Raw genomic sequence first — 72,089 nt, forward strand, 5'->3', positions numbered from 1 at the left:
CAGTAATCTTCTTCTGTTATGTAAAAAAAATTCATGTTCTTTCGACAATATTTCAAAACCTTTTCCGTAATATCCAACATAAAATTATGTACGTCACAAATTCTATTGCAAATAAAATAAAAAAATCATTTTTGGAATTACATAAATTCCACAAGTGGTCTGATTCTTTGCTAAGGCCTAGGTTGGTCACTTATATCCCAGCAACTACAGGGGGTAAGTTGTCCGTGCAGCACGTGAGTTGTCCGTGCGGATCCAGATATTATACTATAGCACGTGAGTTGTCTGTGTGGATTATAGCGCTTGGGCTGAAGGAGCCCATCCGGAGTCTGTACATACCCCTAGTGAACGTATGTACCTACTGAGTGCGAGTGCTAAGTGCTGAGCGAGTGGGAGGACTGAGTGACTGTTGCTCTAAGATGATGCATTGATTTCATTATTGTTGTACTACATTTGTCATATATCATTGTTTTGGAAATTTCTGAGAGATATTATCTTCTGTTTCAGTCGAACTTGATATGAAATTACTGTTTGGGCCTTAATTGTTGAACTTGCAAGCATGACTACTTTCTTATATTGGAAATTACTGTAATTGGACTTAGTTGTGAAACTCGTCACTACTTTCAATTCTTTATTTAGTATTGTTACTTGTTAAGTTAGTTGTACTCATACTACACCATGCACCTCGTGTGCAGATCCAGGTACTTCCGGATACGACAAGTGATAGATCTCAGAGTGTTATCAGTTGGAGACTATCAAGGTAGCTGCTTGGCGTCCGCTGACCTTGACTCACTTCCTTTCAGTTATTGTAATGTTCTATATTTTCAGACAATATTTTTATTAGTCAGACTTTGTTATCATTTAGATGCTCATGTACCCAGTAACACCGGATTTTGGGAATGTATCTTATGTCAATAATTTGTGATATTTTCTATAGAAATTCAAATATTATGTTTTCAAACTTAAAAGAAATTGTGGCTTATTAAGGTTGTCGGCTTGCTTAGTATTGAGATAGGCGCCATCACGACAGGTTAGAATTTTTGGATCGTGACAATAGTAGACGTCATTATACTCTCATCGGCACAAACGCCTCCTCTAACTTGTTGCAATACCAATGATTGTCCAAAGGCACCACCATATACAAGAACTTATTAGATATGTCATCCAAATCAGCAAGTGATTTGTTAGGCTCGTAAGGTAATCCAAAATTGTAAAGTTAGTTTGCTATATTACCACTGACAAAACTAATGGTAGGCTTTGTCTTTCTTATAATACAAGGAGCGCTAGCCAATAAATACTACTACTAAAATTTAGTTTGTTTATAGAATAATATGTCTATCAAATATCATTAATAATATTTTTATCTGGAATGTTCTTAAAGCAAAGATTCTAGAATTTAATTGAGAATACAAAAAAGTACCGGATATTTTTAATAGACTAGATACATTAAGTAGTTATCCAATTAAGACTAACGGGCAAGACTATGAAAATGAAAAGGGAAAAAGGACAAATATACCCCTCTACTTTAAGATATTTTTTATATTTAACCTCCGGTATACTATCGGGCCAAATTTACCCCTACCGTTATACTATCGGGTTAAATTTACCTCTACAATCAGTAAACTTTTAAAAATTATCCCTCAGTCCATCAAGTGACCCAGAATCTCCCAAATTATTTTAATTAAGTTACTTATTCTACTTCTTGGTCCAAAATAATCGGAATTTACTTGCAATCTGCAGTGGAGAAAAAATAAGAGAAAAAAATATTAAATAATAAAACCCTTAATAAACAAAGTAGAGTAATTTGAAAAATCAAAATTAGGTATGTTGTCTAAATTCTAAAAGTATTTACAACATCCCAATTTTAATGAATTCCTCGGAGACTTTACATTGTCGAATTCAACTTTACTTTAATCAAATGCCTACACATTGTGCACTCTTAAGTTAGTCGATCGAACTCTATACTAACCAAATAATGACAAAATATATTTGAATATAATACATGTACATACATGATGTTCAGCCGCATATAATTCACAATAAACAGACCCACTGAATTCTACGGTGTGTATATGGTTGAAAAATAAAAAAAAAATTAAGCCAATTCCAAACCCATTATTACAAGAAGAAAAGTGGGTGCATTGGTAATTAAAAATATTCATGAATAATTTGTATAGTTTAGTGGCATTCACATCAATAGTAATTTCTGAAAATAGTGGAGCAAGAAGAACAACAAGTGATTTAAATAAAAGGAATTTGGGAGATTTTGGATTACTTAACACATCAAAGAGTATTTTTTAAATGTTTGTTGATGATAGGGATAAATTTGGCCAGATAGTATAACGATAGGGGTAAATTTGGTCGGATAATATAACGAAAGTTAAATGTAGACAATATTCGATACTAGAGGGGTATATTTGGCCCTTTTCCCAAATGAAAATGACTAAAAAAGTTTCAATTGGATATTAGATGAATTTATTTGGGACTACAAAAATATTTTGCAAGTTTCAAAAAAAAATTTATCCGCTACATTGTATTTTATGTTTTCACTTAAAGTGTAGTAGAGAATTAAATGCTCAATTTAGTATGAGATGTTTTTACTTTTTGGTACAAAAATGACATAAGAGTAGTATTTAAATAAAGGACAAAAATATCACTTAGCTTTTAATGGATATTTTGGTCTTTTAACTTTGCACTTTGGCCTTCACACTTATAATATAATATGATGATATGATGATATATATGTTTAAAGTTGTGCAGGGTGGAGCGGGTTTAAAGTTTTGCAGGGCGATACGGGTGCGGGGCGGTTAAAATATTTTTGAGAAAAACTAATGAAGGGCAGGGCGGGTTGCATGTCTATGCGGGTTTCTCCCAATATGGTGTGTTGTTTGCTCTCTGTATTCTTCTTCTGTTATGTAAAAAAAATTCATGTTCTTTCGACAATATTTCAAAACATTTTCCGTAATATCCAACAAGAAATTATGTACTTCACAAATTGTATTGCAAATAAAATTTAAAAAATCATTTTTGGAATTACATAAATTCCACAAGTGACCTGATTCTTTGCTAGGGCCTAGGTTGGTCACTGATATCCCAGCAACTACAGGGGGTAAGTTTTAGTAAGTTTCTAACGTCCTTCGTACTAATCACGACTTTTATTACATTTCATCTTGAAGAAGACTAGAATTAACAATGCACGTTCTAATTTTTGTATTTGAGAACCTTACATTTCATCTTGAAGATAGTAGACTTTAATCAATAATGCACGTTCCCATTTTTGTATTTGAGAACTTTCGTACCTGAACCTCGTCAATTAAATTAATACTAATTAGCAAGAATTTTTTGATCTATAAATTTCATAATTTATTATCATATATTCAAAAAAGAAAATAATTTTTAAAAAGATAGTTAAGCGGTGCGGGTTTGTGAGGGGCGGGACGGAGCAGATTGAAACAAAAAATTATATATTATGCGAGGCGGGGCGGGTTGAAACCTCTGTGAATTGAGATTGAACCCGCCCCGCCCCATTGCCATCTCTATACAACTAGTATAATTTTGTTATTACAAGCGTCAATAGTTTTGCGGGCTTTTACAAACTTATTTTTAGTGTTGTGGCCCTATTTCATTTTTTGCACATGGGAGATTTAGCTAGCGTTTGGACATATGTTTGATTGAAATTTGAAAAAAGAATTTTAAAAATTGTGTCAAAAAATAATTTTTGAAAGTTGAAGTTATGTTTGGACATGCAATTTATTTGAAGAAAAGTTGAAGTTTTATGAGTGGAAGAAACAATTTTGTCCAAAAACTGCTCTAAACCAGTTTTTGGGAATTTGAAAATTTTTGAATTTTTTTTTCTCAAAACATGATCACATTTCATAAACAAACAATGTTTTCAATTTTTTTAGGAGAAAATGAAGCCAAAATCTATGGCCAAACGGGAGCTTAGTTTTAAACATAAGATATCTATCATTTACACACAAGGGATTTAAAAAGGCCACTTATGTCCCATTTCCTCCATTATATAGGGGCAAAGTGTAGCAATAATCACTTTAAGCCCGCTATTTAAAATATATTCACAATTTATAATGTATTTAAAGATTAGTCAATTCACCTAAATTTTATGACTAAGTATCCTGAATTTCCAAATTCAAGACTTAGTGTCCTAAATTTTTGAGCTGCTAATTTGAAATTCAGGACTAATAGCCTGTTTGGCCAAGCTTCTCAAGAAGCCAAAATTGTTTTTTTTTTTCTCAAAAATACTTTTTTCCCTAACTTGAGGTGTTTGACCAAGCTTTTTTTGGGGGGAAAAGTGCTTTTGGGAAGAAGCAGAAGCAGTTTCTGAGAAACAGAAAAAAGTAGTTTTTTTCCAAAAGCAGAAAGCAGAAGCAGTTTTGACTTTTCTTCTTACCAAAAATATCCTTAACAAAATATAGTATATACCAAAATAGCCGTTAAACCTAGTACTTAGGATATTAATGTATAAATATTTCTTATTATTTTTAGGATAGCTTTTTAATATATAATGACTTTAGGGGTGAATGCTTTTATATTTGTTGAATGATTTTTAATATATTTAACTTATATAAAATAATTAAGTACTTTTAAATTTTATTTTCATATTTTACTTAAATAAAATGAAAAGATTTAATTATTTCTAGTAATAATAAATTTTTAAGATTATTTATTTACTTATAATATTAACTATTAAGTAAATCTATTCATGTCCTTATTCGTAATTTGATACTTAAAAGCACTTTCTGAAAAGCTTGGCCAAATACAAATTATTATTCAAAAGTGCTTTTCAGAGTGATTAGCCAAACACAAATTGCTTCTCTCCAAAAGTATTTTTTTTAAAAGTACTTTTGAAAATAAATACTTTTCAAAATAAGCTGGAGAAATCAGCTTGGCTAAACAGGCTATAAGTGTCTTGAACTTCTAAACTACTGGATATATATACGGCAAATGGCCAAATATATCCCTGTACTTTCGAAAATGATCTAAGAATACCTCTCGTTATACTATTGGGCTATATATACCCTTCCCATCATACTTTGGAACAAATATACCCTTATTTTGGATGGAGTGCCACGTGTCAGCACCAGATGAAAACGACCCATTTTATTTTTTAACCCGATCCGTTTTAAAAAACACACCAACCGACCCGTTTTAAAATTCAGTTTTTTTAAAACATATATTTTGTAAAAACTGGAATTTATTTTTGTAAAAACTGAAAAAAAAAAGAAAGGAATTTACAAAATATATATTTTAAGTCTTTTCAGTTTTTTTAAAGTATTTTTTTTGTAAAAACTCAAAAAAAAATATTTTTTAAAAAAATGCTTTAAAAACTAAAAAATATATATTCTGTAAAAATTGAAAAAAAAAGAATTTACAAAATATATATTTTTAAGTCTTTTCAGTTTTTTAAAGTATTTTTTTGTAAAAACTGATTTGTTTTTAAAAAAAAAAACTGAAAAAAAAATTCTCCTAAAGCAGTGGACTACATATGCATTAGTTTTAAAAAAATAAAAATAATTTACAAAATCTTTTTTTTCAATTTTTACAAAAAAAATACTTTAAAAAACTGGAAAATATATATTTTGCAATTTTTTTCCCAGTTTTTATAGAATATATATTTTTTAGTTTTTAAAGCATTTTTAAAAAAAATATTTTTTTTTGAGTTTTTACAAAAAAAGAATACTTTAAAAAAACTAAAAAGACTTAAAAATATATATTTTGCAAATTCTTTTTTTTTTTCTTCAGTTTTTACAAAAACAAATTCCAGTTTTTACAAAATATATGTTTTAAAAAAACTGATTTTTAAAACGGGTCGGGTGGTAGGTTTTTTAAAACGGATCGGGTAAAGAAAATGAAATGGGTCGTTTTCATCTAGTACTGACACGTGGCACTCCATCCAAAATAAGGGTATATTTGTTCCAAAGTATGACGGGAAGGGTATATATAGCCCAATAGAATAACGAGATGTATTCTTAGACCATTTTCGAAAGTATAGGGGTATATTTGGCCCTCTGCCGTTTAAAATTTAGGACATAAGATTCGAACTTCTGGATATAATTTTCAAACTTTAGGACACGATGTCCTGGAGTTTGAATTTTGAGGTTTAAATTCTAGGACGCCACGTCTTGAAATTTACGAAATTGGCTAATCTTTAAATACATTATAAACTGTGAATATATTTTAAACAATATACTTAAAAGTGAATACCGGATGTCAATTCTAGTTACATAGCTACTTATTATACGACATTAGGAGTGCTTGCCAATTCGTATTCACACCATCACTTATTAAACTTTTTTTAACTTCAAAATTTGATAAAAATAATTGATTGTATTAGGAACTATTTTTGTTAAAAAGATTTCATTTATGTATTGACGATGCTACTAGTACGAGGAAAAGCCCAAAATCATACATTATCTTTGGCTTTATATTCAAAGTCAAACATATTCTTTCACATGGAGCACTAATAGTCCATTTACTTAAATAAAGTGGTGCACTTTTAGTCATAACACTGAGAAAAAGCCCCAAAACATATATTATCTTTGGCTTTATACTCAAAGTCATATATATTCTTCCACACGGAACACTAATAGTCCATTTACTTTAATAAAGTAATAAAGTGGTGCACTTTTAGTCATAATACTAAACACATTTTAATTTTTAACATAAATCTAAGATCTGACAAAATATCTGTTCCATTTATTTTCTTGTTTACCGAAAGAAATAAAGGTGACAGATTTATCTAGATAACAAATAGCAAATATACATAGAATTTATTTACTATTTATTTACTATACGTGAAATATATATTTATTAAGAAATGTTAAACACCTTTAATTTTTATTTGCAATGATTATTATCTAGATAACCTCAAATGTTATTTGGATTTTTTTATTATATACATAATTTTTATTTTATTTTATGTATATTTACTATACGTTGACTCCCTTAAAAGTGCATTATTTTGTTAAAGTAAATGAACTATTAGTGTTATACGTGAAAGAATATTTATTACTTTAAATCTAAAACTAAAGATAATGTATGATTTTGGGTTATCATTTAAGTTAGGTGCCCGATTGAGATATAACAATATGGTCAGAAGATTAGTTTTTTTCTAAAGCTTATTCGAACTGAGTGACAGAAAAAACGTTCGGCGTTTCGCAGCGTTTCCGGTGCGCAAAATGGCTTCCAAAGCAACAAACCTGTAGCGAAGCATGATCGATCCATCCTCTCAGTAAGTTTCAGAATCGGTTTTTCTAAATCTCTCTTTACTCAGTTCTGCTTCATGACTATCACTACCTCCATTTGCTCAAACCTCATAACTTGCTTAATGTGAAACAATTAGTGGTGTTGAGAGAAAAGATTGCAAACCAAAACCTGGTCTAGTGGTAGATTTAAAGTTAAAATCTTGTTGAGGCCGAGATTTGGCGCAACAGTAGAGTTATTTATTTTAATGATCTGTGGATAATGGGTTCCAAGTTTAGAAATAGTTTAATACAAGGGGAAAATTGTGTACAATATACGACCACTCTTCTTTGCCTTGCACTAGCCGAGAGGCAGTTCTTACGCGGAAAAGCTCTTCGAAATTGCTTCATTGTGGTTTACCAACGTGTAGTTCAGAGTGCTTAGCTCTGATTTGGGTCCCGGGGGAGGGGGTTAGGTGGGTGGTGGGCTGTCATTATGTCTGGAAAACTACTACCAGTAATTCTTAGCTGGATGTTTATGAGTCTTATGGTAAACATATTAGCGTTTCAAGTTTCAACTAATTAATTGTTTTTGCTTCAAAAGAAGAATTTGGAGCATTTTGCTTCAAACACAGCTACTTCAGAAGCTATTCAAAATATGCTAAAACTTTAAATAACTCTTTATTGTCTTTCTCTCAAATTGGTTGTACTATCATCTTTTTCTGTTTGGATGGATTTTATGGCTAGATGGTTGGGGGAATTTTAGGGGAATTAGCACACACTATAGTCTCATATTCCTAATTTTGGTCACAGTTCCTGAAGCTGATATGATCAATTGTATTCCTACTATTTAAAACAATCTCTTGAAGTTCAGGAAGTAGAAAATAAAGGAAAAAAAATAAAAGTTTCATTAGGATCGTCTCATCAATGTTGTAGTAGTCAGTGGTTTGAATCTTCCTCGTAAGTTTTTGGCATGTAATTGAGTGACCAATTCTGCTTGGATCTCGATGATGCGAACAGAAAGTTTAGTGATATATGCAAAACATGTGTTTCCTGGATTAATGGATTGCTTTTAAAGAGTTTCTAGAGAAGTAGTAATCTGCCCCATCCTGCTTTGGTGATGTGTTATTCTTTTTCTTTTAGCTGGAGGCCTTACATAGAGAGTTTAAACTTATTTTTTTCTTCTACCGTTTGCATTACGTTGAAAAAGAAAATCATAGAAACCGGAAAGTTAATCTTTCTTCAATAAGGTGTGTGAGATCAAGAGAGGAAACACGCCTTGGTGGGAGGAAAGCAAAGTCTTCTTCTTCACCTACAAGCGTCTTTTCACAATAGACTTCCTAGCCCATAATTCTTTGTGCTATTATTGGAAAGCCATGCAAAGGAAAGTTATCTTCTTTATTAAAACTCAATCTTCTCTAATCTAGGTAAGAATGTGAATTTTAACCCTTCCATGCGTCTCTTCCCTTTTTTGGTTTTGCCTTGCCTAAGTAATTTACTTGTCAAAAAGATTGGAAGTAACTTATAAAGGAAGTACTGGAACTAGAAGAAGTTAGACTATGGAACAATAAGCAAATACTACTAATCAGTTCTTAATAAGTTTCGTATATCATGTTTGTCCAGCCATTCTCAAAAAAATATATCATGTTTGTCCAATCTTTTTGTGCTTATAATGTTAATAAGATATAGCGAAGAAGGCTTATTTTTGTTTTTGTTTTTAGCCATTGTGCTAGTTTTGACCTGTATACCTTTCTAATTGCGCTTAAACTTCGCTGTTCTGAAATAAGTGAATGTAATAGTTGTGTCAATGGAGCTAACAAAATTAATCTTTAGAGACCTATTGCCTTTAAGTTTTCAATCAAGTTATATTGAAACTCTGCCACAATTTGTTACCTTGACCCCTGTCACACCCTCATCCACAGCGCTGTTCTGTTAATCAATGTCACATTGTGAGTGCTGAATGGTTGAGGAAGGTGCTTTACAAGGATTTTGCTGTATATCGCAAAAGTTTGGGCTGAGTCTTGTGAGTTCATTTAGAAGTGGACTTGGAATTGCTGGACGTCACTTGTTGTTGACAGGGTTATTAAAACACAGGACAGAAGCTGTTAGAAATGCTTTAGTATTTGTCCAAGCAGGTCAATGTTGTTACTTAATGGACTTATTTTCTCACTGACCTATAAGTTGAAGGTTATTTGTTAGTTAATACGGAAATTCAAAGGCTTTAATATAATTCAGGGACCAGCTTCAAGTATTCCAAAGAGGGAGGCCCTCATAAGATACAAGCATTTGCACAAGCTTGAACAGATTTATTTTGGATCATTCATTTACAAACACTTATGAATTCCTGGTCCTTAAAATTAGTAAATTATGGATTATATTACCTGATTCAGGAAATAAACAACTAGCTAATGAATTTTCGGTTGCCTCACCATTCAATTTCTTTGAGATATGATGCTAACTTTTCTTTTGGATAGGTTATAGTATTAAGCTTTTCTTTTTTTTTTCTTCTTCTTTTGGGCAAGTCCTTTTTTATTGTTAATTTGCTCCTGGTTTTTACACTCTCAGGCTTCAGTTCTGTGCTACATCTCAGACTGAATCTAATCTCTGTTGTGACAACCTTAGAGACTGCTGTATGTGAACTAGTTAAATCGCACATTTAATTCGAATCAAGGAACGGAATGCATTGAACATAGAAGAAAGGACATGAAAGCAAAATAATTTCTTTTTCCCAAAGGTAAGAAGCATAAATTATTGCAGAATCTATATGTGCTTTTAATATACTTATTGATGTCTGACTTTTGTTCATTTTTATAATCGTCATGACTAACTGAAAAAAATTCATCTTATGTTTCATGTCAGACGCCACATGTGGCAAGTGGGCCGGTCCCGGGCTTAAACGGGCCAAGTGGGCTGGTCCAAACGGAACGGTCCCGGGCCGGTCCCAAATTAAATGGGCCAAACGGTCCCGGGCCAAATGGTCTTTTTGTAGGGACTGGCCCGGGCTAAACGGTCCCGGCCCGCGGGCTAAGTGGGCCCAACGGATTTAAAAAAAAAAATTAAATAGAAATTAGAGACAAAAGGATGTTAAAAAAAATATCTAAGGCAATGCCTTGTAAATTTTATTATAGAATTGTGACCTAAATTTTTTAATTCAAATTTAAAGTCTAAAGACAAAAATATTGTAAAGAGATATTCAAAGCAATGCCTTGTAATTTTATTATAGCATTAAAAAAAATATGAAAATATCTTTCTTAGTCTTCCTTCCCCCTATGGAATGAGCACAACAAGGTGCTAATACCGCCATTGAGAAGAAAAAGAAACTAATCAAGATGTACCAAAATACAAGTTACATAATACATACTAATTTTTGTTCATACAAGTTACATGGTATCTCTTACAAACTTCATAAATCCATCAAGATCCAGAGGAATTTCCGTTGGTGGTGGCGGAAAAGTAGCTTGGTCATCGCCACTTCCGGGCGAAGCAACATCCCCCGCAAGTTCAGCTAGCATTTCTTCGTAAGCTTCGTCTTCATCTGGTTGTGATTCAGGTGTAGGACGGGTATGGGGTTTGGTTCGGGGCAGTGGAGGAGGAACAAATTGAGCACTAGATTCGCCACTCTTGGATTTTACCTTATTTTTACCAAAAGGTTTTTTTAAGGAAGCCATCTTAATTAATAAAGTAATAGAAAACAAATAAAACAAACAAAATTATAATATTAAAACTTAAGAGTTGGAACAAGTTTACCGAATTGACGAACAACTTGTTGAAAATTGATTATCGTTGAAGACTTGAAGACTTCAATTCACCAACTTTACAATTTTTTCACAAATTGTAACAATAAAGTAAGTAATAGTAGCAATTATAGAAGCAATTATAGAAAAAAATTAGAGAGAGATTGATGATTTGGTGAGAAAAATGAAAGAATGAGGGGTATTTATAGTTGAAAATAGGGAAAAAGTGTAATTATAAAAACTTTGGGGTTAGAACAAAGTTGGGGGGTTAAATGGCTATTTGGCAGAGGAAACGACTAGATTTTAAATGCCCAAACGGACAATTTTTTTAATTTTGTTTTTTTAAAGTTGATCGTTGGGACCGTTTGGCCCGCGAGGGTCCCGGTCCTGGCGGTCCCAAAGCATAGGACCGACCCACGAGACCGGCCCAGGCCCACTAAAATCGGTCCTGGCCCGCGGTCCCGGTCCTAGACCGGCCCACTTGTCAGCCTTAGGTTAAGATTATTCTTCTCAAATTGTATCTTTCAGTCTTCAGCAATGTTGCTGAATGCGTAAGTTAGTGTTGCATATCTATGTTTTGTTGTTCTCTTAGTGTGGCAGGTCTCTATTTGTTGTTCTCATCTTCATTTTGTTTTTTTCTGGCTGATCCACATGTATGAATAGTAGTTTGACAATTATTGACTTTTTGAAAAGTTGGATATTTTGTTCCTTAGATTGGGGAATCGCTATGGATGATAATGATCCAACATAAAAGAGCTGCACAACCCAATATTATCATACTTGCGTGCATCATTAAGTACTCTAATAGAAGAGCACTAACTTAAAACCTGAATTAGCAAAGCCTTATTGTTCTTATCGGCGTTGACTTATTCATCTTGGTTGATAAAAGCCAATTTCAGCACTTCAATATTAGCTATACCCTCCAGTAAATTGAACCAACCACTGATAGGCTTGCAATTACTTGAACTTGTTTTCATCATTTTGTTTTGAAAATGTTGATATCGTTTCTTTTATGGGACAAAATCTGCTTTGAGTTTTCTTCAGAAGTAATAAATTTTTGATAATTGAAGCACAGAATTGTTATTTTTATTAAAAATTATAACTGAAATACAAAATATAATAAGCTGGCTTGATTAAGCTACTAACCCCAATACTTGTTACTCGGTCCCCCGATATATTTCCTCATAAATAAACGAAAACCCTTGGCAGAATTTGAGAAATACTAGTTTTAATTTCCCACAATTTCCTGGTCTCAGGTGCAATATATATTTTCCGCACCAGTGCAGTATGAACTGAATATGTCAAGCTCCTCTAAGAAAATGTATCCTTTTTTTCATAAAGTAACAATTATATCAATGAGATGAAAAATCTCTCGGTATACACGCGGTATGCAGAAGTGGAGAATTTACACAAAAATCTGGTTATCTACAAATAACACCTAGTCATTGGTATTAATAGGGACCTCATGGATGTATAAAAATTAACTAGGAACAAAATCAGACCCTTATCTAGACATTCTTTTTCCACGCCTTCACAAGATTTCATGTTCTTTTCTCCAAGTATCCATGTAATAGGCAAAGGTACTACATGTCATGTTCTGCATCTTCTTTTCCAAAACATCGCATCCTTGATTGTATCCGGCATTGATTACTGTATTCCGAACAGATTTTGTCCACCGGAACTGAATAGCAAAACTGAAGATTGTCATCTTTACCCAATCGCTTCACAGCCAAAACTAACTGAAATATTTTAACTTTCCTTTCCTCAAATTTTTGCTTCCTTGCTGCCCATGGCAAAGAAAAACCTTCCTTGTCTCTAAGGGGTCGTTTGACTGATTGTATTGGCATAATCAATCTCAACATAAAATCCCAAATAAAATAATACAGTGTTTGGTTAGCCACATAACAAAACTCCGCATCACTAATGCAGCATTTGGTTGCCGTATAAGAAAAAAAATCGTTGCATTACTTAATGCAGCATTTGGTTGATGGGATTAATAATATATCCACATTAAGTTATGTGGGAATATATGGATTATTTTATGCGAGATAGAATGTGGAATAAGAATATGTGTATTAGCAATATCGGGATTAAACTTTTACAAGACAAATGCTTTTAAAGTATGTAATTCTTGTATAACAATCCATTCCTTATTAATCACCGTACTATAATCCCTTTCACTATTAATCGCCGCATAGCGATCCCTTCATTATTAATCACCACATAAACAATCCTTACATTTTAATTCACGCATAACTAATATGTGAAGCAAACGACCCCTAAGAGTCCATACTGATAGGTAATGGAACAATATATCCTCTCTCCTCAGTAGCATGTGGTAGAAGGACTTAACCAAAAATTCCATTCTCCTCCCATTCCATTTCCAAGCAGCCTGGTCTGACATTGCTGTTACATTATGATGTTCCTTTCATGTATTTTGGAACTCCCTCAATCTTCCAATCTTATAGGTCTCTTCTGAATCTCAAAGTCCAAAGAGTTCCTCCGTTTTGTACCTATATACTTGAGTAATTGTCGTATCTTTATAGCTAGATATGTAAAGATAGAGGGATCATTAAGGGCATAGTCGCCATGTCACCCATACTTCCAAAAAGCTGATCTTAAGGGTGTTGTCACCATATCACCCATATTCCCAAAAAGCTGATCTTATTTTCATTCCCACTTTAAACATGATGTTGCTATTGTACTCTTCTGTCACTTTCATAATATTCCTCCATAATCAGCATTCTGAGGCTATGTGATAATTCATTCCTGCACTACTTTCTTGTATCCTATATGTAGCTGCAATTGATGTTCTCCGAAGAGCCTGCACCAGTCACTTATTTCCACAGTCACTTTTCTTAGAACGTTTTGTTGAAAACTTTCAAATTTCACACTGTGGCCTCAAAGAAAGTGTATCCTATGTTGTCAATTACATTAAATGGAAAGGTTTGGCCTAGTTTCTGCTGCTTTCCTCAGTCTCAATATGGTTTTCCCGATTAGTATTTTGAGAGGGAGTTTTTTGGGCTTGTCTTGAGAAGAAAATATCAAGCAGAAGTGTCCTTGGGCTTTCAAGGAAGGTTACATATCAGAACGTAATGCCACACCTGGACCTCTTGTGTGCTTCAGTTATATCAAAGAGATATGGAAAAGGAAAATGAGATTTGACCAGATCTTATTCTTAAGTACGAAGCTTACTCGGATAGAAAGTGGACAAAGTATGCAACTTGGGTATATCACTTTTTTTGATGTACTTGGTCAACAATTAGATTTGCAAGCCCTGTTTTTTAACTAAAACTTTGTTTTCTTATTGGATGCCTTGGCTTTATGATTCGTAGACACTATTTTGCTATTGGAACTATCTGAAATACGAACATTGTAAATACGAGCCTATGTTTTAACCCATCAAAGTTAAAATACAGTGGCTAAGGCCTTCACCTTTGATAACATCATTCTATGTTTAAAAATCACATGGAATGTCATAGAGATTGATGAAAGTAGAAATATTGAACATAGAATTGTGTTGGACCAACACAATAAACATACCAATGATGAATGAGAACTGGAATGGATCAACATGTCGGACATAGCTTTGATAAACAAAAAACAGAATGCGACAGCACAATGAATACAGATGGTAAACTAAACAAAAACTAAATCCAATTTATTTGGTGTGATTCTAACAAATGCTTAAATATGTCTGGTTTCCAAAACAGTAGTGAGATACTGGTGCATAACAAGTTGGTACCATAACTCACTCATTTGAGCATTCCTGTTCTCAATGTCATAGTCCTTGCATTCATCTCGGTCGGTCTCAGATGAAAAATCATTTGGCAACAGTAGCTGTCCTTCATTGAGCAAAATAAGGCTTTCCTTGTAAGTTCCCATAAAAAATGAGTTTTTAGTGCCAATTATATCAAAATTCATCTTTTCATGTGTCTCGAGATTATAAGACACAAGCTGTCCTGTTCTTCTTGTCAAAAGTATTTCACTGTTGTTCCTAAAGCCCAGAATCATTCCAGGTTCCCAGTCAAGAACGATATTGAATTCCTTGCTCCATGACTCGACAACACCATACTCTTTCATTACCCAAATTGAACAAATCCGGGTCCAAGTACACTTGTCGTAGTGATATATAGCAAGTGATTCCCCAAACTCTGCTGTATTCAGATTCATAGGTGCTCCAATAACCAAGCATTCTGGTAATTGTAATTCCACAAAAATCTCATCACTTAAATCAAATGCCAGAATCAAATTCTTCATCCTTTTTCTTTCAACATCGATTTTGTAACCAGTCCAATGGATTTTCCCATGAACAACAGCTTGTTTATAAAAGTACTCCACAATGTAGCTCTCTGGAATAAAACCATCAAGTTGCTTCCAAATTCCCAGACTAAGTGAAAAAATTTCAACTTTAGGTGGCAGCAAAAATGCTCCTCGACTTTGAGAATAGGTCATCTTAACAACCTTGTAATCTTTGCTTTTTATATCAAAGCCAAAGCCAAACACAAACATATATCTCCCTTTCTGACTACAATCAAGAGGAGGCATTGGGAGACGGAGGCATCTGTTTATTGCAGGGTTCCATAGTACTAAAACATGTGAATATCCAAATAAATCATCAGACAAACAAAGTATGCCGTGGCAAGAGCCCACGATCCTAAAATAATGCCTCGTTGTGTCATTGAAAGGGGATCGTATGTTTATGTTGGTGTCAATACTGAATATTGCATTATTGACTCGAATGGAATAAAGTTCCTTCTTTTGAGGAATTGAGAAGTATCTAAGAATTTTATGTGTAGGGTTTTTTGAAAGAATCGCTTGTTGGGTGTGTTGCCGAATGAATTCAGGGCTTGAGATTAAAGAGTTCCATGATTTTGATACACACCTGAACCTGAGAAGAGATTTTGGTGGGAGCCTTGAGAGGATTTGGATCATCAGTTCTTCTGGGATATGATCTGACATTTTCCTCGGTGGCTGAAACTTGGGATCTTTGGCTGATTTCCTTTTCTCTTCCTCACTTTTCTGTTTTTAGAAAAGAAGAGGTTGGGGAGGAGTTAAAATGATGGAGCAGTCACTGGTGCTGCTGGCTTTTGAAGTTTTATTCCTGGTGAAGAGAGCTTCAAAAGTAAGTTGATGCCTGTAAAAGTAAGAGAAGCATGGCTTTATACAGGGTAAATAGAGCAAAGACAAAATTTTGTACCAAAAATAAATAAATGCATTCTAATCTGTAAGGGGATATGTTAATCCCTGTCCAGATTTCCCACCGAATTATGAAGGGAAGAAAATGAGAAGGTGGCAGTGTTATCAAAGGCGCGCTTAAAGTGCGCTTAAGCCCTGAAGTGAGGCTCAAAACATGTTGAGCACTTTGCCTCTCTTAGCAGGCGCTTCAGTGTTGTCATCAAGGCTCTAAGGCATATATTTCCTTGCAAATGAGCGTAATCGTGTAGAGTCGACAATAAACAATTGATATTTTACTTTATCGTAAATTTTCTTTTAATTTTTTTGTCCATATATTTGGTATTCATGGTTATAGATATTAGTCTTGGACTACACATACATATCTGTAGTTTTTCTCCGTTTGCGCCTTTTTTAAAAATTAAAACCCATGCTTTATTTGCGCTTAAAGCCCCACCAGACCTTAGAGTTTTTTTGCGCTTTACGCCTTTGATAATATTGGAAGGTGGTCTAATATTTAGAGCTCGGCATGGTGAATTGAGGGGTGGGAATTGCTTTTCTTTGTACTTTACCAACCAATAGCAAAATGGAGAAATAGAAAAAAGACTAGTTCATTTGACTATAAATTTCATTTGTTATTAGTTGGCAAACTACGATTATATAAATCTGAACCCTGATTGACAAAACTGATATGTTGACACTTGTTACATCGATAAGGTATTACATGCCAAAATTGGACTTCCAGAGATGAAATAAATTGATTTTATTCAGGTTTATAGGATTTCCTAGATTTTAAAAGAGGAAAGAAATTGAATTTGAACCGATTATAAACAAAATTCCTACTTACCTTGTGATTAAGAACTAAGCAATTTGAAATATTGGTTCTCATGCTTTTCTCTGGTAGAGTTGTTAGGCCCAGAAGGTGTTGTCAAAGGCGAAAAGGGTTAAAAAGCACTCCGGGTCTATCAGGGCTGTAAGCGCAAAACAGAATTAAAGTGTTGGCATTAGCTAAAAAAGGCGCAATTAAAAAATAAATAAAAATATAGGTAATGCCAGAAAAATATTACAACTTCATTCATAATTATTTTCCTTAACAAATAATGTCTATTTGCCAATCTTATTTATTGTTTTGTACCACTCTATTCAAGATAGAACTTATGGGCAATGAGGCGCACAACTTAGTGCTTCGAATAAGTATCTAATTTAGGGCTTCTTTGATCTTTAGGGCTTAAGCGTGCTTCAACTAAGCCTTTGACAATATAGGGCCCAGAGAGTGCAGAATTAATATACAATGTGCAGTTGTGCACATAAGCCGATCCATCTGATTTGGGACAGAGGCATAGTTGGATTGAGTTATTGAGAGTTGCTGAGCCAATCGTTCCAGCTAAAACATTGAAATGAAATAATAAAATTATTTAAGCAATTATCCACGCTTAATCGAAAAGTCTCGAATGAATTAGTGTTTCCAGTAAGATTTCAATTCAACTGACATTTAGATCTACATGTGCAGGAACTCTTTGAAACCAAAATGCACTTTGGCTTGCCTGAATTCACTCGTAGATTTTCCCGCTAAGGAAAGTTTCAGATGGTGTGATCTCGATCTTATCAAAGGTGATACTTTCTGTTGATCTTTTTTTCCTTCATCCAGAATTAGGTAAGACTCTTAGATCTGGTGAATACCAAGGCAGCAAGGCAACATGAGTGAAATGATTCAAAATAAAAACTATGCGAAGGAGTTCATCCAGATGACAAAATTGTTGAATATGCTCTAAATTGAGAGGGTAGTTTCCATTATGTTTATGAATATTTAGAAATAAGTTCTCTTTTTGTCTTAACTAGTTATTTCATTTGGTTCCTTATTACATTGTCTATATGAAATACGAACACCCTTTCATGCTGAAGCCTAAAAGTTTCCAGCGTAAGTCCCTTTATTCTTTTCTTCTCTTTCTTTTCCCTATTTTCTAGAAATAAATATGTCAACAGTTTAAACAGTGTAGTGACGAGGAATCTTGCTAGTTACTATTTGCTTGTTTGGAATCAGAGTCTCGTTTGTGAATTTTGAAGTTCTTTTCAATTTAGGAACTCGAATTGTTAGTTTGGTTATTGATAATTAAAGATTGCTGATATTCTCTAAGTTGAAATTGTAATCTGTGATTTTACAGCTCTAACATGTAAACACTTATCATGTAATAAAAATTCTTCAGAAAATAATTCGTCGGCCAAGAGAGGTTTAGATAAAGCAATTTTGAAACTTACTGAGACCAAATTAGTTGAAAAAACCTTAATGAAAACTTAGAAATATTCTATTTCTGTGTATGTTTATATCGTGGCAGTAATGTATATGCAACCTTGTCTTATCTTTACGATAAAATTCACTGTATCTTTGTCAAATATGTTTTATGTTGAAAGTCAGTCTTAGCTAGAGATAGTTGCTCATCATTGTCAATTTGTCATTCTGGCACTAGTTACACTGGCATTTCCCTATATCCATATTTAGACATTTGATGTCAAAGGCAAATCCTAGTTTAGCAACATCTGCACCTCTTAACTCCTGCTGTTTCCGTTCACGGTATTTGTATTCTGTTCCAGAAATTCTTCAGATAAGCCTGAAATGGAAAACGAAAAGCAATTGGATTGTGAGGTTGAAACTTGAAAGGGATGCTCCCTGTACACGTCGCTAGTTCCCTTCTTTGGTTGAAGCATTTAATGAGCAGTTTATGGCTTTGTCTGAAAACTCAAGCTATTGTCAAGTTGATATGAAGCTTCAAGGTTGATTGACCATCTCTCTGCACCACTGGAAGCATGTCCTCATTTTGGTGGTTTATGTCAAGGCCGTGTGGAATTGCCCTGAGCACAGGGCAAACGCTAGCAATTTAGAGGCCTTTTACTTGCCTTTATAAACAATTTATGAACTTTTGACGTATTGTTTTCTAGTTGTTAGGACTGAGTTATGTTTCCTCTTAGGATTGATGGTTGTTATTTTCTTTTTACTTCTATCTGAATAATTTACTGTTTCTAAATGCTTTTGTCAATTTTAGATATACTATTGTTTCCAATAACCCAGCTCAACTTTTTGCTACTTGTCAAAAAATATCATGCTCAGACGTCGACAGGTTCAGTTGCCAAAAGAGTAATTGAGACCATATTTTGTATTGTTGGAAAGTAGGATAAAGGAATAGTTGTACTATAGATGTAAAATTAATTTCGTGAAAATTATTTGTTTGAAGTTCGAATGACATAACACCATTTTGAGACTGAGTATGAAGAAGGGATAAGTTCTTAGCGTAGACTTTTTACCTTGACGAGTGTGGCTCTAGAGATCGGATTTGTCATCACCTAAACCTTAGGATTTGTAAATATGAATAAGAGAATGGATACACGTATTTACATACAACCAATAAATGTACATTGGTAAGGATTTGGAAGAGTTTGAGCAACAAACCTTTTCCTAATATTTTGGTGGTTATAATCAAGGCCATGTGGAATTGCCCTGAGCATGAGGCGAACGCTGAGCAACATACCTTTTCTTAATAGTTTAACAAGTTGGGAAGTTTGACATTGTTTCCTAGTTAGAGGTATTTTTACCCTAAAATTCGAGTAACAATTAAACTTATTTAGTGATTTTAAGGATACGTGATTTTATCCAATACCAATTGACAAACAAGGAATTGAATAAATAGTCTGAATAGTAAAATAAATCAAACCAGTGTTCTAGCATACTTTCGACCTCGATTCGAGATGGTCTCGAGGTTGGGTAAGAAGAATAGTAAAGAGCGGAAGATAAACAATGATGAACATAAATGGATAGTAAGTAAAATAGAGAGCAGCATTTTTGCATATCTTTTTCAGTGAATCCCCATACAAATGAACGGGGTACCTCTTTATATAGTAGAGGAATCCTAAATAAGGTACAATTCTTATAACGGAAACAAATCCCATGATTGGCGTCAATAACCGCTTGATTCGATATGTTCCGGGATTTCCGCCGAGATCTTCGGTCGGTTGCTAATATTTCGTCATTCCGTTATTATGCCTTACTCGAAGTCGGTCATGCTCGGTCTCGATCTTCAGCGAGCATTTCGATATTCATGCTCCATACTCTGCCATTCAGGGGCGGCCCAAGGGTCAAGCCACTAAAGCAAAGGCTTTAGGCCCCCAAATTTTGAGGGCCCCAAAATTTTCTTTTGTTTTTCTACTTGTATTTGTATTGAGACCCCGACTAATCTAGATTCGTACCGCGTAAGACCTAGTAAAAGAGAAAACACGTTTTAACAGGATTTGTTTTAACCACAGGACTCGAACCCAATATATTTAATTAAGGTAAGTTGGATCAAATACATCTCACAACAATCTTTAGAGGCAGGGTCTAAATATATTGGGTATGTTAAAATAAAAAATAAAATATTTTATAAAAATTCAAGATAACTTTTAATTTAGTAGTGATGTAACCGTTTGAGCAAAAAATGCAGAAAGAGAATCACTCCCCCTAAACCCTTGTCGCGAATATAAAACTTTTCATTATTTAAATTTTACGAGTGACATCATTAGTGAGATATCTATATGAATTTGGTTCTATTATCTAAGATCAACAATATCTTAGGAGAGACTAAATTATTTATATAAAAAACTATTAACAACTAATGTTAGGCCAAAATTCTATACTTTTAGCACATTACTCGCCCTATATTTTGTTGGTTTAAGTGAGTTATTATGCAACAATTGTGCTAAATTGTGTTGTTCTATGTGCAGGAACATCGGAATGAATCATCGATGTTATGATAATTTTTTTTCCTTCTGAAAGGCCCCAAATTAAAAATTGGCTTTAGGCCACCAATCTTCTTGGGCCGCCCCTGCTTCCATTGAGCTCGAACCTGGTCTATCATGAGCTTACTCTCGAGGCAGCTCCTCGTGCCTATGAAATCTGACATTTTCGATTTCGACCGTATACAGATAGTTCCCGCGTTTCTTGAAATAAAATGATAAGAAATGGTTTGAGCCTTGATTTACCGAAACCTAGATCATGATGTCGTCCTTATGACGTAAGTGACAGATGTGATCGAAATGTCCCGTCAATTCAGTTTCCCAAATTATTAATGCTTGTCAGTTAGTGGTCGGCCACTAACGCCACCGAACCGTCGCCGTGAACCTATAAATACCCGCTCCTTCATTGAATCAAACTTTACTTTGCTCTAATCAATTCTCTAACTATTCTCACTCTTTTCGTCTCCTCCCTTTCGCCATCTGTAGAGCCACCGTTAGCACCGAAACCACTAGCTTTTCATCTTTCTTCGCTCTTCTTTATTTATACAAATGGCGAAAACCTCAAAGATTGTACCGCATAAGGAGAAAGTTTCTTGCTTCTCTTCCCGTTCGTTCGGCGGCAAGGCACCGGCAGAGCCGCTTCCCCATGAATATGTTCCTGGCCCGTGTACTCTAAAATCCGACTTCAAAGTCGAAAACCCTTCATCGATCCCGAGCCGATGTGAGCATGTGTCGATGTACATGTGCTCAATATCGAAGAGCCACCTCGAGGCCGTGAAAAGGGACTGCAACTGGGTTCCCGAGGTCGTGGTGCAAATTCCTGCTCTCGAAGAGAGCATCACCGCTTATGTGGAGGGGTTCTTAAGTGTTTACACTTACCCCTTCACATTGTGTCCCCTCGACCCAGTGATTATTGATCTCTGTAAAAGATATCAGGTTACCCTCGGCCAAATCCACCCCTCTCTATGGCGCATAGTAATCATGATGCGCTTCTTCTCTAGCAAGACCGAGGGGCTAGAGTTCACTCTTAATCACCTCATTCGGTTGTACCGGCCTCAAATCTACCGAGGACTAATCAGGCTCCAATGCCGGGAAATAAAGACCTTGATCTCGAGCATCGACGAGGACACGGATCGGGGTTGGATGAGCCGTTTTATACGGGTGAGGACCTGTGACATTATCCCGGAAGAGAAGATGTCGTTCCTCAAGGAGTGGAACTTCAACCGTTAGTGATCTTTTAAACTTTGTCCTTTGTACCTTCTTCGACTTCGCCTGACATCCCCTTTCGACATGCAACTGTTCCTTTGATGCCTCAAGCGGTACCTGACCTCGAAGATTGGGTTCGGAAGTTAGCCTTAACTTCCACATATGCCGAACGCGCATGGCATGATTTGGAAAAGGGCTGATAGGAGGCCAAGAACCATGGTAATGATCACCCTTTTCATGTTCTGAAACACATTTTATACTCCATTTATCACTAATTTTCTTTCATGCAGGCCTGACTAAGGATGCCATTTTGAGGCCTTCAAGTGGCAAGGAAGAAACCAAGTCCCCGGTTCCGAAGCCGAGGGAAGACAAGAAGAGGAAATATGCCTCGCAGTTTGAGGACCCCAAGCCCAAACCTCGAAGGGTGAGGAGGAAAGTAATTGCTCTCACGATGGACTCGGTCCAAAAACTCAGAGACGAAGAAGAAGAAGAAGAAGAAGAGGAAAATACCTCGGCACTGACGGTCCAACCTAGGAAAGCTGTCGTGGAGGCTTCCAAAAAGAAATCGGGTGAGGATACCGAATTAGCAGAGGTCGAGACCGTTTCTCGACTGTAATGACCCAATCGATTATTTTAACTTTTAGAAACCCGTTTCCTAAAATAAGACTTCCCGAACATGCTTTTATTAATTTATGACTCGCGGGGATGGTTGGTTCGGGATTTAGAAGTGTGAGGGTTGAAATCGGAACACTTGGTTCCTTAAGTTAGCTTCAAATAGACAAGTTTGACTTCGGTCAACATTTTGAGAAAACGACCCCGGAATCGGGATTTAACGGTTCCAATAGGTACGTATGATGATTTTGGACTTGGGCGTATGTCCGAATCGGGTTTTGGATAACCCGGGAGCGTTTTGACGCTTAATAGTAAAAATCAACTATATGAAGGTTTAAAATTCTTTAAATTTGATTTGGAGTAGGATTTTGAGTATTTGAAGTCCGTTTGGAATTCCGAGTTTGGGAATAATTCCGTATAGTGATTTAAGACTTGCACGCAAATTTTCGTGTCATTCCGAGTAGTTTAAGTATATTTCGGCGCATTGGAAGTAATTTGAAGAACTTGAAATTCTTAAGTTTAACTCAATTTGGTTTAGGGTATGATTCTTAAATTTGATATTGTTTTACATGTTCCGAGAGTTTGAGCGAGTCCATTTTATGATTTTAAACCTGTTGGTATGTTCGGACGGGGCCCCGGGGGTCCCGAGTGTTAACCGAACGAGGCTCAGACCAATTTTGGAAAATTGAGCAAGGACTGAAGCTCCCAGCTACTGTCATAATCGCACCTGCGCTTGGACAACCGCAGATGCGAGCTCGCAGGTGCGAGCCACCAATCACAGGTGCGAAGGAGAGGAGCCTGCCTAGCCATCGCAGGTGCGAGGTATTTTGGCGCACCTGCGAACGTGCAGGTGCGAAGGCCTAATGTGCAGGTGCGAAGGAATGGGCGCACTTGCGCTTGCGCAGAAGCGAGCACTTCTTCTGCAGGTGCGAAACCAGGAAAAGAGGAAAAATGCACACCTGCGAGGAATTTCCGCAGGTGCGAAAGCCGCATGTGCGGTACCTCTTCCGCAGGTGCGAAAATCATTGTTGGGCAGAAAGGTTAAAAGTCGGGGCTCAAACATTTTGAGCCCATTTTCCCTCCATTTTCGGGCGATTTCAGAGCTTTTTAGAAGGGGGTTTCAACTAGCAATTGAAAGGTAAGTTAATTCCACACCCCTTGAGTTAAATACATAGATTATAAGTAGATTATAACTAGTAAATCTTAGAAATCAAAGATTTAGATGAAAAACCTAGATTTTTATAAAAGTGAGATTTTAACCACAAAAATAGTTATGGAATTGGATAAAAATTATATATTTAAGTTCTTGAGATTATGGGTAACGTTTTCATCCAAAAATTTTTAGAATCCGAGCACGTGGACCCGGGGTAAATTATAGGAATTTTATCATTTTGGATAAGGTAATTTATTTAATAGATAAATTTTGAATCATTTAGCATATATTAATTATTGTGTATAATATTTGGATAGTTTCGGATCTTTCAACGTCGAATTAATAATTCAACGTGACGTAGTAATCGGAAAGTGGACTTTGAGATGAGGTAAGTCTCTTGTCTAATCTTGTGAGGGGGAAATTACCCCATAGGGATTAAATTGAATAATTGTTGCTAATTGCGGGGGCTACATACGCACGAGGTGATGAGAGTCCGTGCGTAACTATTATAAATGCTAAATTTCGGGTAGTTTAGGACTCAAAGTATGAATTACTTGTGTAAATTGTATTCCTTGTTTAATTAATATTAATTGATATATATATGAATATATTGTGAATTATTTGATAAAGATATTAAAGGATGGAAATCTCATATGCTTGATTTTCTGTTTAAATTAATTAATTGTTAAAAGAAATGGTTCTTCCTCCCGAATTTATTTTATAATAAATATACTCTCCTTCCGGAGGTACATAAGAAAATGTTCTCATTTCTTGTGGAGTGGGCCGAACGCCTTGGCAGGATAAATGCATCTATGGATCACGCCGCACGTCCATCGGCAGTGTACACGACACTCTAGATTGGGCCGTATGTCCTCGGTAGAAATCGTGCTTAATAATAATAATTACACGATAATTTAATAATTATTTCAAACTTGCGAAGCTAATTGATAAATTGGAGAATCCTTGAAATTTAATGAATTATTATTCCTGCTTGTTAAGGAATTAATTGTTATTCCTGTAAATGAGATTAATTGATAAATTAAAAATTATTTGAATTTAAGAAATTTAATTAATATATTGAAAAATTGTTGCATTTGAAGGAATATGATTATTTCCGCTGGTTAAATAAATTATTGTAAATTCTGTGAATTCTGCTGATTTAGATATTCGAGTTGTATTTCAGTTATTATTATTGACCCATAGTGAGTGTCAAAGTCGGCCATCTCGTCTCTACCACTTCGAGATTAGGCTTGATACTTACTGGGTACATGTTGTTTACGTACTCATACTACACTTGCTGCACTTTTTGTGCAGGATCTGAGACAAGTACTAGTGGGGGACCTATCGTCTTACACCCACGTTATCCAGGGGCATAGTGGTGAGCTTCCTTTCTGAGCCGTTCTGCAGCTACTAATGTCTCTCCTTGTACTTTTCATTCTGTCTATTTTTATTTCAGACAGTATTTGAGGCTTTGTATAATCTACTAGATGCTCATACACTTGTGACACCAGGTCTTGGCACACACATTGGTAGAGTTTGGTGTTTTATTATTTTTCTTGGTTTTAAACTTTGTCAATGTATGCTTAATTTATTAAGTTGGCTTGCCTAGCTGTAGTGTTGGGAGCCATCACGACCTATAGGTGAAATTGGGTCGTGACATCGGCCATCTACAACTACACCGGATGAGGCTGATTCTGAGACCCCGAAGATCGATCAGAGTGTTCTGAGTAACTTGCTCAGGACCATGACAACAGGTCACTTGCCCTCTCTCCCGACCTTTTCTGAGAAGGTACTAAGGGAAGCTCGAGAGTTGAAGACTCCTGATATAGGCGAAGGCTCTAGTGTAGGGGATTCCTTTCGGGATTGCTTTACCGGAGTTGATGATGCCTCTGATATCGGTGACGCTTCTATTCTTTTAGAAGAGGCCCAACGTCTCTTATTTCGGGTAAGAATCGGTTTACTGCATTTCTTTTCTTTACTCTTCTTTTTCCTTTTTCTCTAAATCTGACTTGTGTTTTCCTTTTTTGTATAGGCTTTCACCAAGTTTCGAGCTGACCTTAGTCAGTGTGAAATCGAGCTCCGAAGGGTCTCGGAGGAGAGAAAGGCTTTGAAGCTTCTTTGCGGCCAAAAAGACCAAACTATAAAGGACCTTCAAGCGGATTTGGCAAAGGCTCATGAGGAAGAGGCCGAGCTAGATTAGCAGGTGAGCATCCTTTTGATAAAGTACAGACTCGACCCAACTGTGGAGGCTAATACTTCATTATCTCAGCTGCAACAAAAGGTTGAGAGGATCGAGCTGCTTCAGGGAGAAGTCGATCAAGTAAAGGCCGATTGTGATCGGTGGAAGGAGAATATGGACCGCCTGGCTGCGGAAAAAGAAACTACCTCGGCGAAACTGTCATCGACCAAGGTTCAACTTCGAGGCGTCACAGAGAAAAGTTCGGCCCAAGCCAGGAGGATCTATGAGCTTGAAACCGGGCTCGCTAAGGCCAAGGCGGAAATCGAGAAGACAAAGGTCATGGCGGACAAGTCCATTGCCGTGTACCGAGCCGATGCTGGGGCTACTCAAATGCAGCTAAGGGAGGCTTCTAACCGAGAGCAATGGATCATTGACTCGGCAAAGTGTCAATCCCGGAGGGAAACCCTAGAGAAAATCTATACTCGAGGTTTTGACCTCTCCGAGGAGATAGCCTGAGCCAAGGTGCTTGAATCTGAAGCCAATCAGCTTGCCTCCTTCGATGACGAAGACGATGATGAAGAAGGCAGTCGAGGCGGATCCGATAAGGGGCCTGAAGGGGAAGTTGCTCCCGGAGAAGAGGTCGAAACCGGTCGTAGTTAGGGCTTAATTTTTATTTTTGTAAGACCTTGATCGGTCTTTTGTACATAACCTTTTTATCAATATATAATAAACAAAACTTCTCTTGAATGTCTTCTTAGTTTTATGTTCAAATGTGTTTTGTGCTTTTTCCTTGTGAAAATTTTGTTGTTGCAACTTCTGTAATCGAGTGAACACTGATTCGAACTTTAGAATAAAACTTTAGGCTTTTTAGACGCGCAAGGGCGAGTCCCCGAGTTCAATAATATGTTCGAGATTTCGGATGGCTTGATCGATGCCATGACCGCACTGTTTTTATAACTAAGTTCGAGTATGTTTCGAACTTAGCATAGAGTAAACCCTTAGGTTTGTTTTATCTAATAATGGGTAATTTTAGAACTTATAGTAACATACCCCTTAAGGTTTTATGTCGGATCCTTGAGCTAAATTCAAGTCAACTTTATTTGAACTCAGAATAGTGAAACCCTTAGGTCCGAGTTGAGTGAGAACAAAGTCGCGAACTCTAAATGTATTGGCCCTTAGGCCCTTTTAGGTTGGGATCATATGGCCTCTAAAAGGCGGCTATTATTTCCCCCTTTTCATCTTAAAAGACTTAATAAAAAATTTCTTTATGCCTTAGCATGTATTTTACTCATTGGGTTTTTTGAGGGTCCGATGTCAGTTGAAACCCTTTTACTTTTTGTGCCTTAGCACGTTTGTGTTAAAGATAGTTTGATACCTCTTAAGGTTTTTCGAGGGCTGATTTTATCGAAGCCCTTTTGATTATTTGCCGAGGGTAGCCTTTTTTAACCGATTTTCAAAGAATTTAAAGGCCTATCGTTATTGCGGAATTCGGACGTCTCCGAGCCGCGTTATTTAGGCCGTAACCTTCGGATATGTATTTTAGCCGTAGCCTTCGGGTATGCCTCTTGGGTTTATTTCCCAATAATATTTCGAGCTAGTTTGAAATGTCAGTCCCCGAGAATGGTGGTCTTGGCCTATAGATCGAGGGGTGCCTCTTTGAGGTTTTATGAATTTGAGTTTAGATAACTCTAATATGCCTATCATAGATGATAGTCCCCGAGTGTATATTTTCACTTTGGCTCTTGAGCCGTTTCTCACAATATCATAAGCGTGAGGTTTGTATAGTAGAGGATTTTCTTCGAGACACAAAATGTTTAAATGAAGAGAGAATTCTTCTTTTAATAATTTATACATGCCCACATGTTTTGCCATTGAGGCTCGACTAATTTATATGGACACGGTTCACTTGACCGTTTGGCGCATTACAAAGCTTCCCTATCAAGGCCCTTTGACATGAAGTACTATTCTCGAGAATACAACATCCGAGGGTGATGCCCTCCAGTATTCGAGGTTGATTGCAAAGAAGCCTTGGATACTGTTGAATTGTCCTCAAGTAGCACATAATTGTTGCCTCGTTAAAAACCTCACCGGGAAAACCCATTTGGGATAAAAATCGATCTAAGGAAAAAAGAGTGCAACACGTACTTTAAAACCCGAGGTCTCGATGTCTTTGGTCGAATTTCTGCAATGAGTTAGCGTCGAATATACATAAACGAAAGAAGGGAGAAAGTCATACCTTAACAATAATATCATTTGATAAGTGATATGTTCCAGTTACTTGACATTGGTTCGCCGTCCATTGTTCCGAGTTTATACGACCCTTTTCCGACTATATCGAGTACTTGATAGGGTCTTTACCAATTCGGGCCGAGCTTCCCTTCATTAGGATCTCGAGTGTTGATGGTGACCTTCCTTAGGACTAATTCCTCGACCCTGAAGTGGCGAAGGTTGGTTCTTCTATTGTAGTACATTTCGATTCATTGCTTTTGTGCAGCCATTCGAACAAGTGCCACTTTTCGTTTTTATCTAATAATTCGAGGCTAGTATTCATAGCCTCATGGTTCGATTCCTCCGATGCATGTAGAAACCTTGCGCTGGGTTCTCCGACTTCGACTGGGATTAAAGCTTCAGAGCCATACACTAAGAAAAATAGAGTTGCCCCTGTATTGGACTTCGATGTTGTTCGATATGCCCAAAGGATTTCGGGTAGAATTTCTCTCCATTTCCCTTTAGCTTCGTTCAACCTTTTCTTTAGGTTTTGGATGATAGTCTTGTTCGCCGATTCGGCCTGTCCGTTCCCACTAGGGTGATACTGTGTCGACAATATCCTTTTTATTTTATGGTATTCGAGAAATTTGGTCACTTTACTGCCAATAAATTGCTTACCATTACCGTATACTATTTCTGTGGGTATCCCAAATCGACACACGATGTGATCCCAGATGAAGTCTATAACCTCTTTTTCTCTCACTTTCTCGAATGCCTGTGCTTCAACCCATTTAGAGAAATAGTTAGTCATAAATAAAATGAACTTAGCTTTACCTGGGGCCGATGGAAGAGGGCCGACGATATCCATCCCCTATTTCATGAATGGCCACGAGGATAGGACTGAATGAAGTTGTTCTCCCGGCTGATGGATCATCGGTGCGAACCTTTGACATTTATCATATTTTCGAACAAACTCCTTAGTATTTTTTTCCATGCTATCCTAGTAGTATCCTGCTCAAATGATTTTGTGAATCAGTGATTCGGCGCCGGAGTGGTTCCCACAAGTGCTTTCATGGACCTCTCGTAAAACATAATCGATGCCTTCTGGTCCTAAGCACACTACCAATGGTCCATCGAATGTTCTTCTATATAATGTTCCATCTTCAGCCAATGTGAATTGAGCAACTTTGGTTCGTAAGGTCCTCGACTCTTTAGGGTCCGACGTGAGCTTTCCATTCTTCAAGTATTCAATATATTTATTCCTCCAATCCCAGGTTAAGCTTGTATTGTTTATCTTGGCATGAACTTCCTCGATCACGGATCTCAAGAGTTGAATGACAGTCCCCGAGCTGATCTCATCTTCCTCGACCGATGACCCCAAGTTTGCAAGTGCATCGGCCTCACCATTTTGTTCTCGAGGTACATGCTGTAAAGTCCATTCCTTGAAACGGTGCAAAGTTACCTGCAGCTTGTCCAAATACCTTTGCATTCTATCCTCTCGAACTTCGAAGGTTTTGTTTACTTGGTTCACCACCAGTAAAGAGTCACACTTGGCTTCAATGACTTCTGCCCCCGGGCTTTTAGCTAGCTCGAGACCTGCAATCATGGCCTCGTACTCGGCCTCATTGTTAGTCAACCTAGAAGTTTTGATAGATTGCCTAATAGTGCTACCCGTGGGTGGCTTCAAAATGATGCCTAGCCCGGACCCCTTTACATTTGAAGCACCGTATGTGAAAAGGGTCCATTCCCCCGATGACGTACCAAATTTTAACAAGAGTTCCTTTTCAACTTCGGGTACGAGGGTTGGCGTGCAATCGTCCACGAAGTCCACTAAAATTTGAGACTTGATGGCCGTCCGGGGTTGATATTCGATGTCGTACCCACTGAGTTCGATGACCCATTTGGCCAATCGGCCCGACAGTTCGGGTTTTTGCAGAATATTATGAAGTGGGTAAGTGGTTAATACGTATATGGGGTGACATTGAAAGTATGGTCTTAACTTTCTAGAGGCACTTATCAATGCAAGTGCCAATTTTTCTAAGTGTGGATATCTAGTTTCTGCTTCTCCTAAGGTTCAACTTACATAATAAACGGGAAATTGCGTACCTTGCTCTTCTCGAACTAGGACACCACTTACCGCGATTTTTGATACTGCCAAGTACAAGTAAAGTTTCTCATCTGCCTTTGGAGTGTGAAGCAGTGGTGGGCTCGATAGGTATTGCTTCAACTCTTCCAATGCCTGTTGGCATTCCGGGGTCCAGGCAAAATCGTTCTTCTTTTTGAGTATAGAGAAAGGTTTGTGGCTTTTATCCGATGACCTCGAAATGAATCGGCCTAAGGCAGCTATCCGTCCAGTTAGCCTCTGTACGGCTTTTATACTATCCACGACGGCGATGTCTTCGATGGCCTTGATTTTATTGGGGTTGATCTCGATCCCCTGATTTGATACCATGAAGCCAAGGAACTTGCCCGAACCAACCCCGAAAGCACATTTCTCGGGGTTGAGCTTCATGTTGTATTTCCTAAAAATCTCGAACGTTTCCTGCAAATGAGCCAAATGGTCCTATGCGCGCAGGGACTTAACTAACATATCATCAATATAAACTTCCATTGATTTACCTATTTGTTCTTCGAATATTTTATTCACTAGGCGTTGGTAAGTAGCTCCTGCATTTTTTAGCCCGAAGGGCATTACATTATAACAATATGTTCCATAGTTGGTGATAAATGAAGTCTTTTCTTGGTCTTCCGGGTTCATTTGGATTTGATTGTTCCCGGAATAGGCATCGAGAAAAGTAAGGATCTCGTGGCCGGCCATGGCATCGCCCATGCAATCGATGTTAGACTGTGGAAAAGAATCTTTGGGGCACGCCTTGTTTAAATCCTTATAATCAACACACATTCTAAGTTTGCCCGCTTTTTTAGGGACTACAACTACATTGGCTAACCATTCGGGATATTTCACCTCCCGAATGGATCCTATTTTGAGAAGTTTAGTTACCTCGTCCTTTATGAATGCGTGCTTTACTTCAGACTGGGGTCTTCTCTTTTGCTTCACCGGTTTGAATCTAGGGTCCAGGCTTAGCCGATATGTCATTACCTCTGGTGGAATCCCTGTCATGTCTAAATGGGACCAAGAAAAACAATCTATGTTATCAACAAGAAACTGAATAAAGTTTTTCCTGAGTTCGGGGGTTAATCCCGTTCACAGGTATAACTTTTGCTCGGGCAGGAACTCGATCAATATAACCTATTCCAGCTCTTCGACCATTGATTTGGTGGCGTCAGTATCTTCGGGAACAACAAAAGTTCGAGGGGTCAGAAAATCCTCCCTCTCTTCTTCTTCTTCTTCTTCTTCTTCTTCTTCTTCTTCTTCTATCTCCCGCTTCCCTGATTCGATCGAGGCTAGTGGTTATGATTGCTATTTGACTTCCTGTTTATCTTTGATGCTTGACTTTTCCGAGGTTGATAGTATCGATATCGAGCTCACCTCATCGACCACAAACATTTCCTTTGCAGCATGCTGCTCCCCGTACACTATTTTTACACCGTCCAACGTCGGGAATTTCATCATTTGGTGGAAAGTCAAAGGGACTGCCCTCATATTATGGATCCAAGGCCTTCCGAGAAGGGAATTGTACCTCATGTCGCCCTCGATTAGGTGGAACTTGGTATCCTGAATGGTTCCAGCCATGTTCACTGGTAGAATAATCTCCCCTTTAGTTGTTTCACTGGCCATATTGAAGCCGTTTAAGACTCAAGCTGTGGGTATGATTTGACTTTGTAGGCCGAGATGCTCCACGACCCTTGATCGGATGATATTTGCCGAGCTACCTGGATCCACTAAAACACGCTTAACTTGAACTTTATTTAATAATATAGAAATTACCAGAGCATCGTTGTGGGGCTGAGAAATGCCTTCTGTTTCTTCGTTGTTGAATGATAAAGTGCCTTCGAGCACATAATCTCGGGTTCATTTTTCTCTAGTGATTGATACCTTAGTGCGTTTGAATATGGGTCCCTGTGGAATGTCGACCCCACCGACGATCATATGAATGACATGTTGGGGTTCCTCCTGTTCATTTTTCCCGTTGGCGTCCCTTTATCTGAAATGATTCTTGGCTCGATCGCTGAGGAACTCTCGAAGGTGACCCTCATTGAATAAACGGGCTACCTCCTTCCTTAATTGCCTGCAATCCTCGGTCTTGTGACCATGCGTGCCATGATACTTGCACATCAAATTTGGGTTTCTTTGGGAAGGATTGATTTGTATGGGTTTGGGCCACCTAGTATCTCTGATCCTTCCGATTGCCGAAACAATGCCCGATGCATCGATGCTAAAGTTATATTCCGATAACCAAGGTACCTCTGTGGGATCGATATACTTGTCAAAACCACTTTTGCTCATAAGTCCTCGATAATCTTGTCCTCGATCACTTCTTCGATCGTTCCGGGCAGAATTGCGTCCCGAATCATTATTCCTTCGATCTGCGGTATATGGTTGATATCGGTCCCTGTTCAACCTTGGCTCTCTGTCGACGTCCCTCTGGTTTTTAACTGTCGACCTGTTTGGATATACTGAATCGAAAGGGGCTCCTAATTGGTCGTCCTCGACCCTGATCTTCGACTGATATCTATTATGTACATCTGCCCAAGTTATAGCTGGATACTCAATCAGATTTTGTTTCAACTATCGTGATGCTATCAAACTCTATTCGTTCAATCCTTGGGTGAAAGCTTGAACGGCCCAATCATCTGTGACCAGTGGCAACTCCATGCGTTCCATTTGAAATCGGGACACAAACTCCCTTAGCATTTCATTATCCCTTTGTCTTACCTTGAAAAGTTCCGATTTCCTCGTTGCGACTTTTATAGCTCCGGCATGTGCCTTTACAAAAGAATCTGCTAACATGGCAAATGAATCGATGGAATTTGGTGGCAGGTTGTGATACCAAATCATTGCTCCCTTCGAAAGGGTCTCTCAGAATTTTTTAATAGCACAGATTCTATTTCATCATCCTCTAAATCATTACCCTTGATGGTGCATGTATATGAAGTAACATGCTCGTTGGGATCGATAGTCCCATTGTATTTGGGTATGTCTGGTATACGAAACTTCTTTGGAATAGGCTTCGGAGCCGCACTTGGAGGAAACGACTTTTGTACAAACTTTTTCGAATCCATCCCTCTCAAGATTGGCGGTGCCCCTGATATCTGATCAACTCGGGAGTTGTATGTCTCCACTTTTTTATCGTTGGCTTCGATTCTCTTCTCCCCTGATTCAGTTCTTTTGGTGAGCTCCTCACGCATTTTCATTACCGCAGGATTAGTCTCCGATTCGTTACCATTCGACCTTTCCGGTACTGGCTCGGTACGGCAAGTAATTTCCGGCTCAACCCTATTCGGAACTCTATGTTGATTTTGTAACTGAGCAATAGCGGCTTGCTGAGCCTGAAGCATCTCGAATATCAATTGGAGATTAACTCCTTCGTCTCCTCTGCCCTGTGTTCCTTGGCCACTAGATCGGCCTTCTCTGTGTACACTTCCATCGAGATCTGTGTCTAGGTCCGCATTTAGAGCAACGTGCGAACTGACATCGATGGGGTTAGCAACCGGTGCTCCCCCATGATTAGCCCGTGGCGCTTCGATTCCTGGAGCAATCACATTTTTGTTTTCACCATGGAATCCGAGGCCATTGTCACCGTGTGTGGATGCGTTTTGTGAGTTTGACATGTTTTAACCTGAAAACAAAGATACTTGACAAGAACAAGCGTAAAATAGTATGTTTCACCAGAATTAGTACTGAAAAATTACTATTATCCTTAGCTTCACGGTGGGCGCCAAACTGTTTACCCTAAAATTCGAGTAACAATTAAACTTATTTAGTGGTTTTAAGGATACATGATTTTATCCAATACTAATTGACAAACAAGGAATTGAATAAATAATCTGAATAGTAAAATAAATCAAACCAGTGTTCTAGCACTGCTTTCGACCTCAATTAGAGATGGTCTCGAGGTTGGGTAAGAAGAACAGTAAAGAGCGGAAGATAAACAATGATGAACAGTAATGGATAGTAAGTAAAATAGAGAGCAGCGTTTTTGCATATCTTTTTGAGTGAATCCCCGTACAAATGAATGGGATCCCTCTTTATATAATAGAGGAATCCTAAATAAGGTACAATTCTTATAACAGAAACAAATCCCATGATTGGCGTCAATAACCGCTTGATTCGACTTGTTCCAGGATTTCCGCCGAGATCTTCGGTCGGTTGCTAATATTTCGCCATTCCGTTATTATGGCTTACTCGAAGTCGGTCATGTTCGGTCTCGATCTTCAGCGAGCATTTCGATCTTCATGCTCCATACTCTGCCATTGAGCTCGAGCCTGGTCTATCATGAGCTTACTCTCAAGGCACCTCCTCGTGCCTATGAAATCTGACATGCCCGATTTCGACCGTATACAAGGTATTAGGACTGAGTTAGGTTTCCTCTTAGCGTTGATGATTGTTAAACTTTCTTTAATTCTATCTGAATATTTTATTGCTTCCAGATACTTTTCTCAATATTATTAAAATATGTATATTGTTTCCAAATTGTTCTGAGAGCACGGAATTTTACTTATTAAAATTATTAAAAAAAAGTGGTTGAAAATATGAGGTCTAGTATATGATGAGAAAGCAGATCAGACCACATATTACTTTTCGGTTGAACAATAGAGTTGGAGCCGACGGCCTCCCGAAAATAGTTTCTCTCCGGATAGGGGTAACGTCCGCGTATACTCTATCCTCCCCACACACCATTTGTAAAATTTTACTAAATTTTTATTGTAGGAAGAAATTGTATTAGAAGCGTAAAATTAATAAGATTATTATATGAAGTCGGATGTCTTAACACCGTTTTGAAAGTGACTATAAAGGCACACTGTAGATGTGTACCGATAATGTAAAATTTTAAGAAGTATATAAACATATACCGATAATGTAAAATTTTAAGAAGTATATACACTACTCTGTCTACCTTGAGCTGCATAACACTCATTCACAGAAGAGCGCTTCCTATCAGAACTTTTTTCATTTTTAGGACTAAAAAATAAGATTTCTGGTTAAGAGTTTAGAAACATTATCTATCTTATCACAACCTTGGACGGTAAATGCATATAAGATTACATATACTAATTCACATACTGGTCCTCACTCCTTTGAGATAAAATGACAGCTCAATATTTGTTTTGTCAATAATATCTCACTCTTTTCCTTTGCGTCCTAAATATATTTCAAAGTATAAAAACAATATTCCGTTTTAACGGATCTCAATTTCAATTTCTCGAATAAATTGCGAAACTGCATATGCTTGGATTGATCATTGATCAAATAAAATAGAGCTTAGATATATTGAAAACGGTTATTAAATAAAGGAATAGTTGTACTATAGATGTAAAATTAATTTCGTGAAAATTATTTGTTTGAAGTTCGAATGACATAACACCATTTTGAGACTGAGTATGAAGAAGGGATAAGTTCTTAGCGTAGACTTTTCACCTCGACGAGTGTGGCTCTAGATTTTACATTCTTTAACCATTCAAAATTAGACTGTGCTGTAATATTATATTATTTATATTTCCTTTGACCAAAAAAAATTGGACAAAATAATAAAAACGAAAAAATGCTTTTTGTTCAGTACTAGTACTCCATATCAGCTTTTCTGTGCTATTTGCCATATTGTGCTCAGAAAGCTGAAGAACATGTAGCTTTTTTCCTTTCTCTGCAGCGTAAGGATTTTAACTTTAGGAGACAGCACCCATATAATCCCTAGGGTTTTTTCTTGCTTTGTTCATTGTTATCTTCTCTATAGAAACAACAAAGAGCCGAAAAAAATCGTACAAACAATGTCTGATTATCTGCCTGATAGTTTGCTACCCCAAATCCTTAGCAGGTTGCCCGTTGAAAGCCTTTTACGATTCAGGTGTGTTTCAAAACAATGGTGTTCTCTCATTTCATCTCCTAATTTCATCTCCACTCACTTATCTCACTCTGTTTCTACTACTACTACTACCACTTCCCTTCTCCTCCTCCGCCACCTCTCCCTCAAATCCAGGAAACAAGAGCACTACTCTGTTTACCTTGACTCTTCAAAACCCGAAAACCTAACCCTAGTTAAGGAACTCAAGTTTCCCTTCAAAACTAGGTCTAAGAACCACTTTAGAGTTGTGGGTTTGTGCAATGGTTTATTTTGCCTCTCTGATGATCTCTTTGGTTACACGTATTCTATCATTCTCTGGAACCCTGCTATTCGCAAAGGCATAACACTCCCTACGCCTCGTGTTCACTTTGGTCCATATGGGCCTTACATGTTTTGCCTTGGGTTTGGGTTTGATTACAAAACAAATGATCATAAAGTGGTGAGGATTGCCTATTTGCAGGGATTTAACGGTGCTTATACTGTACTGCCTCCTGAAGTTGAGGTTTATAGTTTAAGTACTGGTTTATGGAAAACAGTTAACTCAAATGACATCAGTTGTAAAATTGTTGAGTATTTCTATAGCAGTGTTTATCAAAATGGGGCTATTCATTGGGTTTGCTATCGTAAGAGTGAAGGTGGGGTTTTTTCAAATAGCCTGTTGGTTTTTGATTTAAGTGATGAGACGTTTAGTGAGATGGGTTTGCCGCGAGAGCTGGTACATGTATCACCTTTGGATTTGACTGTAAGTTCGTGTGGGGAACTGATTTCTATGATTTGGTACGAAAAGGGTCGTGATCGGGGTGAATCGTGTGATTGTTGTGCTGTTTGGGTTATGAACCAATATGGTGAACTAAATTCCTGGACTAAGAAATTTATAGTGGTTTTGGAGAGAGGACTTTCACATGCTATTGGGTTCAGGGGCTGAACTCTTGCCCTGCTAGGTATGTATGATGTTTCACCGAGCTTAACTTCTGATCCCGAGCGCAAGGAATTTAAGGATCTTGGTATCCATGGTGGTAAAAAGTCCTTCTTCTCGAGCGAATATGCTGAGAGTCTAGTGTTGCTTGATGGAAGTGGTGGGGCTGCAGCTGAACCTTCCGATGCATCTGATTCTGAAGAGGCGAATGGGGTACCGCCTCAACTACAATATGCACGCGATGAGATGGAAATGTTGAAGAACTGGTATTGGAGTACACTTTTCGCAAAAGCTAGTCTTCATGAATCATGATTTGCCTTATATTCGGGTCTCCATGTATTTGCTTTTGACTAGCCATAAAGCTCAAATCCTGGTAATACTATTTTGAAAACTTATGCAGTACAGTTTGTGAGGGATTTAATCATTTATATATCAACTTATAGTAGCATTATAGAATGACTCTGGCATCCTTAGCTTGTTAGTACTGACCTTGCAATCAGTTCCATGATGCACTTTATTTCTAATTCTGCAGCTGTTCCTTATTTTGTTCCATATGTGGTTTTTCAAATGTTGCTTTTATTGAGAAGTTACTTTTAGTTTATCATAGATAAGCGTAGCTTTTCCTTGGCCTATGCTCGTTTTGATAAGAGTATGTAAAACTATCTGCTGGAATGTTTTCAACGTGCCCCTAAACCAAACATTTAGACTTGCACTACCTTCAGATTACACTGGCTTGCAGCCACTTAATCTCGGTCAACTGACTGTACCTAAGATTGTCTGTCTTTTCCTCGTGTGTGATTAGGTTGCTACCAGGGTACTGCTTGAATGAATGTATCATACAAGAGGCTAATAGTTTTTGCCTTTTTGGTGCACTTAAGTGCAATGTTTATGAATTAAGCCTTTGATATCGTCTATTGGAATTGCTTGACTCTCTTAGTGCTGAAAAAACCTACACTTTTCTACAGTAAAAAATGCAAACATCCTATGCATATCCTTTCCTGTCCATAGATTACTTTCTTGATGGATTTGGCACTTGTTTTGAAGCCGGATTAGAATTTCTCATCTGAAGGGAAAGATCATTTGATCATCAGTTTGAAGTTTTATGGTCTATCTCTGTACCGTATGCCATGCTAGTTAAAACTGACAAGTCCAACTTCAACAATTCTAATCAAGCTAGAACAGGGGTAAGCATCACATCAGCTGGACTGAACTCTTGCCCTGCTAGGTATGTATGATGTTTCACCGAGCTTAACTTCCACCTCATCAAGAAGCTTTCCAAAATGATCCTTACTCTGTCTTGGAACTTCAATGTTCTCAAACTTATCATCTGTATCATATGCTTCTTTTAACTTACGATGATTGGCACTCGCTAGATCAGGAGATTCTGCCATATGAACAATTATTACACTTTTTAAGAATTTAGAAACATACAAGCAAGGTTTCAGGGGTATGTGGAAGCAGTGGCGGACCCACGTGGTGGCTATTATATGTATAAATTAGGATTAAAGTTGTGTAAATTTTGTATAAATATTTTATTTGAACCCACTTGACAACTACTAATTTTACGACTAAAGTTATGTACTTCTAAGATTGAACCCGCTTGCACAAAATATTGGGTCCGTCACTGTGTGGAAGAGGGTAAAAGTAAAACAGTTAAGAGTCTCATTCTTGTATCTTATGAATCCATTTGACAAAGCTGCTTCTAAGCATTATACTCACCTGAAGCCACTCCTTAGCAATCTTTTGGATATACCTGTGCATTTTGAAATAGGTTAGTGTTACTCCTCTCCAACAACCAAGAAAAGAAAAACTTCAAAACAGTGAAGACGTACACACTACTTTCCGACCAAGAAAACTAAGGTACTAATTCTATTAAGCTTGCGTTTTCTATTACAGTGATGCTATATAAGAAGAGCACTTCCAAATTGAGGGAGAATGAGTTTGTTTCTGTTGAGGGAAAGACTTACTGAGGAGTGCCTTAGTTTGTACTTAAAGTTAAAAGATAATATGTGGAAGTATAATTCTTGTTTACTACCTTGAATTCTGCAGTTGCTGAAAGAACGAAGTTATATATCAAAACATCAACATCCCTCACAAATAGTTTCCGTAACATTCTGGAACACTGTTGGGAATAAACTCCCACAGAAATATTATTCATGGCAGTGTTTTAAAAGGCGATTTCGGGGCAAGCCCTGGGGGGCGAGGCACACCAAAATTAAAACGCCCCGAGGCGATGGTGCGGGGCGAAAGTCTCAAGAGGCGCCCGCCCAGGCGTTTGAGGCGCGTTTCTTTAGTGAGGCGTAAGCCCCAGAGACTTTTTCAAATTAAAACAAAAATTGTTGAATAAGTCCTTCATATAATACCCAAATTCTCAAAAGTCAGCTTGGTAATTACTCAAAAGTTTTAAAAAGGAATTGAAATGTAGTATTAAATTTAAAAGTCAAGACTTTTTTTTTTATTGATTGAAACCCTAATTCATGGTCTTTTCCAATTCTTTATCTTGTCCGCTAGTATGCTAATATCACCCAAAAGCAACATATGTTCATTTTTTTTACAAATACAAAGAGAATTCAATTCTCCTTCATAGCAGCAAGTTCAAAGTTCAAATTGCAGGTTAATCATCCTTTTTGTTTCTCCATGTAAAAAACTTTATTCTTTTAGACTCAAGTTACTTGCGCTTGTAATTAGCGTATAATAGATTATTTTGACTAATATTTTGTGGACACACACACACACACACACACACACACACACACACACACACACACACACACACACACACACACACACACACACATATATATATATATATATATATATATATATATATATATATATATATATATATATATATATATATATATATATATATATATATATTTTTCACATATTTATAGTTTTCTTCAATTTTTATGCAATTTTACCTGTTTATAAATATTTACTGTAATTATATTATTTTATAAAATATTAAAAATTAAATACCTATGAGACTTATGCCCCGTGCCTCGGGGCTTACGCCTTGCCGAGGCATATGTAAAACGTCTCGCCTTTTAAAACACTGATTTATGGTAATAAATCAACTAGAATAAAAAGAACAACAATAACAACAACATACCCAATGTTATCTCACACCGTGGGGTCTGGGGAGGGTAGTGTGTACGCATACCTTACCCCTACCTTGTGAGGATGGAGAGGCAGTTTCCAATAGACCCTCGGCTCAGGAAAGCATAAGCCGTTATTAATGAAAATATATACAAGAAGGGACAGTACCAATAAAAAGAACAACAAGGACACAAATATTTTAACGTGGCAAACTCTTCTGAATAAGAAAAAAAATTACGGGCCCGAGAGGAGCAAAGTAATCCACTATAATGAAGAATTTTACACTGCGTAGTCCCGAGTAAATACTCCAGGGACCACTATACACACAAAAGAAATAACCATTTTTTAAGATTTCCACCTCACTATAATATCGCTCACTCTCTATTTTTCCTCATAGACCACCGCTTGTGAATGCCTTACACTGCTCTCTAACTCTCAGATATATCTTCTTCTAAGATTGTGTGTCTGAAATGAGAGCTGAAGCTCTCCTTATATAGAAGGGATGACCACCCCAATTAACCAATCAGAATATTGGATCTCACTTTACAACTTGCATTATGCAATTTGCAGTGCAAATTGATTGCCAACTCTAAAACTTGTTTTGCCATCATTAGATTCCTTTTCTTTTCTTTTTTTCTATTAATGGGTGTGGACCCCATCAATCTCCCCCTCCAGACCCATTCACCGGAAGGAGATAACACCAAGGTTGCTAGTTTGAGTGCATGCCGACAAGTTTTTTGCATAGTTTGAACTCTTCTCTTGGTACCACCTTGGTCAGTATATCTGCAGAATTTCACTTGTGAAAATCTTCAGAACTTGTAGAGATTCACTCTTTACCTTTTCTCAAATCCAGTGATATCTCACATCGATATGTTTGGTCCTTGCATGATACATGGAGTTCTTGCTCAAATCTATTGTACTTTGACTGTCACAATAGACAACATACTCTTTTTGATGCAAGCCAAGCTCTTGAAGGAATTGTTTCAGCCATATCATCTCCTTGTCAGCTTCAGTAGCGGCAATGTACTCTGCTTCAGTTGTAGAGAGTGCGACACACTTCTGCAACCTCGACTGCCATGATATAACACCCCCGGAAAATGTAAACAAATATCCAGTAGTGGATTTTCTGTTATTATTGTCACCTGCCATATCAGCATCTGTATAGCCATTCAAGATTGGATGAGATCCTCCAAAGCACAAACAATCTCCTGCGGTACCTCTCAAGTACCTGGGTATCAACTTGACTGCTTCCCAGTGTTCTTTTCCAGGATTTTCAAGAAACTTGATGACAACACCAACTGCGTGAGCAATATCAGGTCTAGTGCATACCATTGCATACATCAAACTTCCGACAGCAGAGGAATAAGGAACTTTGGCCATGCTCTACTTTTCCTCCATTGTTGTAGGATACATCTTCTTGATTAACTTCAGATGACTAGAAAGAGGTGTGCTAACTGGCTTAACACTCTTCATGTTGAAGCGTTCCAGTACACGTTCAATGTACTTCTCCAAAGACAGCCGCAACTTTATGCTTGTTCGCTCTCGAACAATCTTCATTCCGAGAATTTATTGTGCTGTGCCCAAGTCCTTCATATCAAATGACTTTGACAAATCTCCCTTCAACTTTGCAACCAACTCCTTGTTTTGTCCTATAATTAAAATGTCATCAATATACAACAACAAAATAATAAAGTTTTTGTTAGAAAATCTTTTGAAGCATACACATGGATCAGAATATGTCTTTATGTAAGTTTGACTTTTCATGAATGAGTCAAACTTCTTGTACTACCTCCTTGGTGCCTGTTTCAACCCATAAAGATTCTTATTCAATTTGCACACCATTTGTTTCTTTCCATCTACTTCAAATCCTTGTGGCTGCTCCATATAAATCTTCTCTTCCAAATTTCAGTGAAGAAATTCAGTTTTCACGTCCAACTGCCCCACTTCAAGATCTAGGATAGCTCAAAATTATTCGAATAGAAGTCATTTTGATAACATGTGAGAAAATTTTGTCAAAATCAATACCTTTCTTCTGTTCGAATCCTTTTACCACCAATCGAGCTTTGTATCTGACCAGCTTGCCATTTCCATCTTTCTTGAGTTTAAAGACCCATTTGCATTTGAGTGGTCTTTTACCCTTTGGAAGTTCAACCAGCTTGTATTTGCCACTTTTCTGTAAAGATTCCATCTCTTCTTGCATGGCTCTCATCCACTAGTTCTTTTCTGGATGGAACATCACCTCCTTAAGACTTTCTGGTCCCCCTCATCACTGATGAGGACATACTTTGTGGAGGGGTACCTGCATGACTCTACCCTTGGCCTCTGTGATCTCCTCAGAGGTTGAGGTTGTTCTTCTTCCTGAGTGGGGTACTCCACTTGCTCGACATCATCATCAAGTTGCTCTCCCTACTCAATAACCTCACCAGGTTGTTCCCCCTGCTCGGCAACCTCGTCGGTTGTACTTTCTACAGTTGTGGGATTGTTAGAAGTAGAATGAATGGTAACAAGGTTAGGGATTATACCATTCTTGGCCTTCTGTGACTGATCATCTACAACTCCAACTTCACTTTCTCGGAAGATTACATGTTTGCTTCCGATGACCTTCTTCTTTACAGGATCCCACAATCTGTACCCAAACTTTTCTTTTCCATATCCGATGAATATGCAGGGAATATATTTATCATCCAGCTTTGTTCTCTGCTCCTTTGGTACATGTGCAAAATCTCTGTAACCGAACACTTTCAGATATGAGTAGGGCACCTCCTTGTTGGTCCAAACTCTCTCTGGGATATCAAACTCCAATGGAACTAATGAACTCGTATTGATCAGGTAACTTGTTGTCTGGACTGCTTCACCCCAGAATGACTTAGGCAGTTTAGCCATTCTACGCATGCTTCTCACCTTCTCAACAATGGTGCGGTTCATCCTCTCAACTACACCATTGTACTGTGGGGTTCCAGGAATTGTCTTTTCATGTCTGATCCCATGGCTCGAACAATACTCTTCAAATTCCCTTGAAGTGTACTCACCTCCATTGTCACTTTGGAGACGCTTTAGCTTTTGTCATGTCTCCGTTTCCACCAGAGCATAAAATTTTTGGAAAACCTGAAACACCTGATCTTTGATTTTCAAAATATAAATCCACAATTTTCGTGAAGCATCATCAATAGAAGTAACAAAATATTTATTACCGCCCATCGATTTAATTTCCATTGGACCACGTACATCAAAATATACCAAATCAAATATATTCAATTTTCTTTCAGACGATATCTGAAATAAGACTCTATGTTGCTTACCAAATAAACAGTAGTCACAAGGTTTTACTGTTGTACCTTTTGCAAAAGAGATGAGTGATTTCCTGGCAAGAATCTGCAATCCTTTCTAGCTCATATGACCCATTCTTTTGTGCCACAAGTCTGCAGAAATCTCATCTTGTACCACATTCGATTCACCTCGACATATTTCTGCATTTGTCCTGCACAACGTTTCACGAGTAACTCCTTTTGCAATCACCAATGATCCCTTGGTGATTCTCCACTTTTGATTTGCAAAATAGTTCTCGTATCCATCTCGGTCCAAAGGTATTCCCGAGATTAAGTTCATCCGCAAATTAGGTACATGTCGCACGTACTTTAGAACCAATGTGCATCTGACATATGTTTTGATACAAATGTCACCGATCCCTGCAATCTCTGAGTAACTTGTGTTACCCATTCTCACAGTGCCGAAATCACCTGCTACATATTTGCAAAATATTTCTCTTACCGGTATGGCATGGTAAGATGCAGCTGTGTCAACCACCCATTCCGACTCTGGACCTGCCAAGTGTATGCATTCCTCTTCCTCATTTATAAAGAGAACAACATTATCATTGTTTTGCACCATAATGGTTGTGTTGTCGTCATTCTTCTGGCCACCGCTTTCACCTTTGCCATTTCTTAGATTTGGGCAATCTCTTTTGAACTGACCTGGTTGATCACAACTGTAGCAATTTCTGGCTTTTGATTTGGATCAGATCTTGGACTTCCCACGACCTCCGAATCTACCATAGTTGCTCAAAATCCTTTGATAACTCCTTCCTCTACCTTCTGTGATGAGAGCCTATCCTTGATTTTCAGGTTTCTTTCTCATCTTCTCATTGAGAAGGAAGAGCCGGTGTGACGTCTTTCAACTCAATAGTGGTTTTGCCGTGCAGGATGGTTGTTGCCTGTCACGACCCAATTTCACCTATAGGTCGTGATGACGCCCAACACTACAGCTAGGCAATCCAACTAAAAAGTCAAACGTACATTGGTTAAACTTTTATTCCAAGAAAATAATAAAATACCAACTTCTACCAATGTGTGTGTGCCAAGACCCGGTGTCACAAGTGCATGAGCATCTAGTAGATTATACAAAACTCCAAATACTGTCTGAAATGAAATAGACAGAATATAAATATAAGAAGAGACACTGGTAGCTGCAGAACGGCTCAGAAAGGCAGCTCACCACTATGCCTCGGGATGACGTGGGTACGTGATGATAGGTCCTCCACTAGTACCTGTCTCAGATCCTGCACAAAAAGTGCAGCAAGTGTAGTATGAGTACGTAAACAATGTGTACCTAGTAAGTATCAAGCCTAATCTCGAAGTGGTAGAGACGAGATGGCTGACTTTGACACTCACTATGGGTCAATAATAATAACTGAAATAAAACTAGGATATTTAAATCAGCATGATTTACAGAATTTACAATAATTTATTTAATCAGCAGAAATAATCAAATTCCTTCAATTCAAATAATTTTCAATTTATCAATTAAACCTCATTTACAGGAGTAACAATTAATTCCTTAACAAGCAAGAATAATAATTTATTAAATTTCAAGGATTTTTTAATTTATTAATTAGCTTCACAAGCTGAAATAAATTATTAAAGTATCGTGTAATTATTATTATTAAGCACGATTTCTGCCGAGGACGTACGGCCCGATCCAGAGTGTCGTGTACACTGCCGAGGGATGTGCGGTGCGATCCATAGATGCATCTATCCTGCCGAGGCGTTGTCCCGCTCCACAAGAAAGGAGGAAAATTTGTTATGTGCCTCCGGAAGGAGAGTATATTTATTATAAGATGAATTTGGGAGGAGAACAATTTCTTTTAACAATTAATTGATTTAAATAAAAATTAAACATATGAAAATTTTATATTTTTCTACTTTTCATAACAATTCACAATATATACATCAATTATTTTAATTAATAAAGAATACAATTCACACAAGTAATTCATGCTTTGAGTCTTAAACTACCCAGACTTTAGCATTAATAGTAGCTGCGCACGAACTCTCATCACCTCGTGCGTACGTAGCCCCCGCAATTAGCAACAATTATTCAATTTAATCTCTATGGGGTAATTTTCCCCTCACAAGATTAGACAAGAGACTTACCTCGTCTTGCTCAAATTAATCCACTATAAGGCCTTTTCCACGATTATCCTACTCTGTCTGGCTCGAATCTATCCAAAATAATTCGATACAATCACTAAAAATTATAGGAATCAATTCTATAAGAAAATACTACGTTTTTAATAAAAATCCCGAAATTAATTAAAAATTCGTCCGTGGGGCCCACGTCTCAAAATCCGGAAAAAGTTACGAAATCCGACAACCCATTCAATTACGAGTCCAACCATACCAGTTTCACTCAAATCCGACTCCGAATCGATACCGAAATCTCAAAAATTCGTTTCTATGAGATTTCTAAAAATTTCCCAAATTTAAATCTCAAAACACTAATTTATGGTGAAAACAATGATATACTTGTATATGTAGACCAAATCCGAGTTAGAATCACTTACCCCAATGTTTTTCCCTTGAAAATCTTACAAAAGTCGCCTCTGCTCAAGCTCAAGTTCGTCAAAAATGGCAAATGGGACGAATGTCCTCTGTTTTTATAACTTACACCTCTGTCCAGTTCGATCAAGGAGCTCGATCAGGGGAGCTCGATCTCGGGAGCTCGATCTCAGGGAGCTCGATCTTAGGGAGCTCGATCTTGGGAGCTCGATCAAGGAGCTCGATCTTGGGAGCTGGTCATGGCCTCGATCAGGCCTTGAGCCTGGGACATGGTCATGGCCTTGATCAAGTTCGATCTTGGGTCTTGATCCTCGCCCTCGAGCCTTGCCTTCGATCATGGCCCCCGAGCCTTGCCTTCGATCGTGGCTTCGATACCGAGCCTCGTCCCTGACTTCGACTCAGGCCTCGATCGTGGGCTCGATATCTGGGTTCGATCTGGGGCTCGATCATAACCCAGAATATACAGCAGAAGGGAAAATTGCAGCAGCTTTTTAAGTCCAACTTTTGATCCGTTAACCATCCGAAACTCACCCGAGGCCCTCGGGACCTCAACCAAATATACCAACAAGTCCTAAAACATTATACGAACTTAGTCGAACCTCTAAATCACATCAAACAATGCTAAAACCATGAATCATACCCCAATTCAAGCTTAATGAAACTAAGAGTTTTCAACTTCTACATTCGATGTCGGAACCTATCAAATCAACTCCGATTGACCTCAAATTTTATACACAAGTCATAAATTACATAACGGAGCTATGAAAATTTTCAGAACTGGATTCCGACTCCGGTATTAAAAAGTCAACTCATCGATCAAACTTCCAAACTTAAATTCTTGTTTTTAGCCATTTCAAGCCTAATTTATTCTATTCCGAGGTTGTTTTCTCAAAATGTTGACCAAAGTCAAACTTAGCACTTTAAGGCCAACTTAAGGAACCAAGTGTTCCGGTTTCACCCCAAACACATCCAAATCCCGAACCAACCATCCGCGCAAGTCATAAATCATTACAAGAACCTACGGGAAGTTTTATTTTAGGGAACGGGGTTCTAAAAGTTAAAATGATCGGTTGGGTCATTACATTCTCCACCTCTTAAACAAACGTTCGTCCTCGAACGAGTTTAGAATTGTACATGGAGTGCTGAATAAGTGTGGATATCTGCTCCCCATGTCTTCCTCGGCCTCCCATGTCGTTTCCTTGACTGGTTGGCCCCTCCACTGGACTTTTACTATTGAAATCCTCTTGGAACTCAACTGGCGAACCTGTTTATCAACAATGGCAATTGGATCCTCTTCATAACCCAAGCTATTATCTAGTTGAACTGTGCTGAAGTCTAACACATGTGATAGGTCGGTATGATACTTCCGGAGCATAGATACGTGAAAAACCGGATGAACTCCCGATAGGCTGGGAGGCAATGCAAGCTCATAAGCAACCTCCCCAACTCGTTTCAACACCTCAAATGGGCCTATATACCTTGGGCTCAACTTGCCCTTCTTCCTGAATCTCAAAATTCCCTTCATCGGCGAAACCTTCAAGAGAACTTTTTCACCTACCATAAATGATATATCACACGCTTTCTGATCCGCGTAACTCTTTTGTCTGGACTGTGCTGTACGAAGTCGCTCCTGAATCAACTTTACCTTTTCCAAGGCATCCCTTACCAAATCAGTACCATATAACTTAGCCTCACCTGGCTCAAACCATCCGATAGGTGAACGACATCGCCGACCATATAAAGCTTCAAATGGAGCCATCTCGATGCTGGATTGGTAACTGTTATTATAAACAAACTCGGCCAAAGGCAGGAAACGATCCCACTGACCTCCAAAGTCGATCACACATGCCCTGAGCATATCCTCCAAAATCTGAATTGTCCTCTCTGACTGTCCATCAGTCTGCGGATGAAAGGCTGTGCTGAGCTCTACACGGGTCCCCAACTCACTCTGTACTGCTCTCCAGAAATGTGAAGTAAACTGAGGGCCTCTATCTGATATGATGGAAATTGGCACACCGTGCAACCGAACTATCTCCTGAATATAAATCTGGGCCAACCTCTCTGAAGTATACGTAGTCACAAGAGGAATAAAATGTGTCGACTTAGTCAACCTGTCAACAATCACCCAAACTACATCAAACTTCCTCAAGGTCCGCGGCAACCCAACTACAAAGTCCATAGTAATTCGTTCCCATTTCCACTCTGGTATAGTCATCTGCTGAAGTAGGCCACCTGGCCTCTGGTGTTCATATTTAACTTGCTGGCAATTTAGACACCTAGATACATACTCAACTATGTCCTTTTTCATTCATCGCCACCAATAATGTTGCCTCAAGTCACGATACATCTTAGTAGCACCTGGATGAATAGAATACCGAAAACTGTGTGCCTCTTCCAAGATCTTTTTCCTTAGTCCATCCACATTAGGAACACATAGACGATCCTGGAGTCGCAGAACACCATCCGCTCTAATAGTAACTTCCTTGGCACCACCTCGTAGTACCGTTTCACGAAGAACCATCAAGTATGGGTCATCATACTAGCGAGCCTTGATCTGCTCAAATAGTGAAGATTGGCCACCATACATCCAAGAACTCGGCTGGGCTCTGAAATATCCAGCCTCACAAGTTTGTTAGCCAAAGATTGAATATCTGAGGCTAATGGCCTTTCCTCTGCTGAAATGAAAGCCAAACTACCCATACTCTCCGCCTTCCTGCTCAAGGCATCTGCAACCACATTTGCTTTGCCCGGATGATACAAGATAGTAATATCATAATCATTTAGTAACTCCAGCCATCTGCGCTGCCTCAAATTTAGATCCCTCTGCTTGAACAAATGCTACAAACTACGATGATCAGTGTAAACTTCACAAGACACCCCATAAAGATAATGCCTCCAAATCTTTAGAGCGTGAACAATCACAGCTAACTCCAAATCATGTACTGGATAATTCTTCTCGTGGGGTTTCAGCTAACGTGAAGCATATGCAATAACTCGCCTTTCCTGCATCAATACACAACCCAAGCCAACGCGTGACGCATCGCAATACACTGTATATATTCCCGAACCAGATGGTAACACTAACACGGGTGCTGTAGTCAGTGCTGTCTTGAGCTTCTGAAAGCTTGACTCACAATCATCGGACCATCTGAACTGAACACCCTTCTGGGTTAATTTGGTCAAAGGTGCTGCAATAGATGAAAAACCTTCCATTCGTCCGATACAATATGTCCCAAAAATGCAACAGACTCTAGCCAAAACTCACATTTAGAGAACTTAGCATATAGCTTTTGTTCCCGCAATGTCTGAAGCACTACTCTCATATGCTGCCCATGTTCCTCCTTACTGTGCGAATAGATTAATATGTCATCAATGAAGACAATGACAAACGAATCAATATATGGCATGAATACCCTGTTCATCAGATCTATAAACGCTGCCGGGGCATTAGTTAAACCGAAGGACATCACCAGAAACTCATAATGACCATATCTAGTCCGAAAAGCAGTCTTCGGAACATCCGAATCCCGAATCTTCAACTGATGGTACCCCGACCTCAAGTCGATCTTAGAGAATACCCTAGCACCCTGCAACTGGTCAAATAGATCATCAATACACGGCAACGGGTACTTGCTCTTAATAGTGACTTTGTTCAATTGGCGATAATCAATACACATCCGCATTGTTCCATCCTTCTTTTCACAAATAATACCGGTACACCCCAAGGTGATATACTCGGCCTAACGAACCCTTTGGCTAGTAAATCTTCAAGCTGTTCTTTCAATTCTTTCGGAGCCATGCGATACGGTGGGATAGATATAGGCTGGGTATCTGAAGCCAAGTCAATACATAAATCAATATCACGATCAGGTAGCATACCTGGAAGATCTGACGGAAATACATCAGGGAACTCTCGAACTACAGACACTGAATCAATAGCCGGAGTCTCTGCAGTAGTATCCCGAACATAGGCTAGATAAGCCAAACAACCCTTCTCAACCATGTGTTGAGCCTTTATAAAAGAAATAACTCAATTAAATGAACTAACAGGCGAACCCTTCCACTCCAACTTAGGCAATGCTGGAATAGCCAAGGTAACAGTCTTGGCATGACAATCTAGAATAGCATGATATAGAGATAACCAGTCCATGCCCAGAATAATTTCAAAATCGGTCATCTCAAGCAATAGGAGATCTGCTCTAGTTTCATAACTATCTAATGTAATAATACAGGACCGGTAGATCCGGTTCACAACAACAGAATCGCCCACAGGAGTGGACACATAAACAGGAGTACTCAAGGACTCACGAGAAACACCCAGGAATGGAGAAAATAGAGATGACACATATGAATACATAGATCCTGGATCAAATAATACTGAGGCATCTTTGCCACAAACAGAAATAATACCTATAATCACGGCATCTGAGGCCTCTACATCTGGTCTAGCCGAAAAAGCATAGAACCGAGCTGGAGCGCCAACTGTCTGGCCTCCGCTTGGCTGACCTCCACCTCTAGGATGGCCTCTACCCACCTGTCCTCCGCCTCTCAGTGGTCGGACTACTGGTGGAGCAACTGGTCCGGTAAGCATAGGCTGCTGACCCTGCTGTACTGGTCTACCTCGAAGCCTGGGGCAAAACCTCCGCATGTGACTGGGATCCCCGCACTCGTAGCAACTCTTCGGTGCGATGGGCTGCTGACTAAGTATCTGGCCCTGGGGACCTGAATACCCACGGAAAGAACCCTGAATAGCTGGTGGGCGATAAGAACTCTCTGGTATAGCAATGAAATAAGGCCGTACTGGAGCACCTCGAGGAGGTGGCGGTGCTGGATATGGTGGTCTGCTAGACTGCCCCCTCACGAACTGACCTCTACCCCCGGACGGAGCACCTCTGAACTCTCCAGAGTACCTGAACCGCTTATCTCTCATAATCTGCTCTCGGCTCCGCTAACGTACACCCTCAATCCTCCGGGCTATCTCCACAACTCGCTCATAAGAAGTACCCATCTCAACCTCTCGAGCCATAGTGGCCTGAATACCGGTATGTAAATCGGCTACAAACCTTCGCACTCTCTCCGCCTCAGTAGGGAGTATCGTTAGTGCATGGCGAGATAATTCAGAAAACCTCGCCTCATAATTACTCACTGACATCTGACCCTGCTGGAGTTGCTCAAACTGAAACCGCAACTCTTCCCTCTGGGAGGGTGGAATATACCTGTCCAAGAAGATACGGGTGAACCTGTCCCAAGTCATGGGAGGAGAATCTGCTGGTCTGCCAAGAGCATAAGACTGCCACCATCTACGAGCTCTACCCTCTAGCTGAAAAGTAGCGAAATCAACCCCATGAGATTCCAATATCCTCATGTTGTATAGTCTATCCTTGCAACGATCAATGAAATCCTGTGGATCCTCATGTCGCTCACCCCGAAGACAGGAGATGTAGTCTAGTCCATCTGTCCAATAGTTTCTGAGGATCGGCGGCTACAGCTGGCCTAGGCTCAGGCGTAGCTGCTGCCACTGGCTGGACTCCACCCACGGGTAGTGCACCCTGGGTCTGATATACAGCAGCTGCCTGTCCATGAGCCTGCGCGGTAGAGGTCTGTGCTCCCCCGCTCGCCTGAGATGTGGCTGGGTCTGCCGGAAATAAACCGGCCTGAGTCATATTGTCCATGAATCTCAGCATACGACCCATGACATTTGAAATCCCGGTGCAGATGTGAAGTCCAACGGAGCTGGCTCTGCCACATGCACCTCACCCTGCTCCTCAATAATGGGATTCTCTACTGGATTCACTGGCGGCATAACTGGAACAGTCCTGGGACGTCCTCTCCCTCTACCACGGCCTAGAGCCCTCCCTCGGCCTCTAGAAACTGGGGGAGTAGCTCTTCCCTGGTCTGGAATCTCATTGGAGCGTGTTCTCACCATCTGTGAGAGAATAAGAGAAGGATATTTAGTACTACATCAATTGCACGATGGAATATGAAGAAAGATAGTTTCCTAACACCATATAGCCTCTCGAAGATAAGTATAGACGTCTCTGTACCGATCCGCAAGACTCTATTAGGTCTGCTCATAACTTGTGAGACCTACGTGAACCTAGTGCTCTAATACCATGTTGTCACGACCCAATTTCACCTATAGGTCGTGATGGCGCCCAACACTACAGCTAGGCAAGCCAACTAATAAGTCAAACGTACATTGGTTAAACTTTTATTCCAAGAAAATAATAAAATACCAACTTCTACCAATGTGTGTGTGCCAAGACCCGGTGTCACAAGTGCATGAGCATCTAGTAGATTATACAAAACTCCAAATACTGTCTGAAATGAAATAGACAGAATATAAATATAAGAAGAGACACTGGTAGCTGCAGAACGGCTCAGAAAGGCAGCTCACCACTATGCCCCTGGATAACGTGGGTGTAAGACGATAAGTCCCCCACTAGTACTTGCCTCAGGTCCTGCACAAAAAGTGCAGCAAGTGTAGTATGAGTACGTAAACAACGTGTACCCAGTAAGTATCAAGCCTAATCTCGAAGTGGTAGAGACGAGATTGCCGACTTTGACACTCACTATGGGTCAATAATAATAACTCAAAATGAAACTAGGATATTTAAATCAGCATGATTTACAGAATTTACAATAATTTATTTAATCAGCAGAAATATTCAAATTCCTTCAATTCAAATAATTTCCAATTTATCAATTAAACCTCATTTACAGGAGTAACAATTAATTCCTTAACAAGCAAGAATAATAATTCATTAAATTCCAAGGATTTTTTAATTTATTAATTAGCTTCACAAGCTGGAATAAATTATTAAAGTATCGTGTAATTATTATTATTAAGCACGATTTCTGCCGAGGACGTACGGCTCGATCCAGAGTGTCGTGTACACTGTCGAGGGACGTGCGGCGCGATCCATAGATGCATCTATCCTGCCGAGGCATTCGGCCTGCTCCACAAGAAAGGAGGACATTTTCTTATGTGCCCCCGGAAGGAGAGTATATTTATTATAAGATGAATTTGGGAGGAGAACAATTTCTTTTAACAATTAATTGATTTAAACAAAAATTACACATATGAAAATTTCATATTTTTCTACTTTTCATAACAATTCACAATATATACATCAATTATTTTAATTAATAAAGAATACAATTCACACAAGTAATTCATGCTTTGAGTTTTAAACTACCCGGATTTTAGCATTAATAGTAGCTACGCACGGACTCTCGGCACCTCGTGCGTACGTAGCCCCCGCAATTAGCAACAATTATTCAATTTAATCCCTATGGGGTAATTTACCCCTCACAAGATTAGACAAGAGACTTACCTCGTCTTGCTCAAATTAATCCACTATAAGGCCTTTTTCACGATTATCCAACTCTGTCTGGCTCGAATCTATCCAAAATAATTCGATACAATCACTAAAAATTATAGGAATCAATTCTATAAGAAAATATTACATTTTAAATAAAAATCCCGAAATTAATTAAAAATTCATCAGTGGGGCCCACATTGCGGAATCCGACAAAAGTTACGAAATCCGATAACCCATTCAATTATGAGTCCAACCATACCAGTTTCACTCAAATCCGACTCCGAATCGGTACCGAAATCTCAAAAATTCGTTTCTATGAGATTTCTAAATATTTCCCAAATTTAAATCTCAAAACACTAATTTATGGTGAAAACAATGATATACTTGTATATGTAGACCAAATCCAAGTTAGAATCACTTACCCCAATGTTTTTCCCTTGAAAATCTGACAAAACTTGCCTCTGCTCAAGCTCAAGTTCGTCAAAAATGGCAAATGGGACGAATGTCCTCTGTTTTTATAACTTACAGCTCTGTCCAGTTCGATCAAGGAGCTCGATCAGGGGAGCTCGATCTCGGGAGCTCGATCTCAGGGAGCTCGATCTCAGGGAGCTCGATCTTGGGAGCTCGATCAAGGAGCTCGATCTTGGGAGCTCGATCTTAGGAGCTCGATCTTGGGAGCTGGCCATGGCCTCGATCAGGCCTCGAGCCTGGGACATGGTCATGGCCTCAATCAAGTTTGATCTTGGGTCTTGATCCTGGCCCTCGAGCCTTGCCTTCGATCATGGCCCTCTAGCCTTGCCTTCGATCGTGGCTTCGATACTGATCCTCGTCCCTGACTTCGACTCAGGCCTCGATCGTGGGCTCAATCTCTGGGTTCGATATGGGGCTCGATCATAGCCCAGAATATACAGCAGAAGGGAAAATTTCAGCAGCTTTTAAGTCAAATTTTTGATCCGTTAACCATCCGAAACTCACCCGAGGCCATCGGGACCTCAACCAAATATACCAACAAGTCCTAAAACATCATACGAACTTAGTCAAACCTCTAAATCACATCAAACAACGCTAAAACCATGAATCATACCCCAATTCAAGCTTAATGAAACTAAGAGTTTTCAACTTCTACATTCGATGTCGGAACCTATCAAATCAACTCCGATTGACCTCAAATTTTACACACAAGTCATAAATTACATAACAGAGCTATAAAAATTTTCGGAACTGGATTCCGACTCCGATATCAAAAAGTCAACTCATCGGTCAAACTTCCAAACTTAAATTCTTATTTTTAGCCATTTCAAGCCTAATTTAACTACGGACTTCCAAATAAAATTCCGAACACGCTCCTAAGTCCAAAATAACCATACAGAGCTGTTGGAATCATCAAAATTCTATTCCGGGATTGTTTTCTCAAAATGTTGACCGAAGTTAAACTTAGCACTTTAAGGCCAACTTAAGGAACCAAGTATTCCGGTTTCACCCCAAACACTTTCAAATCCCGAACCAACCATCCCCGCAAGTCATAAATCTTTACAAGCACCTACGGGAAGTTTTATTTTAGGGAATAGAGTTCTAAAAGTTAAAATGACCGGTTGGGTCATTACATTGCCAAATTATCGTACGAAGATGTCAATGAGTTCAAGAGCAAGATGGTTTATCCTCTTCCTCTATCTTTACTCCGAGGTTGGCAAGCTGCGTGATTAGTTCATTAAACACATTTAAATGTAACAAAAAATTTGTACCTTTACCCATATGTAAGGCGTATAATTGTTTCTTCAGGTATAACTTATTTGTCAATATTTTGGACATGTATAGGCTTTCTAACCTTGTCCAAATGCTACATGCAGTATCTTCATCAATAATGTTATTTATCACATCATCTGATAAGTGCAATCTGATTACACTAGGAGCCTTCTCATCCAAGCCAGCCAATCCTCAGCTTTTATGCAATCAGGCCTCTTGGCATCACTATCTAATACCTTGTATAATCCTTGTTGGATGAGTAAATAACTCATCCTTCTTTTCCATGTTGAGAAACTGCTATCTCCGTTGAATTTTACTACTTTGTACTTTACTCCAGACATTTTAATTTTCCACCGAGTATAGTACTACCGACCGTGAACAGTATTTCTATGAACTAGCAGAACCTGTGCTCTGATACTAGTTGTTGGGAATAAACCCCCCACAGAAATATTATTCATGTTAATAACAACGGAATAATAACGTAGTACCGAGATACGGTAATCAGCAAGAATAAAAAGAACAACAAGGACACAAATATTTTAACGTGAAAAACCCTTCTGAATAAGGGAAAAAATCACGGGCCCTAGAGGAGCAAAGTAATCCACTGTAATGAGAAATTTTACACTGCGCAGTCCTGAGTAAATACTCCAAGGACCACTATACACTCAAAAGAAATAACCCTCTTTTAAGATTTCCACCTCACTATAATATAGCTCACACTCTCTATTTTCCCTCACAGACTACACCGCCTATGAATGCCTCACACTGATCTCTAACTCTCAGATATATTTTCTTCTAAGATTGTGTATCTGAAATGAGAGCTGAAGCTCTCCTTTTATAGAAGGGATGAAGGCCCCAATTAACTAATCAGAAGATTGGATCTCACTTTACAACTTGCATTATGCAATTTGCGGTGTAAATTGGTTGCCAACTCTAAAACTTATTTTTGCCATCATTGGATTCCCTTTTTTCCTATTAATAGGTGTGGACCCCATCAAACACAACTTTATTTTCTCCAGAAAAATCTAGGGCTGAGGTGAAAGATGACTTACTGAATTCCCTCAATAGTGTCATATATGATGTGAGAACCATTCTTGAAAACCGAAACTCTGCCAATTGGATTCATCCTGAAGAAAATTGCATCCATGTTTACCCCCTAGCCCAAAGAAGTAGTTATGGCTTCAGCAAGCGAATTTGACACAACGTATTTTGAGTCGCCTTAGCTTGTTCTTTACATGTGTAAAATAAACTGGATGAAGATGGACCGATTTAAACAATGGGATCTTTACATAAATAGCCGACCACATTTATTGTTTACTTGTTCTAGCCATATAAATAGATTATACATTGCTTATACACAATTATACACATATAATACATAAATTATGCTTATATTGTATTTCCACTGGCTATTTTTAGTATAAATGGTTGAGTGAGCGGCTATTTAGGTTAATTCTTCTTCAACTAGGTAGGTGCAAATTGGGCGGGTCATATTTTTCTAGGCCAACTTTGACACCATTACGCGCATGTGTGTCTCGAGGCGTTTTCCAAGCACCCGCTCAAAGAAGAGCTTAGAACGAGGCTGTAACGACCCGGCCAGTCATTTTGAATGTATTAGCTCTGACCCTCTAATTATTGCCTACTTTGTGTTATACTGTGGGTACGTGACTCGCCGGGAGGTTTGGTTTTTGGTTTCAGAGTAAAATGATACACAGTCCCTAAATTGGAAGCTTAAGTTGAAAAGGTTGACCAGATGTTGACTTATGTGTAGACGACCCCAGAATAGAGTTTTGATGGTTCTGTTAGCTCCGTTGGGTGATTTTGAACTTAGAAGCACAACCGTATTGTGAATTGGAGGTCCGTAGTTGGATTATGCTTGAAATGACGAAAGTTGAAAATTTAGAAGTTTGACCGAGAGTGGACTTTGTGGACACCAGACTCAGATTGGGGTTTCGGGAGTTGGAATAGGTCAATGGTGTCATTTGTGACTTGTGTAAAAAATTTGAGGTCAATCGGACGCGATTTGATAGTTTTCGGCATCGAATGTGGAAATTAGAAATTCAAAGTTCATTAGGCTTGAATCGACGCACGATTCGTGGTTTTAGTGTTGTTTTAGGTGATTTGAAAGCTCGACTAAGTACGTATCGTATTTTAGGAATTGTTGGTATATTTGGTTGAGGTCCCGGGGGGCCTCGTGTGAAATTCGGACGATTATCGGATCAAGGTTGGGAGTTGAGAATTGCTGAAGTGCACTAGTTCTGGTACAACCGCACCAGTGAAATTTTGATCCCAGGTGCGAGCTCGCAGAAATGAGCACTGGAGCGCAGAAGTGACCTCAGATGGGGGTGTGCAGTGGTCGCAGATGCGGCGTGATGGGCGTAGAAGCAGAGTTGGCCAGTGGGGGAGTTTGCGCAGGTGCGATGAAAATTCCGCACCTGCAATTGCGTAGATGCAGAGGTAAGATCGCAGAAGCGAAGGGAGCCTTGAGATATATCCGCCGAAGCAGAGGATTTTCCGCACAAGCGGAACCGCAGGTGCCGCTAAGTTTCCGTAAGAGCAAAAAGGCTGGACAAAACCTTAAATTCGAGGGTTCGGTGATTTTCTTCATTTTTGAACATTCCAATCTTGGATTAAGGCGATAATTTGTGGGATTTTCAGAGGGATTGCTGGGGTCAGGGTTCCTAACTCATTTTTGATTAATTTTCACTAATCTATCTTCGATTTCTTCATTAAATTGAGGATTTAGGTTGAAAAATTTGGGAAAAAAGGTGTAGAGTTCTTAGACTGAATTCTTTAGTTTTGAAAGGCGAAATGGGATCTGATTTGAATATTTTTTGTATGGTTGGACTCGATATCGAATGGTTGTACGGAGTTTTATAATATTAATCGGGTTTCGAGACACGGGTTGACCTTTGGGGAGATTTTTCCAATTCTTTCTAAAATCATAATTTCACTATTTAGATTAGTTTCCATAGTTATATTTATAGTATGTAATTATTTTTGGCTAGATTTGAGCCGTTTAGAGTCGGAAAGTCGAGGGAAAGGCCTTCTTATTGATTGATTGAGCGAGGTTTGAGGTAAGTGACTTGTGTACACTTGTGTGGGGAAAATTTCCCTTAGGATGTGGTACTGTTATGGTAATTTACAATATGTGAAGGCCGTGTACGCGAGGTGACGAGTGCATATATGGGCTAAATGTTGAAAATCCGGTTTTGCTAAGTAGTTTCCTTTCTATTTCCTTAATTGAGTTACTTTAGTGTGTGTAGTCATCATGTTTAGCCTAATTTCACATGTTTACGTGTCTTATCTCTTATTTGCAACTTGTACAACATGCTTAGTTGAATTACCTGCTTTCTTGATTTCGTATTCACTATTTAACTGTGGGATTCTTTACTTGAAATTGTTATCCTTGAAATATTATTGTTTCAATTGTTATGTTTTGGTTTTCGTGCTTTTTTGTTGAAGTGATTGTTTGGTTGTTGCATGAGGTTTCTACCGTGCGGTTGTTATTGTGGCACGAGGTTTCTTCCGTACTGTTGTTATTGTAGCACGAGGTTTCTGCCGTGCGGTTATTATTGTGGCACGGAATTTTTGCTGTGCGGTTGTTATTGTTGCATGAGGTTTCTGCTGGCCATTGTGATTATTGATACGCATGGGTGGTATAAGGAATGATTGTGAGATATTTACTTTTGGGACTACGAGGCGGTACCTCGGGAGTGCCCCTGTTGATTTCCTCTATTTGCTGTATTATTTGTTGTTGTTGTTCCTTAACTTATAAGATTCTTGCTTCCTTACATGTTGTATTTGTCTTCTTTGATTCCGTGTTGTTACCTTTCGTAAATTCTTATTGTTACACTTCCCTGTCAATTTATTATATCATTATATCTTCTGCCTTGTTTCTTATTATTTCTAGTAGGGCCCTGACCTGACCTCGTCACTACTCTACCGAGGTTAGGCTTGACACTTACTGGGTACCGTTGTGGTGTACTCATACTATGCTTCTACACATATTTTTGTGCAGATCCAGGTACATCCTATCAGCCTCGACATTAGAGTGTTGCGCTGCAGCTAGGAGACTTCAAGGTACACCTGCCCACGTCCGCAGGCCTCGGAGTCCCCTTCTATCCCGTCTTTTCCTTGTTTCTTTATGTTTTGATAGAGAGTGATGTTTAGGATATTTGTAACATTGTATCTAGAGCTTGTGACTAATATCTACCGGGTTTTGGGAGTTGTATATACTTTGAGTTATAATTTTTACTTTATACAGTTGCTGGCGTTTAAGCTTTTAGATTATTTTTTTCAATCATTCCGCATGCTTGTTAGGCTTACCTAGTCGTAGGGACTAGGTGCCGTCACGACATCCGACGGAGGGGAATTGGGGTCGTGACATAGTCCCAAAAATGTCATAAAACAATGATAGGCACTAAAAGTAAAGAACAACAAATGAATTACCAAATTGCTTTAGGATTTCCTTTCCAAATGTAAATATAGAATGCCCATGATATGTTGCGAAGGTTTTGGAAATACAATCAGTTCCCTTCGTCCCAAGTCTCATTACCTTAATCTTTTCTTGAACAACCTACTTAACTAGTAAACAATGACAACTATAAAACCAAGTAACAATTACCACCTTCCTCAATACATGAAATAATCATGAATTCCTTCAAATTTTATCTCCCAATTCTCGTCCTTCTACAAATTCTAACTTCTTCCTTAGCTACAATTTACCAAGTAGAAGTTTCTAGTCAAATGGCTTTTCCATTATCTATCCAATGCACAGCCCAAGGACACAACATTAGCAAAAGCAACGTCGGTACTGGTCTTGTTTTTACTTTCTCTATTGATACAAGTGCTGCTAATCCAACAGCTTCATGTCAAATGAGTTCTGGAACTTTGCATGGAAATTTTCTGCTGTTTGATCCTTCAAAAGACCAAAGCAGATGTGCTAATGCATCTTGCAAATGGTCAGTAGATGGGGATGGAATCTATCTTTTTACAAATGACGAAAATACTTTAATTTTTAAATGGCCTTAGATTGTTGTTTACATGTGTAAAAGAATATATAATGGAAAGAATTTATTAGTCTTTCTAATTATTGATTGAAATTATTTAAGGTACTTTTTTTGTTCAATCATTCCGCATTCGAAGAGCTTTTCTTTTAAGTGGGTCTTAAGCGTCTTTTAAGTACTTATTTTGCATGTTAAAGTAAGAAACGGAAATTTAATTAGAAAGCGGCATTATCCCTCCTAATTTTCACTGCCAGCTTTCTCGGCGACTGAAAGCTCTCTTACTCAAGCATACATGATTATTTGCAAATTTATGTTTGTTTATAATCTTGTTTATTTTCACTTGAATTTGACAATATAGTTTGAATATTATTTTAAGTGAAATAATGGTTTTCATTCACAAAATTTTAACTTTTTTTTTTTAAAGTAAAATTTATGTCTAAACGAAACTATAAACTCATTGTTGTTTTGTTTTGTTTCAACTAACAAATATTGTCCAAATGTAGATATCGGAGTAGCTCCTTTGTGATGCTAGTTTTTGCTTTTGCACGATTAATAACCAGACATTATCTGCATTCTTATTGTTGCTTAGTTTCCCGGCAAAGGAACTTATTTTTGCTTTTGTTTTTGGCCCTTTGGGACCTAAAGCAGAAACGAGAGATGTAAACTCTGAACTTGTGAGTGTGTTTAGCAAACACACCCACGCTAAACACACCCACAAGGCAGAATTCTTCATTAACCCCTAAAATCTGGATTTATTCTATTTGTCAATCTTAGAATTTTACGTGTATTAGATTCAAGCCATCCAATTTTTAAATATAGATTGGAAGATCAATCTTATTTCGTTTAGTTTAGTTTGATTTGTATTTGGCGAAGTGTTAAATTTATTAAGATTTTACTTGATCCTAACATGGAAAATTTACTAATCCATTGGAACGTTTTCATAGAGTGCATGTACCTTCTCTCTAAAATCTAAACTCAAGGGCCTGTTCGTCAACCTCAGAGCCAACGTATATTAGATTCAGGACATCCGATTATTAAAATTGGATTAGCGAATCAATCTTATTTCTTTAGTTTACTTTGATCTGTATTTGGCGAAGTGTCGCAGTATTATGATTTTACTTGACACTAAAATGATAAATTCACTAGTAAATGGGAATATTTAGATCCAGTCTACCTTCTCGTAGGCACCAAGATTGGCTTTTCGGAGCTTTTGATATTTCATAAAAATTGCTTCAAAATTATCAGGTTGATTATGACTCCTTCATTTCATTATATGATAATGATCGAACATGAAATTCAAAATGTTAATTTGACTTGCATATTATCATAGTAGTAATAGTAAAAGAAAATAGTACTGTAATAGTTAAAAGAAAGTTAGATAGAAAAATCACATTTATGTTTAAACTTGAAAAGTAAACTAAATTTAAATTCTTGAAAGATTTGAAAGTCTCATGAAGTAATACTATCAATAATAGAATTGTATAAAAGTTTTTGGTAACATCTCAAAATTAAAAAGAAGCACCATTTGTATTAAAATAAGGGTTAGATATAATCTTCCTCTCATACTTGTGTACCTATTTATTGAAGTATATCTTGAAAGCAGGGGAAGTTCCTTTTTGTATCAATCTCCCTTATAAAGCTAGGGAAAAAAAAAAACTAGCAGTCATGCCAGTCATATCTTTACTTTTTTTTCCTCTTAGCCAAGGTCCAGTCTTGTGATAACCCAAAATGTAATCTTTAAATTCAATAATTAATTATGTATTCTAAAACCTAGAAAAGTACTATTTATCATTGCTCGACTTACGTGCGCAATCCATAAAATTTCATGGAAAGTTTTTATGTGAAAAATAGATTTAAAAAGTGGATTAGAGCTTTAAAACTCAATTGAGTTGACTTTGGTCAATATTTTGAGCAAACAGACTCGGATCAGTGTTTTGACAGTTCCGGTAGGTCCGTATCATGATTTGGGACTTGGGCGTATGCCCGGAATCAAATTCCGAAGTCCCTAGCCCGAGATATGGAATTTTGAAGAAAAATTAAAATGTTTAAGTTCGAATAGTGACCGGATGCCTAATTATGTGAAAACGACCTCAGAATAGAATTTTAATAATTCCAACAGCTCCGTATGGTAATTTTGGACTTAGGAGCGTGTTCGAAATTTTATTTGAAAGTCCGTAGTTAAATTAGACTTGAAATGGCTAAAAACAAGAATTTAAGTTTGGAAGTTTGACCGATGAGTTGACTTTTTGATACCGGAGTCGGAATCCAGTTTCGAAAATTTTTATAGCTCCGTTATGTCATTTATGACTTGTGTGTAAAATTTGAGGTCAATCGGAGTTGATTTGATAGGTTCCGACATCGAATGTAGAAGTTGAAAACTCTTAGTTTCATTAAGCTTGAATTGGGGTATGATTCATGGTTTTAGCATTTGTTTGATGTGATTTAGAGGTTCGACTAAGTTCGTATGATGTTTTAGGACTTGTTGGTATATTTGGTTGAGGTCCCGAGGGCCTCGGGTGAATTTCGGATGGTTAACGGATCAAAAATATTGGACTTAAAAGCTGTTGCAGTGTTGTTTCCTCTTCTGTTGGATATTCTGTGTTGATATCTTGCCCAGGTATCGAGCCCAGGGTTGACGAGGCTCAGGCTCGAGCTTGAGATCGAAGCCACGATCGAAGGTCCAGCTCGAGGCCATGATCGAAGGTAAGGCTCGAGGGCTAGAATCGAGACCCATGCTCGATGCCCTGATCGAAGGCCCATTCTCGATGCCCTGATCGAAGGCCCATGCTCGATGCTCTGATCGAAGGCACATGCTCGATGCCCTGATCGAAGGCCCAACCTCGATGTCTTGATCGAAGGCCCAACCTCGATGCCCTGATCGAGGCCATGACCGAGGTCCAGGCTCGAGCATGTGATCGGAGCCGCGATCGAGGCCCAGTTCGAGGACCAGTTCCGAAGGCTGCTGGGCAGTTTTATAAAAAGAGGGCATTCGTCCCATTCGCTATTTTTAACAAATTGGAGCTTGAGCAGAGGCGATTTTTGATAGATTTTCAAGGAAAAGACATATGGGTAAGTGATTCTAACTTGGATTTGGTCTATAAACATAAATATATCATTGTTTTCACAATTTAATTAGTGTTTTGAGATTGAAATTTGGAAAAGTTTAGAAATCTCATAGAAACGAAATTTTGAGATTTCGGTATCGATACAGAGTCGGATTTGAGTGAAACTGGTATGGTTGGACTCGTAATTGAATGGGTTGTCAGATTTCATAACTTTCGCCGGATTTCGAGATGTGGGCCCCGCGGGCGAATTTTTAATTAATTTCGGGATCTTTTCTTAAAAATATAGTATTTTCTTATAGAATTGATTCCTATAATATTTAGTGATTGTATCGAATTATTTTGGCTATATTTGGATAATCGTGGAAAAGGCCTTATAGTGGATTAAATTGGAGCAAGACGAAGTAAGTCTCTTGTCTAATCTTGTGAGGAGGAAATTACCTCATAGGTGATTAAAATTAAATAATTGTTGCTAATTGTGGGGGGCTACGTATGCACGAGGTGACGAGAGTCCGTGCGTAGCTACTATTAATGCTAAAGTCCGGGTAGTTTAGGACTCAAAGCATGCCTTACTTGTGTGAATTGTATTCTTTGATTTATTTATATTAATTGATATCTATATGAATATATTGTGAATTGTTAGATAAAGATATTAAAGGATGAAAATCTCATAAACTTGATTTTCTGTTTAAATCAATTAATTATTAAAAGAAATTATTCTCCTCCCGAATGTACCTTATAATAAATATACTCTCCTTCCGGAGGCACATAAGAAAATGTCCTCCTTTCTTGTGGAGCGGGCCGAATGCCTCGGTAGGATAGATGCATCTATGGATCGCGCCGCACGCCCCTCGGCAGTGTACACGACACTCTGGATCGGGCCGTATGTCCTCGGCAGAAATCGTGCTTAATAATAATAATAATTACACGATACTTTAATAATTTATTTCAGCTTGTGAAACTAATTAATAAATTAAAAAATCCTTGGAATTTAATGAATTATTATTCTTGCTTGTTAAGGAATTAATTGTTACTTCTGTAAATGAGGTTTAATCGATAAATTGGACACTATTTGAATGGAAGGAATTTAATTAATATATTGAGAATTGTTACATTTGAAGGAATTTGATTATTTCTGCTGATTAAATAAATTATTGTGAATTCTATAAATCATGCTGATTTAAATATCCTAATTTTATTTCAGTTATTATTATTGACCCATAGTGAGTGTCAAAGTCGGCCATCTCGTCTCTACCACTTCGAGATTAGGCTTGATACTTATTGGGTACACGTTGTTTACGTACTCATACTACACTTGCTGCACTTTTTGTGCAGGATATGAGACAGGTACTAGTGGAGGACCTATCATCACATACCCACGTCATCCCGAGGCATAGTGGTGAGCTGCCTTTCTGAGCCGTTCTGCAGCTATCAGTGTCTCTTCTTATATTTATATTCTGTCTATTTCATTTCAGACAGTATTTGAAGTTTTGTATAATCTACTAGATGCTCATGCACTTGTGACACCGGGTCTTGGCACACACATTGGTAGAAATTGGTATTTTATTATTTTCTTGGAATAAAAGTTTAACCAATGTACGTTTGACTTATTAGTTGGCTTGCCTAGCTGTAGTGTTGGGCGCCATCATGACCTATAGGTGAAATTGGGTCGTGACGACATGGTATCAAAGCACTAGGTTCATGTAAGTTTCACAAGTTATGAGCAGACCTAATAGAGTTTTGCGGATCGGTACGGAGACGTCTGTACTTATCTTTGAGAGGCTATATGGTGTTAGGAAACTACCTTTCTTCATATTCCATTGTGCAATTGATGTAGTACTAAATATCATTCTCTTATTCTCTCACAGATGGTGAGAACACGCTCTAATGAGATTCCAGACCAGGGAAGAGCTACTCCCCCAGTTGCTAGAGGCCAAGGGAGGGCTCCAGGCCGTGGTAGAGGGCGAGGACGTCCCAGGACCGTTCCAGTTATGCCGCCAGTGGATCCAGTAGAGAATCCCATTATTGAGGAGCAGGGTGAGGTGCCTGTGGCAGAGCCAGCTCCGGTGGACTTCACATCTGCACCAGGATTTTAGGATGTCATGGGTCGTATGCTGCGATTCATGGACAATATGACTCAGGCCGGCTCATGGACACGCAGCTGCTGTATATCAGACCCAGGGTGCACTACCCGTGGGTGGAGTCCAGCCAGTGGCAGCAGCTACACTTGAGCCCAGGCCAGCTGTAGCCGCCGATCCTCAGAAACTATTGGATAGATGGACTAGACTACATCCTCCTGTCTTCGGGGGTGAGCGACATGAGGATCCATAGGATTTCATTGATCGTTGCAAAGATAGACTGTACAACATGAGGATATTGGAATCCCATGGGGTTGATTTCGCTACTTTTCAGCTAGAGGGTAGGGCCCGTAGATGGTGGCAGTCTTATGCTCTTGGCAGACCAGCAGATTCTCCTCCCATGACTTGGGACAGGTTCACCCGTATCTTCTTGGACAAGTATATTCCACCCTCCCAGCGGGAAGAGTTGCGGTTTCAGTTTGAGCAGCTCCAGCAGGGTCAGATGTCAGTGACTGATTATGAGGTGAGGTTTTATGAATTATCTCGCCATGCACTAATGATACTCCCTACTGAGTCGGAGAGAGTGAGAAGGTTTGTAGCCGGTTTACATACTGGTATTCAGGCCACTATGGCTCGAGAGGTTGAGATGGGTACTTCTTATGAGCGAGTTGTGGAGATAGCCCAGAGGATTGAGGGTGTACGTCAGCGGAGCCGAGAGCAGATTATGAGAGATAAACGGTTCAGGTACTCTGGAGAGTTCAGAGGTGCTTCGTCCGGGGGCAGAGGTCAGTTCGTGAGGGGACAGTCTAGCAGACCCCCATATCCAGCACCACAACCTCCTCGAGGTGCTCCAGTACGACCTTATTTCAGTGTTATACCAGAGAGTTCTTATCGCCCACCAGCTATTCAGGGTTCTTTCCGTGGGTATTCAGGTCCCCAGGGCCAGACACTTAGTCAGCAGCCCATCGCACTGAAGAATTGTTACGAGTGCGGGGATCCCAGTCACATGCGGAGGTTTTGCCTCAGGCTTCGAGGTAGACCAGTACAGCAGGGTCAGCAGCCTATGCTTACCGGACCAGTTGCTCCACCAGTAGTCCGACCATTGAGAGGCGGAGGATAGCTGGGTAGGGGCCGTCCTAGGGGTGGAGGTCAGCCAGGTCGAGGCTAGCCAGTAGGCGCTCCAGCTCGATTCTATGCTTTTTCGGCTAGACCAGATGTAGAAGCCTCAGATGCCGTGATTACAGGTATTATTTCTATTTGTGGCAAAGATGCCTCAGTATTATTTGATCCAGGATCTACGTATTCATATGTGTCATCTCTATTTGCTCCATTCCTGGGTGTTTCTCATGAGTCCTTGAGTACTCCTGTTTATGTGTCCACTCCTGCGGGCAATTCTGTTGTTATGAACCAGATCTACCGGTCCTGTATTATTACATTCTACAGTTACAAAACTAGAGCAGATCTCCTATTGCTTGAGATGACCGATTTTGAAATTATTCTGGGCATGGACTGGTTGTCTCCATATCATGCTATTCTAGATTGTCATGCCAAGACTGTTACCTTGGCTATTCCAGCATTGCCTAAGTTGGAGTGGAAGGGTTCGCCTGTTAGTTCATTTAATCGAGATATTTCTTTTATAAAGGCTCAACACATGGTTGAGAAGGGTTGTTTGGCTTATCTAGCCTATGTTTGGGATACTACTGCAGAGACTACGGCTATTGATTCAGTGCCTGTAGTTCGGGAGTTCCCTGATGTATTTCCGTCAGATCTTCCAGGTATGCCACCTGATCGTGATATTGATTTCTGTATTGACTTGGCTTCAGATACCCAGCCTATATCTATCCCACCGTATCGCATGGCTCCGAAAGAATTGAAAGAACAGCTTGAAGAGTTACTAGCCAAAGGGTTTGTCAGACCGAGTGTATCGCCTTGGGGTGCACCAGTATTATTTGTGAAAAAGAAGGATGGAACAATGCGGATGTGTATTGATTATCGCCAATTGAACAAAGTCACTATTAAGAACAAGTACCCGTTGCCGCGTATTGATGATCTATTTGACCAGTTGCAGGGTGCTAGGGTATTCTCTAAGATCGACTTGAGGTCAGGGTACCATCAGTTGAAGATTCGGGATTCGGATGTTCCGAAGACTGCTTTCCGTACTAGATATGGTCATTATGAGTTTCTGGTAATGTCTTTTGGTTTAACTAATGCCCCGGCAGCGTTTATGGATCTGATGAACAGGGTATTCAGGCCATATATTGACTCATTTGTCATTGTCTTCATTGATGACATTTTAATCTACTCACGAAGTAAGGAGGAGCTTGAGCATCATATGAGAGTAGTGCTTCAGACATTGCGGGAACAAAAGCTATATGCTAAGTTCTCTAAATGTGAATTTTGGCTAGAGTCTGTAGCATTTTTGGGATATATCGTATCGGGCGAAGTTATTAAAGTTGATCCCAAAAAGATTGAGGCAGTTTAGAATTGGCATCGTCCCACTTCAGCGACAGAGATCAGGAGTTTTCTGGGTTTGGCAGGTTATTATCGTCGGTTCGTGAAAGGTTTTTCATCTATTGCAGCACCTTTGACCAAATTAACCCAGAAGGGTGCTCCATTTCGATGGTCCGATGATTGTGAGGTGAGCTTTCAGAAGCTCAAGACATCATTGACTACAGCACCAGTGTTAGTGTTGCATTCTGGTTTGGGGATGTATACAGTGTATTGCGACGCTTCGCGTGTTGGCTTGGGTTGTGTATTGATGCAGGAAGGGCAAGTTATTGCATATGCTTCACATCAGCTGAAGCCCCACGAAAAGAATTATCCGGTACATGATTTGGAGTTAGCTGCGATTGTTCACACTCTTAAGATTTGGAGGCATTATCTTTATGGGGTGTCTTGTGAAGTTTACACTAATCTTCGCAGTTTGCAGCATTTGTTCAAGCAAAGGGACCTAAATTTGAGACAGCGCAGATGGCTGGAGTTACTAAAAGATTATGATATTACTATCCTGTATCATCCGGGCAAAGCAAATGTGGTTGTAGATGCCTTGAGTAGAAAGGCGGAGAGTATGGGTAGTTTGGCTTTCATTTCATCAGAGGAAAGGCCATTAGCCTCAGATATTCAGTCCTTGGCTAACAGACTTGTGAGGCTGGATATTTCAGAGCCCAGCTGAGTTCTTACATGTGTTGTGGCCCAATCTTCACTATTTGAGCAGATCAAGGCTCGTCAGTATGATGACCCACACCTGGTGGTTCTTCGTGAAACGGTACTACGAGGTGGTGCTAAGGAAGTCACTATTGGTGCAGATAGTGTTCTACGACTCCAGGATCGTCTGTGTGTTCCTAATGTGGATGAACTGAGGAAAAAGATCCTGGAGGAGGCACACAGTTCTCGATATTATATTCATCCAGGTGCTACAAAGATGTATCGTGACTTGAGGCAGCATTATTGGTGGCGACGAATGAAAAAGGACATAGTTGAGTATGTAGCTCGGTGTCTAAATTGCCAGCAAGTTAAATATGAGCACCAGAGGCCAGGTGGCCTACTTCAGCAGATGACCATACCGGAGTGGAAATGGGAACGAATTACTATGGATTTTGTAGTTGGGTTGCTGCGGACCTTAAGGAAGTTTGATGCAGTTTGGGTGATTATTGACAGGTTGACTAAGTCGGCACATTTTATTCCTGTTGTGACTACGTATACTTCAGAGAGGTTGGCCCAGATTTATATTCAGGAGATAGTTCGGTTGCACAGTGTGCCAATTTCCATCATAACAGATAGAGGTCTTCAGTTTACTTCACATTTCTGGAGAGCAGTACAGAGTGAATTGGGGACCCGTGTAGAGCTCAGCACAACCTTTCATCCGCAGACCGATGGACAGTCAGAGAGGACAATTCAGATTTTGGAGGATATGCTCAGGGCATGCGTGATTGACTTTGGAGGTCAGTGGGATCGTTTTCTGCCTTTGGCTGAGTTTGCTTATAATAATAGTTACCAATCCAGCATCGAGATGGCTCCATTTGAGGATTTATATGGTCGGCGATGTCGTTCACCTATCGTATGGTTTGAGCCAGGTGTGGCTAAGTTATATGGTACTGATTTGGTAAGGGATGCCTTGAAAAAGGTAAAGTTGATTCAGGAGCGACTTCATACAGCACAGTCTAGGAAGAAGAGTTACGCAGATCAGAAAGCACGTGATTTATCATTTTTGGTAGGCGAAAGAGTTCTCTTGAGGGTTTCGCCGATGAAGGGAGTTATGAGATTCGGGAAGAAGGGCAAGTTGAGCCCAAGGTTTATAGGCCCATTTGAGGTGTTGAAACGAGTTGGGGAGGTTGCTTATGAGCTTGCATTGCCTCCCAGCCTATCAGGAGTTCATCTAGTTTTCCACGTATCTATGCTCCGGAAGTATCATGCCGACCTATCACATGTGTTAGACTTCAGCACAGTTCAGCTAGATAATCGCTTGGGTTATGAAGAGGAGCCAATTGCCATTATTGATAAACAAGTTCGCCAGTTGAGGTCCAAGAGGGTTTCTGCAGTAAACGTCCAGTGGAGGTTCCAACTAGTCGAGGAAGTGACTTGGGAGGCTGAGGAAAACATGCGGAGCAGATATCCAGACTTATTCAGCATTTCAGGTATAATTCTAAACCCGTTCGAGGACGAACGTTTGTTTAAGAGGTGGAGAATGTGATGACCCAAAATGTCATCTTTAAATTTAATAATTAATTATGTGTTCTAAGACCTCAAAAAGTACTATTTATCATTGCTCGACTTACGTGCGCAATCCGTAAAATTTCATGAAAAGTTTTTATGTGAAAAATGGATTTAAAAAGTGGATTAGAGCTTTAAAACTCAATTGAGTTGACTTTGATCAATATTTTAAGCAAACGGACTCGGATCAGTGTTTTGACAGTTCCGGTAGGTCCGTATCGTGATTTGGGACTTGGGCGTATGCCCGGAATCAAATTTTGAGGTCCCTAGCCCGAGATATGGAATTTTGAAGAAAAATTAAAATTTTTAAGTTTGAATAGTGACCGGATGCCTAATTATGTGAAAATGACCCCGGAATAGAATTTTGATGATTCCAACAGCTCCGTATGATAAATTTGGACTTAGGAGCGTGTTCGGAATTTGATTTGGAAGTCCGTAGTTAAATTAGGCTTGAAATGGCTAAAAACGAGAATTTAAGTTTGGAAGTTTGACCGATGAGTTGACTTTTTGATACCGGAGTCGGAATCTAGTTTCAAAAATTTTCATAGCTCCGTTATGTTATTTATGACTTGTGTGTAAAATTTGAGGTCAATCGGAGTTGATTTGATAGGTTCCGACATCAAATGTAGAAGTTGAAAACTCTTAGTTTCATTAAGTTTGGATTGGGGTATGATTCATGGTTTTAGCATTTGTTTGATGTGATTTAGAGGTTCGACTAAGTTCGTATGATGTTTTAGGACTTGTTGGTATATTTGGTTGAGGTCCCGAGGGCCTCGAGTGAGTTTTGGATGGTTAACGGATCAAAAACATTGGACTTAAAAGCTATTGCAGTGTTGTTTCCTCTTCTGTTGGATATTCTGTGTTGATATCTTGCCCAGGTATCGAGCCCAGGGTTGATGAGGCTCAGGCTCGAGCTTGAGATCGAAGCCACGATCGAAGGTCCAAATCGAGGCCATGATCGAAGGTAAGGCTCGAGGGCTAGGATCGAGACCCATGCTCGATGCCCTGGTCGAAGGACCATGCTCGATGCCCTGATCGAAGGCCCATGCTCGATGCTCTGATCGAAGGCACATGCTCGATGCCCTGATCGAAGGCCCAACCTCGATGTCTTGATCGAAGGCCCAACCTCGATGCCCTGATCGAGGCCATGACCGAGGTCCAGGCTCGAGCATGTGATCGGAGCCGCGATCGAGGCCCAGTTCGAGGACCAGTTCCGAAGGCTGCTGGGCAGTTTTATAAAAAGAGGGCATTCGTCCCATTCGCTATTTTTAACAAATTGGAGCTTGAGCAGAGGCAATTTTTGATATATTTTTAAGGAAAAGACATATGGGTAAGTGATTCTAACTTAGATTTGGTCTATAAACATAAATATATCATTGTTTTCACAATTTAATTAGTGTTTTGAGATTGAAATTTGGAAAAGTTTAGAAATCTCATAGAAACGAAATTTTGAGATTTCGGTATCGATACAGAGTCGGATTTGAGTGAAACTGGTATGGTTGGACTCATAATTGAATGGGTTGTCAGATTTCATAACTTTCGCCGGATTCCGAGATGTGGGCCCCGCAGGCAAATTTTTTAAATAATTTTGGGATCTTTTCTTAAAAATATAGTATTTTCTTATAGAATTGATTTCTATAATATTTAGTGATTGTATCGAATTATTTTGGCTATATTTGGATAATCGTGGAAAAGGCCTTATAGTGGATTAAATTGGAGCAAGACGAAGTAAGTCTCTTGTCTAATCTTGTGAGGAGGAAATTACCTCATAGGTGATTAAAATTAAATAATTGTTGCTAATTGTGGGGGGCTACGTATGCACGAGGTGACGAGAGTCCGTGCGTAGCTACTATTAATGCTAAAGTCCGGGTAGTTTAGGACTCAAAGCATGCCTTACTTGTGTGAATTGTATTCTTTGATTTATTTATATTAATTGATATCTATATGAATATATTGTGAATTGTTAGATAAAGATATTAAAGGATGAAAATCTCATAAACTTGATTTTCTGTTTAAATCAATTAATTATTAAAAGAAATTATTCTCCTCCCGAATGTACCTTATAATAAATATACTCTCCTTCCGGAGGCACATAAGAAAATGTCCTCCTTTCTTGTGGAGCGGG

At 38.8% G+C, this 72,089-nt stretch overlaps 2 protein-coding genes and 1 long non-coding RNA gene across 3 annotated transcripts; 2 read left to right on the top strand and 1 right to left on the bottom strand.

Moving 5' to 3' along the window:
* The first annotated feature begins 7,088 nt into the window (after positions 1-7,088).
* Positions 7,089-19,146, top strand: LOC107790043 (uncharacterized). Its single transcript, XR_001648956.2, has 4 exons — positions 7,089-7,246; positions 9,762-9,930; positions 17,616-17,716; positions 18,695-19,146. It is a non-coding gene; the product is annotated as an uncharacterized LOC107790043 (long non-coding RNA).
* LOC107789958 (F-box/kelch-repeat protein At3g23880-like) lies at positions 11,255-17,609 on the bottom strand. The gene has a single exon (XM_016611868.2). It carries the CDS (start codon positions 15,890-15,892, stop codon positions 14,618-14,620), a length of 1,275 nt encoding a protein of 424 aa, XP_016467354.1. The 5' UTR covers positions 15,893-17,609; the 3' UTR covers positions 11,255-14,617.
* Positions 19,147-35,933: 16,787 nt separating the features above from the next.
* LOC142168681 (F-box/kelch-repeat protein At3g23880-like) lies at positions 35,934-37,653 on the top strand. Its single transcript, XM_075229341.1, has one exon. It carries the CDS (start codon positions 36,112-36,114, stop codon positions 37,108-37,110), a length of 999 nt encoding a protein of 332 aa, XP_075085442.1. The 5' UTR covers positions 35,934-36,111; the 3' UTR covers positions 37,111-37,653.
* Positions 37,654-72,089: the final 34,436 nt, after the last annotated feature.

The sequence above is a fragment of the Nicotiana tabacum genome, chromosome 2 (assembly GCF_000715075.1).
Source record: "Nicotiana tabacum cultivar K326 chromosome 2, ASM71507v2, whole genome shotgun sequence".
Classification (NCBI taxonomy): Eukaryota; Viridiplantae; Streptophyta; class Magnoliopsida; order Solanales; family Solanaceae; genus Nicotiana; species Nicotiana tabacum.

Bases quoted from the DNA above. Each gene is read 5' to 3' on its own strand.
- LOC142168681 (XM_075229341.1), top strand. From the start codon at position 36,112: ATGTCTGATTATCTGCCTGATAGTTTGCTACCCCAAATCCTTAGCAGG.
- LOC107789958 (XM_016611868.2), bottom strand. From the start codon at position 15,892: ATGTCAGATCATATCCCAGAAGAACTGATGATCCAAATCCTCTCAAGG.